This window comes from Colletes latitarsis, unplaced genomic scaffold (assembly GCF_051014445.1).
Source record: "Colletes latitarsis isolate SP2378_abdomen unplaced genomic scaffold, iyColLati1 scaffold0006, whole genome shotgun sequence".
Taxonomy (NCBI): Eukaryota; Metazoa; Arthropoda; class Insecta; order Hymenoptera; family Colletidae; genus Colletes; species Colletes latitarsis.
This window is the reverse complement of record NW_027488366.1, coordinates 16,681,449-16,753,537: the sequence shown is the minus strand read 5'-3', so window position 1 is coordinate 16,753,537 and position 72,089 is coordinate 16,681,449.

The window sequence follows — 72,089 nt, the reverse complement described above, 5'->3', positions numbered from 1 at the left end:
TCAGGGTCATACTTTCGCAGTTTTAACATTCATGTTGACCTGATCGAGGGTTTTTTCTGCTTTGGATCACGTAATAAAGTGGTGCCGCAACTAAAACAGTCAATTAAACCTGGTTTCGATCATTATTTTAGAGGATAACGCAAGTTAGGTCTGGGATAGGTCTGGGATTAGCCCTCATCAGACTCATACTTTCGCACACTTCACATACTCGTTGACAAGATCCTGGGTTTTTTTCTGGTTTGGATCACGTAGTAATGTGGTACCACACTGAAACAGTCGATTAAACCTGGTTTCGATTAATATTTTTGAGGATAACGCATGTTAGGTCTCGGATAGGTCTGGGATTTGCCCTCATCAGGCTCATGCTTTCGCAGTTTTAACATGCATGTTGACCTGATCGAGGGTTTTTTCTGCTTTGGATCACGTAGTAAAGTGGTACCACACTAAAACAGTCAATTAAACCTGGTTTCGATCAATATTTTAGAGGATAACGAAAGTTATGTCTAGTTTAGGCCTGGGATTTGCCCTCATCAGACTCATACTTTCGCATACTTCACATACTTGTTGAACAGATCCTGGGTTTTTTTCTGGTTTGGATCACGTAGTAATGTGGTACCACACTGAAACAGTCGATTAAACCTGGTTTCGATCAATATTTTTGAGGATAACGCATGTTAGGTCTAGGTTAGGCCGAGGATTTTCACTCATCAGACTCATACTTTCGCATTCTTCACATACTTGTTGAACGGATCGTGGGTTTTTACTGGTTTGGATCACGTAGTAATGTGGTACCACACTGAAACAGTCAATTAAACCAGGTTTCGATCAATATTTTAGAGAATAATTCATGTTAGGTCTAGGTCAGGTCTGGGATTTGCTCTCATCAGGCTCATTCTTTCGCATATTTCTCATACTTGATGTCTAGATCCTGGGCTTTTTCTGGATTGCATCACGTAGTAATGAAGTACAACACTGAAACAGTCAATTAAACCTGGTTTCCATCAATATTTTAGAGGACAACGCATGTTAGGTCTAGGTTAGGCCTGGGATTTGCCCTCATCAGGGTCATACTTTCGCAGTTTTAACATACATGTTGACCTGATCGAGGGTTTTTTCCGCTTTGGATCACGTAGTGAAGTGGTACCACACTGAAGCAGTCCATTAAACCCGGTTTGGATCAATATTTTAGAGGATAACGCATGTTAGGTTTGGGTTAGGTCTAGGATTTGCCCTCATCAGGCTCATACTTTCGCATATTTCTCATACTTCATGGCTAGATCCTGGGCTTTTTCTGGATTGCATCACGTAGTAATGAAGTACAACACTGAAACAGTCAATTAAACCTGGTTTCCATCAATATTTTAGAGGACAACGCATGTTTGGTCTAGGTTAGGCCTGGGATTTGCCCTCATCAGGGTCATACTTTCGCAGTTTTAACATACATGTTGACCTGATCGAGGGTTTTTTCCGCTTTGGATCACGTAGTAAAGTGGTACCACACTGAAGCAGTCCATTAAACCCGGTTTGGATCAATATTTTAGAGGATGACGCATGTTAGGTTTGGGTTAGGTCTAGGATTTGCCCTCCTCAGGCTCACAGTTTCGCGTTTTTCGCATACTTGTTGAACAGATCCTGGGTTTTCTCTTGTTTGGATCACGAAGTAGTGAGGTACCACACTGAAACAGTCCATTAAACCTGGTTTCGCTCAATATCTTAGAAGATAACGCATGTTAGGTCTAGGTTAGGCCTGGGATTTGCCCTCATCAGGGTCATACTTTCGCAGTTTTAACATGCATGTTGGCCTGATCGAGGGTTTTTTCTGCTCTGGATCACGTAGTAAAGAGGTACCACACTAAAACAGTCAATTAAACCTGGTTTCGATCAATATTTTAGAGTATAACGCAAGTTAGGCCTGGGATAGGTCTAGGATTTGCCTTCATCAGGCTCATTCTTTCGCATATTTCTCGTACTTGATGGCTAGATCCTGGGCTTTTTCTGGATTGCATCACGTAGTATTGTGGTACCACACTGAAACAGTCGATTAAACCAGGTTTCGATCAATTTTTTTGAGGATAACGCATGTTAGGTCTAGGTTAGGCCTGGGATTTTCACTCATCAGACTCATACTTTCGCATTGTTCACATACTTGTTGAACGGATCTTGGGTTTTTTCTGGTGTGGATCACGTAGTAATGTGGTACCACACTGATACAATCAATTAAACCTGGTGTTGATAAATATTTTAGAGGATAACGCATGTTAGGTCTGGGTTAGGTCTAGGATTTGCCCTCATCAGGCTCATACTTTCGCATATTTCTCATACTTCATGGCTGGATCCTGGACTATTACTTGTTTGGATCACGTAGTAATGTGGTACCACACTGAAACAGTCAATTAAACCTGGTTTCGATCAATATTTTAGAGAATAATTCATGTTAGGTCTGGGTTAGGTCTGGGATTTGCTCTCATCAGGCTCATTCTTTCGCATATTCCTCATACTTGATGGCTAGATCCTGGGCTTTTTCTGGATTGCATCACGTAGTAATGAAGTACAACACTGAAACAGTCAGTTAAACCTGGTTTCGATAAATATTTTAGAGAACAATTCATGTTAGGTCTAGGTTAGGCCTGGGATTTGCCCTCATCAGGGTCATACTTTCGCAGTTCTAACATACATGTTGACCTGATCGAGGGTTTTTTCTGCTTTGGATCACGTAGTAAAGTGGTACCACACTGAAACAGTCCACTAAACCTGGTTTGGATCAATATTTTAGAGGATAATGCATGTTAGGTCTAGGTTAGCCCTGAGATTTTCACTCATCAGACACATTCTTTCGCATTCTTCACATACCTGTTGAACGGATCCTGGGTTTTTTCTGGTTTGGATCACGTAGTAATGTGGGACCACACTGAAGCAATCAATTAAACCTGGTCTTGATAAATATTTTTGAGGATAACGCATGTTAGGTCTGGGTTAGGTCTAGGATTTGCCCTCATCACGCTCATACTTTCGCATATTTCTCATACTTCATGGCTAGATCCTGGGCTATTTCTGGATTGGATCTCGTAGTAATGTGGTACCACACTGAAACAGCCCACTAATCCTGGTTCCGATCAATATTTTAGAGGATAACGAAAGTTATGTCTAGGTTAGGCCTGGGATTTGCTCTCATCAGACTCATGCTTTCGCATTTTTAACATACTTGTGGAACAGATCCTGGGTTTTTTCTGGTATGGATCACGTAGTAATGTGGTACCACACTGAAACATTCAGTTAAACCTGGTCTTGATAAATATTTTTGAGGATAACGCATGTTAGGTCTGGGTTAGGTCTAGGATTTGCCCTCATCAGGCTCATACTTTCGCATATTTCTTATACTTCATGGATAGATCCTTGGCTATTTTCTGGTTTGGATCACATAGTATTGTGGTACCACACTGAAACAGTCGATTAAACCAGGTTTCGATCAATATTCTTGAGGATAACGCGTGTTAGGTCTAGGTAAGGCCTGGGATTTTCACTCATCAGACTCATTCTTTCGCATTCTTCACATACCTGTTGAACGGATCCTGGGTTTTTTCTGGATGGATCACGTAGTAATGTGGGACCACACTGAAGCAATCAATTAAACCTGGTCTTGATAAATATTTTAGAGGATAACGCATGTTAGGTCTGGGTTAGGTCCTGGATTTGCTCTCGTCAGGCTCATACTTTCGCATATTTCTCATACTTGATGGCTTGATCCTGGGCTTTTTCTGGATTGCATCACGTGGTAATGAAGTACAACACTGAAACAGTCAATTAAACCTGGTTTCCATCAATATCTTAGAGGACAACGCAAGTTAGGTCTGCGAAAGGTCTGGGATTTGCCCACATCAGACTCATACGTTCGCGTTTTTCACATACTTGTTGAACGGATCCAGGGTTTTTTCTGGTTTGGATCACGTAGTAATGTGGTACCACACTGAAACATTCAAATAAACCAGGTCTTGATAAATATTTTAGATGATAACACATGTTAGGTCTGGGTTAGGTCTAGGATTTGCCCTCATCAGGCTCATACTTTCGCATATTTCTCATACTTCATGGCTAGATCCTGGGCTATTTCTGGATTGGATCACGTAGTAATGTGGTACCACACTGAAACAGTCCACTAAACCTGGTGTTACGAGCCAGGGCCGTGCAGCGCGCGTGGCCTGCGAGTGCGAGAAAGAATATGGAATATGGTATCAATTTGTTAGTTAGGTACACGGACGAACCCGATGCGAAATCGGGGAGCCGCTAGGATAGTTGATAACGAGGACGAACCTGATGCGAAATCAGGGAGCCTCTGGGATGGAGTCACGTACGGACGAACCTGGTGCGAAACCAGGGAGCCGTAGGAGGGTGAAACGTCGTGAACGAACCCGATGCGAAATCGGGGAGTCACTAGGATTGTTGATAACGACGCAGACGAACCCAATTCGAAATCGGGGAGCTGCTAGGAGGTTGGAAGAAACGCAGACGAACTCAATGCGAAATCGAGGAGCTGCTGGGAGGTTGGATAAATCACAGACGAACCTGATGCGAAATCAGGGAGCTGTAGGATGCGGACGAACCTGATGCGAAATCAAGGAGCCGCTAGGATGGTAATAGATTGCGTGGACGAACTCGATGCGTAATCGAGGAGCCACTAGGTTGTAAGAGGTTGTATTTGGATTTGGGGATGTGTTAATTGACCTCGTAACTGTGAATTATTAAATATAATATAACCCGAGCGGTAAGGTTATATTATTATGGGAACGTTTAACTAATAATAATCGCTTTATATAATTGTGGGTTAAAGAAGTTGGGTAACTCTGATTTGATAATAAAAGTAGATATATTCTTAAATCAACAAATAAAATACAATTGTTTCGTGTATCTTATGTCGCGATCAAAGAATGAGTATATTTACCTAAAATGACCTTGCACGGTGTTGACGCACTGGCGATGCGGGGGTATGTCAGTTGGAAATAAAGGCCGCAATAGAATTTAAGCCGGTTCACGGATTCTATATGGTTTGATACTAAAGGGTACGGTAGCCCGATCTCGCAAGATACAACTGACTATCAAATCGTATACGCGTGACAAGAGACGTGACGTTGACTCTAACGTGACGGTACGATTATGATCCCCCGAGTAATGAAATCACAGGGTTTATATACCAAAAAATCTGTGTGGGGCGGATTCAAAAGTACGTTAGAAATCACCGTGTGCACTATTCTCCGAATTGTATTAATTAACGGGCTGCTCTATTCCCCGAATTGTATTAATTAACGGGCTGCTGCATCGCGACGGAAGTGACCCCCATTTCAAAGGTTAGATAAGTAGCAGGGCGATTTCATAATGCACGCAAGTGACAAGAAAAATTTGAGGAACGAAACGTTCGACATACGTAACATCTCCCCCCCCAAGATGAAACATCGCGTTATGCGTGATGCTTTCATATTAGACGGAAAGCGCCCTGTTACTTATTTACAAAAGAAAATAATAAAAGTCGCGAAAAGTAGAATAATTGAAAGCTAAATGTGTCGGGGTGTGTAGTATCATGTTGTGGTGTGTACTCATCGATACTGGTGCGTTGTGTTCTGGGTTTAAACCTTGGGCACGACGTAGCCCACCTCCAACCAGTGCTCGGCCACGTTCACAGGTGGCTGCCCCTGTAGTCGGTCCAGGTGGAGATCGGCAACGACTCCGTCTTCCGCGTTACCGATCCGGGATATTCGGCCTCTTCGATTGCTCAATGCGAGGACTGCAATCCTCGTCCTTGCGTTGAGCGGGGTTATGTTTCTGGGTTGGACCGTCTATCGTAATAATCTTTTGAACGAATTTTCGCTTTATTTAAATTCTCTGAAGTAATGTTACGGATTTTAGTTATGTGTGAAATCAAGTCCTGTAAATAATCTCCATATGATTTTAATTTCTCTTTATCTGGGAAGGAACTGGGTTCTCGAGCTACTTTTCCAAAAATTAACTCGTATGGTGTGAAATTTGTTGCTTCGTGAACGGATGTGTTATATGAGAACATTGCAAAAGGAATTAATAAATCCCAATCTTCGTAATTATCCATGTAATGTTTGAGGTATTCAGTGAGCACGATGTGACTTCTTTCCAATGATCCATTAGTTTGTGGTCTGTATCCGGAAGTTGTTATTTGTTTGATTTTAAATATTTCTGCCAAATTCGTCATTAAATTTCCAATGAAACTAGTTCCTTTATCTGTTAATATTGCGCGAGGTGTACCGTAGATTGCGATAAAGTGTCGTGCGAAGGCATCTGCAATGGTCGCGGCTCGGATATTAGGTATTGCAACTGCCACGCAGTATTTCGTCAGATTGTCCTGTATGGTAAGAATATGTCTATTTCCATTAGGCGTGATTGGAAGAGGTCCCACGGTGTCCAGTGATATTTTGTCAAATGCATCCAGCGGTGTGTCGGTGATCAACATGGGTTGGCGAGTCTTTGCTCGAACTAATTTTTGTTCTTGGCAACTTTGGCATGTCCTGATGTACTCTTGAATTTCGTTGCGCATTTTTGGCCAATGGAATTTTGATCGAATGCGTTTGTACGTTTTTGTTATCCCTTTATGCCCTCCAATTAAACTATCATGGGCTTCGCGAATTATGTCCAATCTATCCGATTCAGACGGTGTGGTGATAGCGCAGCTGCATAGAGTAATTTGTTGATCTGTTTCGGTAAAAACTTCTTCCAATATTTTGTAAAATTTGTTAGCTGGTAATTTGTGTAAATCTCCTGTTACAGAGATTCGAAAGGAATTTATTTGATTTTGGTCCAGGGTATGTCTGAGAGTCTTTAACCCATGGGATACATCTTTTGCCGTAATATTGTCGTAAAAATTGTCAGAAATTACTATACTGAAGGTTTTAAACAATCCATTGTCTGAAGTCAATACGTGTCCCTTTTTCGGTTGCGCTGCCAAAAGATCCGGTTTATTAATTATTTCGGTGTCCAGTAATACTTTTCCTACGGTGGATATTAGGTTGCAATCTGCTGATATGAAGTGCGCGTAATGTCCGTTTTCCGCAGCGAGGGTGTTCGAAGAAACAGTTATTTTATAAGATTGTTTTGACGCAGTGTATCGGTGCTCGTTTGCGTCGGTTAAAACATCTGTGTCGGATGCGTATGGTAGGTAAGGGTCAGGCGTGTGGTCAAAGGCGTCAGGTAGCCGTTCTGCACTTGCTTCGGTTGCAACCCTTGCAGGTGGATGAATTATGGCTGGTTGTAAAATTTCGTCTGTAACATGCGGTGTTACCTGTGGAGTACTGAATACATTTTTACGAGGATTTTCCATAATTGTATTTTCATTATTGGTAATTTCAAGTGGTTCTTCAAAGGACATTAGGTCATCGGGTAAATTGTTATCTTCCTCCGGTAGTGTGTTCCTTGTGGAGTTTGCTGCTGGCAGTAAGTTGTTTATGATTTCCTGAGATTCGTCTGGCAATGTTACTTCGTGCGATAAGCTGGGTAGAGTTCGGTGTCTAGCTATTATATTATCGGCGAGTGTTGAATTTTTCCATAAGAGGGGCCTTGTTCTTCGTCCGAGCTACTACTAGCCTCCCGGTATTTGGGTCGGTTTTCCCTATCTCGACGTAACTGTTGTATACGGTGACCTATGAATTGCTTATCGGTAGTCGGTGGTACTTGAGCCCGGAAGTCGGGATCGTCCTTTGACTCCCGCGGAATGAGCGGTAGACAGACTGATGGAGGGTTGCGCGATAACGCGTCCGCGTTCATGTTCGTTTTTCCACACTTGTGGATAACCTGATACTCGTATTCCGAAAGTCGTAATTTCCATTTTATTAGCCTGGAGGTCGGGTCCTTAACTGAATGTAGCCAGACTAAGGGACGGTGATCTGTGACAAGGGTGAATTTTGTTCCATAAATATAGGGTCGGAAATACTTTACTGCGTAAACCATTGCGAGACATTCCTTCTCTGTTGCCGAATAATTCTTTTCAGGTTTATTAAGGCTTCGAGATGCATATGCTATCGGTAAATCCTTTCCTATTTCCCCCTGGCTAAGTACAGCTCCTATGGCGTATTCGGATGCGTCTGTAGTCACGATGAAGGGTTTGGTGAAATCCGGATACTGCAATATAGGTTGTTGACAAAGTTCTTTACGTAATTGATTAAAACTTTGATCTTGTTCTTCTGTCCATTTAAATTTAATGCCCTTTCCTAGTAAATTGATCAATGGTTTTGACTTCACGGTGAAATCTGGTATAAATCTTCTGTAATATCCTGCTAAGCCCAAAAATTGTTGAATATTCTTCTGCGTTTTCGGTGTGGGAACGTCTTGCACAGCTTTTAATTTTCTTGGATCCGGTCTTACCCCCTTTTCGGAAATTATATGTCCTAAATATGCAACTTCTTTGCGTAGAAATTCGCATTTGTCAGTTTGAAGGGTTAAGCCCTGTTCCCGAAGGCGGTTCAATAATTTTTTAACTTTGATATTATGTTCTTGCAATGATGAAGCGTAAACGACAATGTCGTCCAGGTAAACGAAGAGGTCTGTTCCTTGTAATCCGGTGAGAACTTGATCCATGAGGCGTTGAAATGTAGGTGGAGCGTTCTTTAAGCCAAAAGGCATTCTTGAAAATTCGTAATGTCCATGCGGTGTGGTGAATGCTGTTTTTTGCTTATCCCTTGGATTCATTTCTATCTGGTGAAATCCACTGGCGAGATCAAAAACGGAAAAATATTTTGCTCCTCCTAATCGGTCCAAAATTTCTGTGATTTGTGGTAATGGATATTTGTCGGAGATTGTCTTTTCGTTTAATGCGCGAAAGTCTATTACCATGCGCCAACGTTTGTTTCCCTGTGAGTCAGCTTTCTTCGGTACGATCCATAAAGGTGAGTTGTAGGGTGATTTTGACGGAGTAATTATGCCTTGTGATAATAATGCGCTAACCTGTTTTTGTATTTCGTCCTGATGCACAGGCGGATATCGATATTGTCTTGTGTTTACTGGTATTTCGTCTATGGTGTGAATCGAATGATTAAAATCGGCTGCTTTTCCTAATTTGTCTCCAAGCAGAAAAAATCGGTCTGGAAATTCTTTTATTAAATCAGTGACGGATGCTCGTTCTTCCCTGTTTAAATGATTGGTATTTAGTGTATTTACGAGTTTTTCTATCCTATCTTCGGTGGTCCTGAATTTTGTTGGCTGTTCTGCATATGAGCAAAGGTCTTCGTCCGATGTGCTTAGAAAATCGTACGGTTCTATTATCTGTGGTTCTATCTCTACGTCGAGGTCTTCGCTGCTGGTGTTCGTTGCTAAGACGTGACATTTTCCGTTGTTATTTGTTACAGCTGCTTCCCCTACGTACAGTTGATCGTGAGTTTTAATACGTGGTAAATATCCTTCCTTTACTGTCGGGTTTGCTATTTTTACCGCGATTTGTTGTATCGTACGAGCTTCGAGCCTGTGTTTAGTCGGAGTTTGCGAGTTTAAAGATGAAAACAAATCATTGCGGTTTGAAAAACGTAATGGTCTAATAGGTTTGTCCCTTAATACCATGGTCCCATGATAATAAGAAATTTCGGCACCCTCTTGCATTAAAAATGGGCTTCCGATGAGTCCATCAGCGTCTATTGCAAGAGTTCTTACTATATAGAAAAATGCGGGTGTATCGTGAATATGGAGAATTGTGGTTCCTAACGTGTAAATTGGAGTTGTGGTTAATCCTGTTATTTCTATTTCTTCGCGAGAATTTATTATTGCTTTTGTTCCTAAAACATCGAGACGTACTAAGTTGATGGCTGCACCGCAATCGATTAAAAATGTTCCCTTTCCTAATTCCAGTTCTGGGACTTTGGTTTCGAGACGTGGGGCAGGTGTTTCTTTGATAAGGAGTCGTTTTCGAAGTGTACTGTTCTTTGACGACGGGTTTCGTTGCCGCTCATCGTGTCGCCGGTACGGTGAGCGCGATTGAAGTTTAAAGACCCGTTCGATTCGGCTGACGAGTCCCGCGAGTCGCGTCGGTTTTTTGGATTACGCGGATTTTTCCTACAGGATTTCCCGTCGTGTCCCGTAGTTTCACAATACCAACAATATAATTTCGGTTCGCGATATCTTTCGGAATTTTTTAATATGGAATAATGATTTCCTTCATCCTTAGGAAAATCGTAAGAACGCCTCGAAGGGGAAATCGAGGGGCTCCTTTGTCGCACGGGCCATGCCGACGCATGTGGTTGTTCCCCTCGATCCTCTTGACCTTCGTATGTTCTAGCATGCCGCCCTCGGTCATAACGACTCGGCGAGCCAGGGTACGACACTTGATTGTCGCGGTGGCGATAATCTTCGGTTCCACGATCCTTTCGTGACCACCGTGCAGGTGATTCGTTCCGGGGCATTTGTCTTCGATTCCTTAGTTTCCTGTCTATATGCAGCACGGCGTCGTAAGCATCTTCAAGAGTCCGTATGTCTCTAAATTGTGCCGACACCTTCCAAGAAATACGATCCGGTAAGCCTTCGATGAAATTTTCCAAAACATCTCGTTCCATCTCCTTGATGAAATCTTCGGCGTTGTCCCGGTATCTTTCTCGAATGGCTCCGCGCGCGCAATAAACCAGGTGACTAGTCCTGTCGACGTACTGTCGCAAACTTTCACCCTCGCGAATACGTAAACTCGCGATGTCTACTTGGAAATACGACAAACTTTTTCCCGGCGCGAATCTCTTTTTTAAATGTTTAATCAATTCGCTAACACTCACGAATTTATGCTCTAAGGTGCACCTTCGTGCGGGACCTATGAGTTTAGTCAGAACAATCGCCAGATAATCGGCTTCCGAACCCTCAGGTATCAATGTTAACCCATCCTCCACACTTTGTGCAAAACGCGATAAAGATGGAGTTTCTCCGTCGAAAGTCGGTATCGTCGATGTAACGTTTTGTATGCATGTCTTTTGTGTCAAAAGTGACATTGAATTTGCAAGCGATAATGTCAAGTTCATAATATCGTTCGACGAAATATTTGCTTGTGAACTTGTCATTTTTAATAATTTATTTTAATTCAACTAGAGAAAACTAGTATATTTAAATCCAATTAACAATGTGTATTAACTAGCGAAAACTAGTATATTCTTAACAAGAGTTAACTGGTTGACTTAACTAGCGAAAACTAGTATATCGTCTAAATTCAAGAAGAGAAATTTCAACTTCTCAAGAAACCCAAAAATTACGTAGCGATTCTAAAATAGTTAAATCCCACCGCTGTCACCAGTTTCTGTTACGAGCCAGGGCCGTGCAGCGCGCGTGGCCTGCGAGTGCGAGAAAGAATATGGAATATGGTATCAATTTGTTAGTTAGGTACACGGACGAACCCGATGCGAAATCGGGGAGCCGCTAGGATAGTTGATAACGAGGACGAACCTGATGCGAAATCAGGGAGCCTCTGGGATGGAGTCACGTACGGACGAACCTGGTGCGAAACCAGGGAGCCGTAGGAGGATGAAACGTCGTGAACGAACCCGATGCGAAATCGGGGAGTCACTAGGATTGTTGATAACGACGCAGACGAACCCAATGCGAAATCGGGGAGCTGCTAGGAGGTTGGAAGAAACGCAGACGAACTCAATGCGAAATCGAGGAGCTGCTGGGAGGTTGGATAAATCACAGACGAACCTGATGCGAAATCAGGGAGCTGTAGGATGCGGACGAACCTGATGCGAAATCAGAGAGCCGCTAGGATGGTAATAGATTGCGTGGACGAACTCGATGCGTAATCGAGGAGCCACTAGGTTGTAAGAGGTTGTATTTGGATTTGGGGATGTGTTAATTGACCTCGTAACTGTGAATTATTAAATATAATATAACCCGAGCGGTAAGGTTATATTATTATGGGAACGTTTAACTAATAATAATCGCTTTATATAATTGTGGGTTAAAGAAGTTGGGTAACTCTGATTTGATAATAAAAGTAGATATATTCTTAAATCAACAAATAAAATACAATTGTTTCGTGTATCTTATGTCGCGATCAAAGAATGAGTATATTTACCTAAAATGACCTTGCACGGTGTTGACGCACTGGCGATGCGGGGGTATGTCAGTTGGAAATAAAGGCCGCAATAGAATTTAAGCCGGTTCACGGATTCTATATGGTTTGATACTAAAGGGTACGGTAGCCCGATCTCGCAAGATACAACTGACTATCAAATCGTATACGCGTGACAAGAGACGTGACGTTGACTCTAACGTGACGGTACGATTATGATCCCCCGAGTAATGAAATCACAGGGTTTATATACCAAAAAATCTGTGTGGGGCGGATTCAAAAGTACGTTAGAAATCACCGTGTGCACTATTCTCCGAATTGTATTAATTAACGGGCTGCTCTATTCCCCGAATTGTATTAATTAACGGGCTGCTGCATCGCGACGGAAGTGACCCCCATTTCAAAGGTTAGATAAGTAGCAGGGCGATTTCATAATGCACGCAAGTGACAAGAAAAATTTGAGGAACGAAACGTTCGACATACGTAACACTGGTTTGGATCAATATTTTAGAGGATAATGCATGTTAGGTCTAGGTTAGCCCTGAGATTTTCACACATCAGACTCATACTTTCGCATTCTTCAGATACTTGTTGAACGGATCCTGGGTTTTTTCTGGTATGGTTCACGTAGTAATGTGGTACCACACTGGAACAGTCGATTAAACCAGGTTTCGATCAATATTCTTGAGGATAACGCATGTTAGGTCTAGGTAAGGCCTGGGATTTTCACACATCACACTCATTCTTTCGCATTCTTCACATACTTGTTGAACGGATCCTGGGTTTTTTCTGGTTTGGATCACGCAGTAATGTGGTACCACACTGAAACATTCAAATAAACCTGGTCTTGATAAATATTTTAGAGGATAACGCATGTTAGGTTTGGGTTAGGTCTAGGATTTGCCCACATCAGGCTCATACTTTCGCATATTTCTCATACTTCCTGGGCTGTTTCTGGATTGTATCACGTAGTAATGTGGTACCACGCTGAAACAGTCAATTAAACCTTGTTTCGATCAATATTTTAGCGGATAACGCAAGTTAGGTCTGGGATAGGTCTGGGATTCGCCCTCATCAGGCTCATACTTTCGCACACTTCACAGACTCGTTTAACAGATCCTGGGTTTTTTCTGGTTTGGTTCACGTAGTAATGTGGTACCACACTGAAACATTCAATTAAACCTGGTCTTGATGAATATTTTAGAGGATAACGCATGTTAGGTTTGGGTTAGGTCTAGGATTTGCCCACATCAGGCTCATACTTTCGCATATTTCCCATACTTCATGGCTAGATCCTGGGCTATTTCTGGATTGGATCACGTAGTAATGTGGTACCACACTGAAACAGTCAATTAAACCTGGTTTCGATCAATATTTTAGAGGACAATGCAAGTTAGGTCTGGGATAGGTCTGGGATTTGCCCACATCAGGGTCATACTTTCGCATTTTTCACATACTTGTTGAACAGATCCTGGGGGTTTTCTGGTTTGGATCGCGCAGTAATGTGGTACCACACTGAAACATTCAGTTAAACCTGGTCTTGATAAATATTTTTGAGGATAACGCATGTTAGGTCTAGGTTAGGCCGGGGACTTTCACTCATCAGTCTCATACTTTCGCATTCTTCACATACTTCTTGAACGGATCCTGGGTTTTTACTGGTTTGGATCACGTAGTAATGTGGTACCACACTGAAACATTCAATTAAACCTGGTCTTGATAAATATTTTAGAGGATAACGCATGTCAGGTTTGGGTTAGGTCTAGGATTTGCCCTCATTAGGCTCATACTTTCGCATATTTCTCATACTTCATGGCTAGATCCTGGGCTTTTTCTGGATTGCATCAGGTAGTAATGTAGTACCACACTGAATCATTCAATTAAACTTGGTCTTGATAAATATTTCAGAGGATAACGCATGTTAGGTCTGGGTTAGCTCTAGGATTTGCACTCATAAGGCTCATACTTTCGCGTTTTTCACATACCTGTTGAACAGATCCTGGGTTTTTTCTGGTTTGGATCACGTAGTAATGTGGTACCACACTGAGACAGTCGATTGAACCAGGTTTCGATCAATATTTTTGAGGATAACGCATGTTAGGTCTTGGTTAGGTCTGGGATTTTCACTCATCAGACTCATACTTTCGCATTCTTCACATACTTGTTGAACGGATCATGGGTTTTTTCTGGTTTGGATCACGTAGTAATGTGGGACCACACTGAAACAATCAATTAAACCTGGTCTTGATAAATATTTTAGAGGATAACGCATGTTAGGTCTGGGATAGGTCGGGGATTAGCCCTCATCAGACTCATACTTTCGCACACTTCACATACTCGTTGAACAGATCCTGGGTTTTTTCTGGTTTGGATCACGTAGTAATGTGGAACCACACTGAAACAATCAATTAAACCTGGTCTTGATAAATATTTTGGAGGATAACGCATGTTACGTCTGGGTTAGGTCTAGGATTAGCCCTCGTCAGGCTCATACTTTCGCATATTTCCCATACGTCATGGCTAGATCCTGGGCTATTTCTGCTTTGGATCACGTAGTAATGTGGTACCACACTGAAAAAGTCGATTAAACCTGGTTTCGATCAATATTTTAGAGGATAACGCAAGTTAAGTCTGGGATAGGTCTGGGATTTGACCTCATCAGACTCATACTTTCGCACACTTCACATACTCGTTGAACAGATCCTGGGTTATATTCTTTTTTGGATCACACAGTAATGTGGTACCACACTGAAACAGTCGATTAAACCAGGTTTCGATCAATATTTTAGAGAATAATTCATGTTAGGTCTAGGTTAGGTCTGGGATTTCCACTCATCAGACTCATACTTTCGCGTTTTTCACATACTTGTTGAACAGATCCTGGGTTTTTTCTGGTTTGGATCACGTAGTAATGTGGTACCACACTGAAAGAATCAATTAAACCTGGTCTTGATAAATATTTTAGAGGATAACGCATGTTAGGTCTGGGTTAGGTCTAGGATTTGCCCTCATCAGGCTCATACTTTCGCATATTTCTCATACTTCATGGCTAGAACCTGGGCTGTTTCTGGATTGTATCACGTAGTAATGTGGTACCACGCTGAAACAGTCAATTAAACCTGGTTTCAATCAATATTTTAGAGGATAACGCATGTTAGGTCTAGGTTAGCCCTGGGATTTTCACTCATCAGACTCATACTTTCGCATTCTTCACATACTTGTTGAACTGATACTGGGTTTATTCTGGTTTGGATCACGTAGTAATGTGGTACCACACTGAAACAGTCGATTAAACCTGGTTTCGATCAATATTTTAGAGGATAGCGCAAGTTAAGTCTGGGATTGGTCTGGGATTTGACCTCATCAGACTCATACTTTCGCACACTTCACATACTCGTTGAACAGATCCTGGGTTATTTTCTGGTTTGGATCACATAGTAATGTGGTACCACACTGAAACAGTCGATTAAACCAGGTTTCGTTCAATATTTTTGAGGATAACGCATGTTAGGTCTAGGTTAGGCCTGGGATTTTCACTCATCAGACTCATACTTTCGCATTCTTCACATACTTGTTGAACGGATCCTGGGTTTTTTCTGGTTTGGATCACGTAGTAATGTGGGACCACACTGAAACAGTCGATTAAACCAGGTTTCGATCAATATTTTAGAGGATAACGCAAGTTAGGTCTGGGATAGGTCAGGGATTTGACCTCATCAGACTCATAATTTCGCACACTTCACATACTCCTTGAACAGATCCTGGGTTATTTTCTGGTTTGGATCACATAGTAATGTGGTACCACACTGAAACAGTCGATTAAACCTGCTTTTGATCAATATTTTAGAGAATAATTCATGTTAGGTCTAGGTTAGGTCAAGGATTTGCTCTCATCAGGCTCATTCTTTCGCATATTTCTCATACTTGATGGCTAGATCCTGGGCTTTTTCTGGATTGCATCACGTAGTAATGAAGTACAACACTGAAACAGTCAATTAAACCTGGTTTCCATCAATATTTTAGAGGACAACGCAAGTTAGGTCTAGGTAAGGCCTGAGATTTTCACTCATCAGACTCATACTTACGCAATCTTCACATACTTGTTGAACGGATCCTGGGTTTTTTCTGGTTTGGATCACGTAGTAATGTGGTACCACACTGAAACATTCAATTAAACCTGGTCTTGATAAATATTTTAGAGAATAACGCATGTTAGGTCTGGATTAGGTCTAGGATTTGCCCTCATCAGGCTCATATTTTCGCATATTTCTCATACTTCATGGCTAGATCCTGGGCTATTTCTGGATTGGATCACGTAGTAATGCGGTACCACACTGAAACAGTCAATTAAACCTGCTTTTGATCAATATTTTAGAGAATAATTCATGTTAGGTCTAGGTTAGGTCAGGGATTTGCTCTCATCGGGCTCATTCTTTCGCATATTTCTCATACTTGATGGCTAGATCCTGGGCTTTTTCTGGGTTGCATCACGTAGTAATGAAGTACAACACTGAAACAGTCAATTAAACCTGGTTTCGATCAATATTTTAGAGAATAATTCATGTTAGGTCTAGGTTAGGTCTGGGATTTGCTCTCATCAGGCTCATTCTTTCGCATATTTCTCATACTTGATGGCTAGATCCTGGGCTTTCTCTGGATTGCATCACGTAGTAATGAAGTACAACACTGCAACAGTCAATTAAACCTGGTTTCGATCAATATTTTAGAGAATAATTCATGTTAGGTCTAGGTTAGGTCTGGGATTTGCTCTCATCAGGCTCATTCTTTCGCATATTTCTCATAATTGATGGCTAGATCCTGGGCTTTTTCTGGATTGCATCACGTAGTAATGTGGTACCACACTGAAACAGTCAATTAAACCTGGTTTCGATCAATATTTTAGAGGATAACGGAAGTTAGGTCTGGGATAGGTCTAGGATTTGCCCTCATCAGGCTCTTACTTTCGCATATTTCTCATACTTCATGGCTAGATCCTGGGCTATTTCGGGATTGGATCACGTAGTAAAGTTGTACCACACTGAAACAGTCCATTAAACCTGGTTTCGCTCAATATTTTAGAGGATAACGCATGTTAGGTCTAGGTTAGGTCTGGGATTTGCTGTCATCAGGCTCATTCTTTCGCATATTTCTCACACTTGATGGCTAGATCCTGGGCTTTTTCTAGATTGCATCACGTAGTAATGTAGTACCTCACTGAAACAGTCAATGAAACCAGGTTTCCATGAATATTTTAGAAGACAACGCAAGTTAGGTCTAGGTAAGGCCTGAGATTTTCACTGATCAGACTCATACTTTCGCATTCTCCGCATACTTGTTGAACGGATCCTGGGTTTTTTCTGGTTTGGATGACGTAGTAATGTGGTACCACACTGAAACATTCAATTAAACCTGGTCTTGATAAATATTTTAGAGAATAACGCATGTTAGGTCTGGGTTAGGTCTAGGATTTGCCCTCATCAGGCTCATACTTTCGCATATTTCTCATACTTCGTGGCTAGATCCTGGGCTATTTCTGGATTGGATCACGTAGTAAAGTGGTACCACACTGAAACATTCAATGAAACCTGGTCTGGATAAATATCTTAGAGGATAACGCATCTTAGGTCTGGGTTAGGTCTAAGATTTGCCCTCATCAGGCTCACAGTTTAGCGTTTTTCGCATACTTGTTGAACAGATCCTGGGTTTTTTCTGGTTTGGATCACGAAGTAGTGTGGTACCACACTGAAACAGTCCATTAAACTTGGTTTCGCTAAATATTTTAGAGGATAACGCATGTTAGGTCTAGGTTAGGTCTGGGATTTGCTCTCATCAGGCTCATTCTTTCGCATATTTCTCATACTTGATGGCTAGACCCTGGGCTTTTTCTGGATTGCATCACGTAATAATGTAGTACCTCACTGAAACAGTCAATGAAACCTGGTTTCCATCAATATTTTAGAGGACAACGCAAGTTACGTCTAGGTAAGGCCTGAGATTTTCACTGATCAGACTCATACTTTCGCATTCTTCACATACTTGTTGAACGGATCGTGGGTTTTTTCCGGTTTCGATCACGTAGTAATGTGGTACCACACTGAAACATTCAATTAAACCTGGTCTTGATCAATATTTTAGAGAATAACGCATGTTAGGTCTGGGTTAGGTCTAGGATTTGCCCTCATCAGGCTCATACTTTCGCATATTTCTCATACTTCATGGCTAGATCCGGGGCTATTTCTGGATTGGATCACGTAGTAATGTGGCACCCCACTGAAACAGTCAATTAAACCTGGTTTTGATCAATATTTTAGAGAATAATTCATGTTAGGTCTAGGTTAGGTCAGGGATTTGCTCTCATCAGTGTCATACTGCCGCAGTTTTAACATACTTGTTGAACGGATCCTGGGTTTTTTCTGGTTTGGTTCACGTAGTAATGTGGTACCACACTGAAGCATTCAATTAAACCTGGTCTTGATAAATATTTTAGAGGATAACGCATGTTAGGTTTGGGTTAGGTCTAGGATTTGCCCTCATTAGGCTCATACTTTCGCATATTTCTCATACTTCATGGCTAGATCCTGGGCTTTTTCTGGATTGCATCACGTAGTAATGTAGTACCACACTGAAACATTCAATTAAACTTGGTCTTGATAAATATTTCAGAGGATAACGCATGTTAGGTCTGGGTTAGCTCTAGGATTTGCACTCATAAGGCTCATACTTTCGCGTTTTTCACATACCTGTTGAACAGATCCTGGGTTTTTTCTGGTTTGGATCACGTAGTAGTGTGGTACCACACTGAAGCAGTCCATTAAACCAGGTTTCGATCAATATTTTAGAGAATAATTCATGTTAGGTCTAGGTTAGGTCTGGGATTTGCTCCCATTAGGCTCATTCTTTCGCATATTTGTCATACTTGATGGCTAGATTCTCTGGATTGCATCACGTAGTAATGAAGTACAACACTGAAACAGTCAATTAAACCTAGTTTCCATCAATATCTTAGAGGACAACGCATGTCAGGTCTCGGTTAGGCCTGGGATTTGCTCTCATCAGGGTCATACTTTCGCACACTTCACATACTCGTTTAACAGATCCTGGGTTATTTTCTGGTTTGGATCACGTAGTAATGTGGGACCACACTGAAACAGTCAATTAAACCTGGTTTCCATCAATATCTTAGAGGACAACGCAAGTTAGGTCTGGGATAGGTCCGGGATTTGCCCTCATCAGGCTCATACTTTCGCGTTTCTCACATACATGTTGAACAGATCCTGGGTTTTTTCTGGTTTGGATCACGTAGTAATGTGGTACCACACTGAGACAGTCGATTGAACCAGGTTTCGATCAATATTTTTGAGGATAACGCATGTTAGGTCTTGGTTAGGTCTGGGATTTTCACTCATCAGACTCATACTTTCGCATTCTTCACATACTTGTTGAACGGATCATGGGTTTTTTCTGGTTTGGATCACGTAGTAATGTGGGACCACACTGAAACAATCAATTAAACCTGGTCTTGATAAATATTTTAGAGGATAACGCATGTTAGGTCTGGGATAGGTCGGGGATTAGCCCTCATCAGACTCATACTTTCGCACACTTCACATACTCGTTGAACAGATCCTGGGTTTTTTCTGGTTTGGATCACGTAGTAATGTGGAACCACACTGAAACAATCAATTAAACCTGGTCTTGATAAATATTTTGGAGGATAACGCATGTTACGTCTGGGTTAGGTCTAGGATTAGCCCTCGTCAGGCTCATACTTTCGCATATTTCTCATACGTCATGGCTAGATCCTGGGCTATTTCTGGTTTGGATCACGTAGTAATGTGGTACCACACTGAAAAAGTCGATTAAACCTGGTTTCGATCAATATTTTAGAGGATAACGCAAGTTAAGTCTGGGATAGGTCTGGGATTTGACCTCATCAGACTCATACTTTCGCACACTTCACATACTCGTTGAACAGATCCTGGGTTATATTCTGGTTTGGATCACACAGTAATGTGGTACCACACTGAAACAGTCGATTAAACCAGGTTTCGATCAATATTTTAGAGAATAATTCATGTTAGGTCTAGGTTAGGTCTGGGATTTGCTCACATCAGGCTCATTCTTTCGCATATTTCTCATACATGTTGAACAGATCCTGGGTTTTTTCTGGTTTGGATCACGTAGTAATGTGGGACCACACTGAAAGAATCAATTAAACCTGGTCTTGATAAATATTTTAGAGGATAACGCATGTTAGGTCTGGGTTAGGTCTAGGATTTGCCCTCATCAGGCTCATACTTTCGCATATTTCTCATACTTCATGGCTAGAACCTGGGCTGTTTCTGGATTGTATCACGTAGTAATGTGGTACCACGCTGAAACAGTCAATTAAACCTGGTTTCAATCAATATTTTAGAGGATAACGCATGTTAGGTCTAGGTTAGCCCTGGGATTTTCACTCATCAGACTCATACTTTCGCATTCTTCACATACTTGTTGAACTGATCCTGGGTTTATTCTGGTTTGGATCACGTAGTAATGTGGTACCACACTGAAACAGTCGATTAAACCTGGTTTCGATCAATATTTTAGAGGATAGCGCAAGTTAAGTCTGGGATTGGTCTGGGATTTGACCTCATCAGACTCATACTTTCGCACACTTCACATACTCGTTGAACAGATCCTGGGTTATTTTCTGGTTTGGATCACATAGTAATGTGGTACCACACTGAAACAGTCGATTAAACCAGGTTTCGTTCAATATTTTTGAGGATAACGCATGTTAGGTCTAGGTTAGGCCTGGGATTTTCACTCATCAGACTCATACTTTCGCACACTTCACATACTCGTTTAACAGATCCTGGGTTATTTTCTGGTTTGGATCACGTAGTAATGTGGGACCACACTGAAACAGTCAATTAAACCTGGTTTCCATCAATATCTTAGAGGACAACGCAAGTTAGGTCTGGGATAGGTCTGGGATTTGCCCTCATCAGGCTCATACTTTCGCGTTTTTCACATACATGTTGAACAGATCCTGGGTTTTTTCTGGTTTGGATCACGTAGTAATGTGGTACCACACTGAGACAGTCGATTGAACCAGGTTTCGATCAATATTTTTGAGGATAACGCATGTTAGGTCTTGGTTAGGTCTGGGATTTTCACTCATCAGACTCATACTTTCGCATTCTTCACATACTTGTTGAACGGATCATGGGTTTTTTCTGGTTTGGATCACGTAGTAATGTGGGACCACACTGAAACAATCAATTAAACCTGGTCTTGATAAATATTTTAGAGGATAACGCATGTTAGGTCTGGGATAGGTCGGGGATTAGCCCTCATCAGACTCATACTTTCGCACACTTCACATACTCGTTGAACAGATCCTGGGTTTTTTCTGGTTTGGATCACGTAGTAATGTGGAACCACACTGAAACAATCAATTAAACCTGGTCTTGATAAATATTTTGGAGGATAACGCATGTTACGTCTGGGTTAGGTCTAGGATTAGCCCTCGTCAGGCTCATACTTTCGCATATTTCTCATACGTCATGGCTAGATCCTGGGCTGTTTCTGGTTTGGATCACGTAGTAATGTGGTACCACACTGAAAAAGTCGATTAAACCTGGTTTCGATCAATATTTTAGAGGATAACGCAAGTTAAGTCTGGGATAGGTCTGGGATTTGACCTCATCAGACTCATACTTTCGCACACTTCACATACTCGTTGAACAGATCCTGGGTTATATTCTGGTTTGGATCACACAGTAATGTGGTACCACACTGAAACAGTCGATTAAACCAGGTTTCGATCAATATTTTAGAGAATAATTCATGTTAGGTCTTGGTTAGGTCTGGGATTTGCTCACATCAGGCTCATTCTTTCGCATATTTCTCATACATGTTGAACAGATCCTGGGTTTTTTCTGGTTTGGATCACGTAGTAATGTGGGACCACACTGAAAGAATCAATTAAACCTGGTCTTGATAAATATTTTAGAGGATAACGCATGTTAGGTCTGGGTTAGGTCTAGGATTTGCCCTCATCAGGCTCATACTTTCGCATATTTCTCATACTTCATGGCTAGAACCTGGGCTGTTTCTGGATTGTATCACGTAGTAATGTGGTACCACGCTGAAACAGTCAATTAAACCTGGTTTCAATCAATATTTTAGAGGATAACGCATGTTAGGTCTAGGTTAGCCCTGGGATTTTCACTCATCAGACTCATACTTTCGCATTCTTCACATACTTGTTGAACTGATCCTGGGTTTATTCTGGTTTGGATCACGTAGTAATGTGGTACCACACTGAAACAGTCGATTAAACCTGGTTTCGATCAATATTTTAGAGGATAGCGCAAGTTAAGTCTGGGATTGGTCTGGGATTTGACCTCATCAGACTCATACTTTCGCACACTTCACATACTCGTTGAACAGATCCTGGGTTATTTTCTGGTTTGGATCACATAGTAATGTGGTACCACACTGAAACAGTCGATTAAACCAGGTTTCGTTCAATATTTTTGAGGATAACGCATGTTAGGTCTAGGTTAGGCCTGGGATTTTCACTCATCAGACTCATACTTTCGCATTCTTCACATACTTGTTGAACGGATCCTGGGTTTTTTCTGGTTTGGATCACGTAGTAATGTGGGACCACACTGAAACAGTCGATTAAACCAGGTTTCGATCAATATTTTAGAGGATAACGCAAGTTAGGTCTGGGATAGGTCAGGGATTTGACCTCATCAGACTCATAATTTCGCACACTTCACATACTCCTTGAACAGATCCTGGGTTATTTTCTGGTTTGGATCACATAGTAATGTGGTACCACACTGAAACAGTCAATTAAACCTGGTTTCGATCAATATTTTAGAGAATAATTCATGTTGGGTCTAGGTTAGGTCTGGGATTTGCTCTCATCAGGCTCATTCTTTCGCATATTTCTCATACTTGATGGCTAGATCCTGGGCTTTTTCTGGATTGCATCACGTAGTAATGAAGTACAACACTGAAACAGTCAATTAAACCTGGTTTCCATCAATATTTTAGAGGACAACGAAAGTTAGGTCTAGGTAAGGCCTGAGATTTTCACTCATCAGACTCATACTTACGCAATCTTCACATACTTGTTGAACGGATCCTGGGTTTTTTCTGGTTTGGATCACGTAGTAATGTGGTACCACACTGAAACATTCAATTAAACCTGGTCTTGATAAATATTTTAGAGAATAACGCATGTTAGGTCTGGATTAGGTCTAGGATTTGCCCTCATCAGGCTCATATTTTCGCATATTTCTCATACTTCATGGCTAGATCCTGGGCTATTTCTGGATTGGATCACGTAGTAATGCGGTACCACACTGAAACAGTCAATTAAACCTGGTCTTGATAAATATTTCAGAGGATAACGCATGTTAGGTCTAGGTTAGGTCTGGGATTTGCTCTCATCAGGCTCATTCTTTCGCATATTTCTCATACTTGATGGCTAGATCCTGGGCTTTTTCTGGATTGCATCACGTAGTAATGAAGTACAACACTGAAACAGTCAATTAAACCTGGTTTCGATCAATATTTTAGAGAATAATTCATGTTAGGTCTAGGTTAGGTCTGGGATTTGCTCTCATCAGGCTCATTCTTTCGCATATTTCTCATACTTGATGGCTAGATCCTGGGCTTTCTCTGGATTGCATCACGTAGTAATGAAGTACAACACTGCAACAGTCAATTAAACCTGGTTTCGATCAATATTTTAGAGAATAATTCATGTTAGGTCTAGGTTAGGTCTGGGATTTGCTCTCATCAGGCTCATTCTTTCGCATATTTCTCATACTTGATGGCTAGATCCTGGGCTTTTTCTGGATTGCATCACGTAGTAATGAAGTACAACACTGAAACAGTCAATTAAACCTGGTTTCGATCAATATTTTAGAGAATAATTCATGTTAGGTCTAGGTTAGGTCTGGGATTTGCTCTCATCAGGCTCATTCTTTCGCATATTTCTCATACTTGATGGCTAGATCCTGGGCTTTCTCTGGATTGCATCACGTAGTAATGAAGTACAACACTGCAACAGTCAATTAAACCTGGTTTCGATCAATATTTTAGAGAATAATTCATGTTAGGTCTAGGTTAGGTCTGGGATTTGCTCTCATCAGGCTCATTCTTTCGCATATTTCTCATACTTGATGGCTAGATCCTGGGCTTTTTCTGGATTGCATCACGTAGTAATGTGGTACCACACTGAAACAGTCCATTAAACCTGGTTTCGCTCAATATTTTAGAGGATAACGCATGTTAGGTCTAGGTTAGGTCTGGGATTTGCTGTCATCAGGCTCATTCTTTCGCATATTTCTCAAACTTGATGGCTAGATCCTGGGCTTTTTCTGGATTGCATCACGTAGCAATGTAGTACCACACTGAAACATTCAATTAAACCTGGTCTTGATAAATATTTCAGAGGATAACGCATGTTAGGTCTGGGTTAGGTCTAGGATTTGCACTCATCAGGCTCATACTTTCGCATATTTCTCATACTTCATGGCTAGATCCTGGGCTGTTTCTGGATTGTATCACGTAGTAATGAAGTACAACACTGAAACAGTCAATTGAACCTGGTCTCCATCAATATCTTAGAGGACAACGCAAGTTAGGTCTGGGATAGGTCTTGGATTTGCCCTCATCAGGCTCATACTTTCGCATGTTTCTCATACTTCATGGCTAGATCCTGGGCTATTTCTGGATTGGATCACGCAGTAAAGTGGTACCACACTGAAACAGTCAATGAAACCAGGTTTCCATGAATATTTTAGAAGACAACGCAAGTTAGGTCTAGGTAATGCCTGGGATTTTCACTGATCAGACTCATACTTTCGCATTCTTCACATACTTGTTGAACGGATCCTGGGTTTTTTCTGGTTTGGATGACGTAGTAATGTGGTACCACACTGAAACATTCAAATAAACCTGGTCTTGATAAATATTTTAGAGAATAACGCATGTTAGGTCTGGGTTAGGTCTAGGATTTGCCCTCATCAGGCTCATACTTTCGCATATTTCTCATACTTCATGGCTAGCTCCTGGGCTATTTCTGGATTGGATCACGTAGTAAAGTGGTACCACACTGAAACATTCAATGAAACCTGGTCTGGATAAATATCTTAGAGGATAACACATGTTAGGTCAAGGTTAGGTTTAAGATTTGCCCTCATCAGGCTCACAGTTTCGCGTTTTTCACATACTTGTTGAACAGATCCTGGGTTTTTTCTGGTTTGGATGACGTAGTAATGTGGTACCACACTGAAACATTCAAATAAACCTGGTCTTGATAAATATTTTAGAGAATAACGCATGTTAGGTCTGGGTTAGGTCTAGGATTTGCCCTCATCAGGCTCATATTTTCGCATATTTCTCATACTTCATGGCTAGATCCTGGGCTATTTCTGGATTGGATCACGTAGTAATGCGGTACCACACTGAAACAGTCAATTAAACCTGCTTTTGATCAATATTTTAGAGAATAATTCATGTTAGGTCTAGGTTAGGTCAGGGATTTGCTCTCATCGGGCTCATTCTTTCGCATATTTCTCATACTTGATGGCTAGATCCTGGGCTTTTTCTGGATTGCATCACGTAGTAATGAAGTACAACACTGAAACAGTCAATTAAACCTGGTTTCGATCAATATTTTAGAGAATAATTCATGTTAGGTCTAGGTTAGGTCTGGGATTTGCTCTCATCAGGCTCATTCTTTCGCATATTTCTCATACTTGATGGCTAGATCCTGGGCTTTCTCTGGATTGCATCACGTAGTAATGAAGTACAACACTGCAACAGTCAATTAAACCTGGTTTCGATCAATATTTTAGAGAATAATTCATGTTAGGTCTAGGTTAGGTCTGGGATTTGCTCTCATCAGGCTCATTCTTTCGCATATTTCTCATACTTGATGGCTAGATCCTGGGCTTTTTCTGGATTGCATCACGTAGTAATGTGGTACCACACTGAAACAGTCAATTAAACCTGGTTTCGATCAATATTTTAGAGGATAACGGAAGTTACGTCTGGGATAGGTCTAGGATTTGCCCTCATCAGGCTCTTACTTTCGCATATTTCTCATACTTCATGGCTAGATCCTGGGCTATTTCGGGATTGGATCACGTAGTAAAGTTGTACCACACTGAAACAGTCCATTAAACCTGGTTTCGCTCAATATTTTAGAGGATAACGCATGTTAGGTCTAGGTTAGGTCTGGGATTTGCTGTCATCAGGCTCATTCTTTCGCATATTTCTCAAACTTGATGGCTAGATCCTGGGCTTTTTCTGGATTGCATTACGTAGTAATGTAGTACCACACTGAAACATTCAATTAAACCAGGTCTTGATAAATATTTCAGAGGATAACGCATGTTAGGTCTGGGTTAGGTCTAGGATTTGCACTCATCAGGCTCATACTTTCGCATATTTCTCATACTTCATGGCTAGATCCTGGGCTGTTTCTGGATTGTATCACGCAGTAAAGTGGTACCACACTGAAACATTCAAATAAACCTGGTCTTGATAAATATTTTAGAGAATAACGCATGTTAGGTCTGGGTTAGGTCTAGGATTTGCCCTCATCAGGCTCATACTTTCGCATATTTCTCATACTTCATGGCTAGCTCCTGGGCTATTTCTGGATTGGATCACGTAGTAATGTGGTACCACACTGAAACATTCAATGAAACCTGGTCTGGATAAATATCTTAGAGGATAACGCATGTTAGGTCAAGGTTAGGTCTAAGATTTGCCCTCATCAGGCTCACAGTTTCGCGTTTTTCACATACTTGTTGAACAGATCCTGGGTTTTTTCTGGTTTGGATCACGTAGTAATGTGGGACCACACTGAAACAGTCAAGTAAACCTGGTTTCGATCAATATTTTAGAGAATAATTCATGTTAGGTCTAGGATAGGTCTGGGATTTGCTCTCATCAGGCTCATACTTTCGCATATTTCTCATACTTCATGGCTAGCTCCTGGGCTATTTCTGGATTGGATCACGTAGTAAAGTGGTACCACACTGAAACATTCAATGAAACCTGGTCTGGATAAATATCTTAGAGGATAACGCATGTTAGGTCAAGGTCAGGTCTAAGATTTGCCCTCATCAGGCTCACAGTTTAGCGTTTTTCGCATACTTGTTGAACAGATCCTGGGTTTTTACTGGTTTTGATCACGAAGTAGTGTAGTACCACACTGAAACAGTCCATTAAATCTGGTTTCGCTCAATATTTTAGAGGATAACGCATGTTAGGTCTAGGATAGGTCTGGGATTTGCTCTCATCAGGCTCATACTTTCGCATATTTCTCATACTTCATGGCTAGATCCTGGGCTTTTTCTAGATTGCATCACGTAGTAATGTAGTACCACACTGAAACGGTCAATGAAACCAGGTTTCCATGAATATTTTAGAAGACAACGCAAGTTAGGTCTAGGTAAGGCCTGAGATTTTCACTGATCAGACTCATACTTTCGCATTCTTCACATACTTGTTGAACGGATCCTGGGTTTTTTCTGGTTTGGATGACGTAGTAATGTGGTACCACACTGAAACATTCAAATAAACCTGGTCTTGATAAATATTTTAGAGAATAACGCATGTTAGGTCTGGGTTAGGTCTAGGATTTGCCCTCATCAGGCTCATACTTTCGCATATTACTCATACATGTTGAACAGACCCTGGGTATTTTCTGGCATGGAACACGTAGTAATGTGGGACCACACTGAAACAATCAATTAAACCTGGTCTTGATAAATATTTTAGAGGATAACGCATGTTAGGTCTGGGTTAGGTCTAGGATTTGCCCTCATCAGGCTCATTCTTTTGCATATTTCTCATACTTGATGGCTAGATCCTGGGCGTTTGCTGGATTGCATCACGTTGTAATGTAGCACCACACTGAAACAGTCAATGAAACCTAGTTTCCATCAATATTTTAGAGGACAACGCAAGTTAGGTCTAGGTAAGGCCTGAGATTTTCACTGATCAGACTCATACTTTCGCATTCTTCACATACTTGTTGAACAGATCCTGGGTTTTTTCTGGATTGGATCACGTAGTAAAGTGGTACCACACTGAAACATTCAATGAAACCTGGTCTTGATAAATATTTTAGAGGATAACGCATGTTAGTTCTGGGTTAGGTCTGGGATTTGCCCTCATCAGGCTCTTACTTTCGCATATTTCTCACACTTGATGGCTAGATCCTGGGCTTTTTCTAGATTGCATCACGTAGTAATGTAGTACCACACTGAAACAGTCAATGAAACCAGGTTTCCATCAATATTTTAGAGGACAACGCAAGTTAGGTCTAGGTAAGGCCTGAGATTTTCACTCATCAGACTCATACTTACGCAATCTTCACATACTTGTTGAACGGATCCTGGGTTTTTTCTGGTTTGGATCACGTAGTAATGTGGTACCACACTGAAACATTCAATTAAACCTGGTCTTGATAAATATTTTAGAGAATAACGCATGTTAGGTCTGGATTAGGTCTAGGATTTGCCCTCATCAGGCTCATATTTTCGCATATTTCTCATACTTCATGGCTAGATCCTGGGCTATTTCTGGATTGGATCACGTAGTAATGCGGTACCACACTGAAACAGTCAATTAAACCTGCTTTTGATCAATATTTTAGAGAATAATTCATGTTAGGTCTAGGATAGGTCAGGGATTTGCTCTCATCGGGCTCATTCTTTCGCATATTTCTCATACTTGATGGCTAGTTCCTGGGCTTTTTCTGGATTGCATCACGTAGTAATGAAGTACAACACTGAAACAGTCAATTAAACCTGGTTTCGATCAATATTTTAGAGAATAATTCATGTTAGGTCTAGGTTAGGTCTGGGATTTGCTCTCATCAGGCTCATTCTTTCGCATATTTCTCATACTTGATGGCTAGATCCTGGGCTTTCTCTGGATTGCATCACGTAGTAATGAAGTACAACACTGCAACAGTCAATTAAACCTGGTTTCGATCAATATTTTAGAGAATAATTCATGTTAGGTCTAGGTTAGGTCTGGGATTTGCTCTCATCAGGCTCATTCTTTCGCATATTTCTCATACTTGATGGCTAGATCCTGGGCTTTTTCTGGATTGCATCACGTAGTAATGTGGTACCACACTGAAACAGTCAATTAAACCTGGTTTCGATCAATATTTTAGAGGATAACGGAAGTTACGTCTGGGATAGGTCTAGGATTTGCCCTCATCAGGCTCTTACTTTCGCATATTTCTCATACTTCATGGCTAGATCCTGGGCTATTTCGGGATTGGATCACGTAGTAAAGTTGTACCACACTGAAACAGTCCATTAAACCTGGTTTCGCTCAATATTTTAGAGGATAACGCATGTTAGGTCTAGGTTAGGTCTGGGATTTGCTGTCATCAGGCTCATTCTTTCGCATATTTCTCAAACTTGATGGCTAGATCCTGGGCTTTTTCTGGATTGCATTACGTAGTAATGTAGTACCACACTGAAACATTCAATTAAACCAGGTCTTGATAAATATTTCAGAGGATAACGCATGTTAGGTCTAGGTTAGGTCTAGGATTTGCACTCATCAGGCTCATACTTTCGCATATTTCTCATACTTCATGGCTAGATCCTGGGCTGTTTCTGGATTGTATCACGTAGTAATGAAGTACAACACTGAAACAGTCAATTGAACCTGGTCTCCATCAATATCTTAGAGGACAACGCAAGTTAGGTCTGGGATAGGTCTTGGATTTGCCCTCATCAGGCTCATACTTTCGCATGTTTCTCATACTTCATGGCTAGATCCTGGGCTATTTCTGGATTGGATCACGCAGTAAAGTGGTACCACACTGAAACATTCAAATAAACCTGGTCTTGATAAATATTTTAGAGAATAACGCATGTTAGGTCTGGGTTAGGTCTAGGATTTGCCCTCATCAGGCTCATACTTTCGCATATTTCTCATACTTCATGGCTAGCTCCTGGGCTATTTCTGGATTGGATCACGTAGTAAAGTGGTACCACACTGAAACATTCAATGAAACCTGGTCTGGATAAATATCTTAGAGGATAACGCATGTTAGGTCAAGGTTAGGTCTAAGATTTGCCCTCATCAGGCTCACAGTTTCGCGTTTTTCACATACTTGTTGAACAGATCCTGGGTTTTTTCTGGTTTGGATCACGTAGTAATGTGGGACCACACTGAAACAGTCAAGTAAACCTGGTTTCGATCAATATTTTAGAGAATAATTCATGTTAGGTCTAGGATAGGTCTGGGATTTGCTCTCATCAGGCTCATACTTTCGCATATTTCTCATACTTCATGGCTAGCTCCTGGGCTATTTCTGGATTGGATCACGTAGTAAAGTGGTACCACACTGAAACATTCAATGAAACCTGGTCTGGATAAATATCTTAGAGGATAACGCATGTTAGGTCAAGGTCAGGTCTAAGATTTGCCCTCATCAGGCTCACAGTTTAGCGTTTTTCGCATACTTGTTGAACAGATCCTGGGTTTTTACTGGTTTTGATCACGAAGTAGTGTAGTACCACACTGAAACAGTCCATTAAATCTGGTTTCGCTCAATATTTTAGAGGATAACGCATGTTAGGTCTAGGATAGGTCTGGGATTTGCTCTCATCAGGCTCATACTTTCGCATATTTCTCATACTTCATGGCTAGATCCTGGGCTTTTTCTAGATTGCATCACGTAGTAATGTAGTACCACACTGAAACGGTCAATGAAACCAGGTTTCCATGAATATTTTAGAGGACAACGCAAGTTAGGTCTAGGTAAGGCCTGAGATTTTCACTGATCAGACTCATACTTTCGCATTCTTCACATACTTGTTGAACGGATCCTGGGTTTTTTCTGGTTTGGATGACGTAGTAATGTGGTACCACACTGAAACATTCAAATAAACCTGGTCTTGATAAATATTTTAGAGAATAACGCATGTTAGGTCTGGGTTAGGTCTAGGATTTGCCCTCATCAGGCTCATACTTTCGCATATTTCTCATACATGTTGAACAGACCCTGGGTATTTTCTGGCATGGAACACGTAGTAATGTGGGACCACACTGAAACAATCAATTAAACCTGGTCTTGATAAATATTTTAGAGGATAACGCATGTTAGGTCTGGGTTAGGTCTAGGATTTGCCCTCATCAGGCTCATTCTTTTGCATATTTCTCATACTTGATGGCTAGATCCTGGGCGTTTGCTGGATTGCATCACGTTGTAATGTAGCACCACACTGAAACAGTCAATGAAACCTAGTTTCCATCAATATTTTAGAGGACAACGCAAGTTAGGTCTAGGTAAGGCCTGAGATTTTCACTGATCAGACTCATACTTTCGCATTCTTCACATACTTGTTGAACAGATCCTGGGTTTTTTCTGGATTGGATCACGTAGTAAAGTGGTACCACACTGAAACATTCAATGAAACCTGGTCTTGATAAATATTTTAGAGGATAACGCATGTTAGGTCTGGGTTAGGTCTGGGATTTGCCCTCATCAGGCTCTTACTTTCGCATATTTCTCACACTTGATGGCTAGATCCTGGGCTTTTTCTAGATTGCATCACGTAGTAATGTAGTACCTCACTGAAACAGTCAATGAAACCAGGTTTCCATGAATATTTTAGAAGACAACGCAAGTTAGGTCTAGGTAAGGCCTCAGATTTTCACTGATCAGACTCATACTTTCGCATTCTTCACATACTTGTTGAACAGATCCTGGGTTTTTTCTGGATTGGATCACGTAGTAAAGTGGTACCACACTGAAACATTCAATGAAACCTGGTCTGGATAAATATCTTAGAGGATAACGCATGTTAGGTCAAGGTTAGGTCTAAGATTTGCCCTCATCAGGCTCACAGTTTCGCGTTTTTCACATACTTGTTGAACAGATCCTGGGTTTTTTCTGGTTTGGATCACGTAGTAATGTGGGACCACACTGAAACAGTCAAGTAAACCTGGTTTCGATCAATATTTTAGAGAATAATTCATGTTAGGTCTAGGATAGGTCTGGGATTTGCTCTCATCAGGCTCATTCTTCCGCATATTTCTCATACATGTTGAACAGACCCTGGGTATTTTCTGGCATGGAACACGTAGTAATGTGGGACCACACTGAAACAATCAATTAAACCTGGTCTTGATAAATATTTTAGAGGATAACGCATGTTAGGTCTGGGTTAGGTCTAGGATTTGCTCTCATCAGGCTCATACTTTCGCATATTTCTCATACTTCATGGCTAGATCCTGAGCTGTTTCTGGATTGTATCACGTAGTAATGTGGTACCACGCTGAAACAGTCAATTAAACCTGGTTTCGATCAATATTTTAGAGGATAACGGAAGTTAGGTCTGGGATAGGTCTAGGATTTGCCCTCATCAGGCTCTTACTTTCGCACATTTCTCATACTTCATGGCTAGATCCTGGGCTATTTCTGTATTGGATCACGTAGTAAAGTGGTACCACACTGAAACATTCAATAAAACCTGGTCTGGATAAATATTTTAGAGGATAACGCATCTTAGGTCTGGGTTAGGTCTAAGATTTGCCCTCATCAGGCTCACAGTTTAGCGTTTTTCGCATACTTGTTGAACAGATCCTGGGTTTTTACTGGTTTGGATCACGAAGTAGTGTAGTACCACACTGAAACAGTCCATTAAATCTGGTTTCGCTCAATATTTTAGAGGATAACGCATGTTAGGTCTAGGATAGGTCTGGGATTTGCTCTCATCAGGCTCATACTTTCGCATATTTCTCATACTTCATGGCTAGATCCTGGGCTTTTTCTAGATTGCATCACGTAGTAATGTAGTACCACACTGAAACGGTCAATGAAACCAGGTTTCCATGAATATTTTAGAAGACAACGCAAGTTAGGTCTAGGTAAGGCCTGAGATTTTCACTGATCAGACTCATACTTTCGCATTCTTCACATAGTTGTTGAACGGATCCTGGGTTTTTTCTGGTTTGGATGACGTAGTAATGTGGTACCACACTGAAACATTCAAATAAACCTGGTCTTGATAAATATTTTAGAGAATAACGCATGTTAGGTCTGGGTTAGGTCTAGGATTTGCCCTCATCAGGCTCATACTTTCGCATATTTCTCATACATGTTGAACAGACCCTGGGTATTTTCTGGCATGGAACACGTAGTAATGTGGGACCACACTGAAACAATCAATTAAACCTGGTCTTGATAAATATTTTAGAGGATAACGCATGTTAGGTCTGGGTTAGGTCTAGGATTTGCCCTCATCAGGCTCATTCTTTTGCATATTTCTCATACTTGATGGCTAGATCCTGGGCGTTTGCTGGATTGCATCACGTTGTAATGTAGCACCACACTGAAACAGTCAATGAAACCTAGTTTCCATCAATATTTTAGAGGACAACGCAAGTTAGGTCTAGGTAAGGCCTGAGATTTTCACTGATCAGACTCATACTTTCGCATTCTTCACATACTTGTTGAACAGATCCTGGGTTTTTTCTGGATTGGATCACGTAGTAAAGTGGTACCACACTGAAACATTCAATGAAACCTGGTCTTGATAAATATTTTAGAGGATAACGCATGTTAGGTCTGGGTTAGGTCTGGGATTTGCCCTCATCAGGCTCATATTTTCGCATATTTCTCATACTTCATGGCTAGATCCTGGGCTATTTCTGGATTGGATCACGTAGTAATGCGGTACCACACTGAAACAGTCAATTAAACCTGCTTTTGATCAATATTTTAGAGAATAATTCATGTTAGGTCTAGGTTAGGTCAGGGATTTGCTGTCATCGGGCTCATTCTTTCGCATATTTCTAATACTTGATGGCTAGATCCTGGGCTTTTTCTGGATTGCATCACGTAGTAATGAAGTACAACACTGAAACAGTCAATTAAACCTGGTTTCGATCAATATTTTAGAGAATAATTCATGTTAGGTCTAGGTTAGGTCTGGGATTTGCTCTCATCAGGCTCATTCTTTCGCATATTTCTCATACTTGATGGCTAGATCCTGGGCTTTCTCTGGATTGCATCACGTAGTAATGAAGTACAACACTGCAACAGTCAATTAAACCTGGTTTCGATCAATATTTTAGAGAATAATTCATGTTAGGTCTAGGTTAGGTCTGGGATTTGCTCTCATCAGGCTCATTCTTTCGCATATTTCTCATACTTGATGGATAGATCCTGGGCTTTTTCTGGATTGCATCACGTAGTAATGTGGTACCACACTGAAACAGTCAATTAAACCTGGTTTCGATCAATATTTTAGAGGATAACGGAAGTTAGGTCTGGGATAGGTCTAGGATTTGCCCTCATCAGGCTCTTACTTTCGCATATTTCTCATACTTCATGGCTAGATCCTGGGCTATTTCGGGATTGGATCACGTAGTAAAGTTGTACCACACTGAAACAGTCCATTAAACCTGGTTTCGCTCAATATTTTAGAGGATAACGCATGTTAGGTCTAGGTTAGGTCTGGGATTTGCTGTCATCAGGCTCATTCTTTCGCATATTTCTCAAACTTGATGGCTAGATCCTGGGCTTTTTCTGGATTGCATCAGGTAGTAATGTAGTACCACACTGAAACATTCAATTAAACCTGGTCTTGATAAATATTTCAGAGCATAACGCATGTTAGGTCTGGGTTAGGTCTAGGATTTGCACTCATCAGGCTCATACTTTCGCATATTTCTCATACTTCATGGCTAGATCCTGGGCTGTTTCTGGATTGTATCACGTAGTAATGAAGTACAACACTGAAACAGTCAATTGAACCTGGTCTCCATCAATATCTTAGAGGACAACGCAAGTTAGGTCTGGGATAGGTCTTGGATTTGCCCTCATCAGGCTCATACTTTCGCATGTTTCTCATACTTCATGGCTAGATCCTGGGCTATTTCTGGATTGGATCACGCAGTAAAGTGGTACCACACTGAAACAGTCAATGAAACCAGGTTTCCATGAATATTTTAGAAGACAACGCAAGTTAGGTCTAGGTAATGCCTGGGATTTTCACTGATCAGACTCATACTTTCGCATTCTTCACATACTTGTTGAACGGATCCTGGGTTTTTTCTGGTTTGGATGACGTAGTAATGTGGTACCACACTGAAACATTCAAATAAACCCGGTCTTGATAAATATTTTAGAGAATAACGCATGTTAGGTCTGGGTTAGGTCTAGGATTTGCCCTCATCAGGCTCATACTTTCGCATATTTCTCATACTTCATGGCTAGCTCCTGGGCTATTTCTGGATTGGATCACGTAGTAAAGTGGTACCACACTGAAACATTCAATGAAACCTGGTCTGGATAAATATCTTAGAGGATAACGCATGTTAGGTCAAGGTTAGGTCTAAGATTTGCCCTCATCAGGCTCACAGTTTCGCGTTTTTCACATACTTGTTGAACAGATCCTGGGTTTTTTCTGGTTTGGATCACGTAGTAATGTGGTACCACTCTGAAACAGTCGATTAAACCAGGTTTCGATCAATATTTTAGAGGATAACGCATGTTAGATCTGGGTTAGGTCTGGGATTTGCCCTCATCAGGCACATACTTTCGCATATTTCTCATACTTCATGGCTAGATCCTGGGCTGTTTCTGGATTGTATCACGTAGTAATGTGGTATCAAGCTGAAACAGTCAATTGAACCTGGTCTCCATCAATATCTTAGAGGACAACGCAAGTTAGGTCTGGGATAGGTCTTGGATTTGCCCTCATCAGGCTCATACTTTCGCATATTTCTCATACTTCATGGCTAGATCCTGGGCTATTTCTGGATTGGATCACGTAGTAAAGTGGTACCACACTGAAACATTCAATGAAACCTGGTCTGGATAAATATTTTAGAGGATAACGCATGTTAGGTCTGGGATAGGTCTAGGATTTGCCCTCATCAGGCTCTTACTTTCGCATATTTCTCATACTTCATGGCTAGATCCTGGGCTTTTTCTGGATTGCATCACGTAGTAATGAAGTACAACACTGAAACAGTCAATTAAACCTGGTTTCCATCAATATTTTAGAGGACAACGCATGTTAGGTCTAGGTTAGGCCTGGGATTTGCCCACATCAGGGTCATACTGTCGCAGTTTTAACATACTTGTTGAACGGATCCTGGGTTTTTTCTGGTTTGGTTCACGTAGTAATGTGGTACCACACTGAAACATTCAATTAAACCTGGTCTTGATAAATATTTTAGAGGATAACGCAAGTTAAGTCTGGGATAGGTCTGGGATTTGACCTCATCAGACTCATACTATCGCGTTTTTCACATACTTGTTGAACAGATCCTGGGTTTTTTCTGGTTTGGATCACGTAGTAGTGTGGTACCACACTGAAACAGTCCATTAAACCTGGTTGCGATCAATATTTTAGAGGATAACGCATGTTAGGTCTGGGTTAGGTCTATTATTTGCCCTCATCAGGCTCATTCTTTCGCATATTTCTCAAACTTGATGGCTAGATCCTGGGCTTTTTCTTGATCGCATAACGTAGTAATGAAGTACAACATTGAAACAGTCACTTAAACCTGGTTTCCATCAATACCTTAGAGGACAACGCAAGTTAGGTCTGGGATAGGTCTGAAATTTGCCCTCATCAGGCTCATACTTTCGCGTTTTTCACATACTTGTTGAACACATCCTGGGTTTTTTCTGGTCTGGATCACGTAGTAATGTGGTACCACGCTGAAACAGTCGATTAGACCCGGTTTCGATCAATATTTTAGAGGATAACGCAAGTTAAGTCTGGGATAGGTCTGGAATTTGACCTCATCAGACTCATACTTTCGCGTTTTTCACATACTTGTTGAACAGATCCTGGGTTTTTTCTGGTTTGGATCACGTAGTAGTGTGGTACCACACTGAAACAGTCCATTAAACCTGGTTGCGGTCAATATTTTAGAGGATAACGCATGTTAGGTCTGGGTTAGCTCTAGGATTTGCCCTCATCAGGCTCATTCTTTCGCATATTTCTCACCCTTCATGGCTAGATCCTGGGCTTTTTCTGGATTGCATCACGTAGTAATGTGGTACCACACTGAAACATTCAATTAAACCTGGTCTTGATAAATATTTTAGAGGATAACGCATGTTAGGTCTGGGTTAGGTCTAGGATTTGCTCTCATCAGACTCATACTTTCGCATTCTTCACATACTTGTTGAACGGATCCTGGGTTTTTTCTTGTTTGGATCACGTAGTAATGTGGGACCTCACTGAAACAGTCAATTAAACCTGGTTTCGATCAATATTTTAGAGAATAATTCATGTTAGGTCTAGGTTAGGTCTGGGATTTGCTCTTATCAGGCTCATTCTTTCGCATATTTCTCATACTTGATGGCTAGATCCTGGGCTTTTTCTGGATTGCATAACGTAGTAATTAAGTACAACACTGAAACAGTCAATTAAACCTGGTTTCCATCAATATTTTAGACGGCAATGCAAGTTAGGTCTGGGATAGATCTGGGTTTCGCCCTAATCAGGCTCATACTTTCGCGTTTTTCACATACTTGTTGAACAGATCCTGGGTTTTTTCTGGATTGGATCACGTAGTAAAGTGGTACCACACTGAAACATTCAATGAAACCTGGTCTGGATAAACATTTTAGAGGATAACGCATGTTAGGTTTGGGTTAGGTCTAGGATTTGCACTCATCAGGCTCATACTTTCGCATATTTCTCATACTTCATGGCTAGATCCTGGGCTGTTTCTGGATTGTATCACGTAGTAATGTGGTACCACGCTGAAACAGTTGATTAAACCTGGTTTCGATCAATATTTTAGAGGATAACGCAAGTTAAGTCTGGGATAGGTCTGGGATTTGACCTCATCAGACTCATACTTTCGCGTTTTTCACATACTTGTTGAACAGATCCTGGGTTTTTTCTGGTTTCGATCACGTAGTAGTGTGGTACTACACTGAAACAGTCCATTAAACCTGGTTGCGATCAATATTTTAGAGGATAACGCATGTTAGGTCTGGGTTAGGTCTAGTATTTGCCCTCATCAGGCTCATTCTTTCGCATATTTCTCAAACTTGATGGCTAGATCCTGGGCTTTTTCTGGATTGCATCACGTAGTAATGTAGTACCACTCTGAAACATTCAATTAAACCTGGTCTTGATAAATATTTCAGAGGATAACGCATGTTAGGTCTGGGTTAGGTCTGGGATTTGCACTCATCAGGCTCATACTTTCGCATATATCTCATACTTCATAGCTAGATCCTGGGCTTTTTCTGGATTGCATCACGTAGTAATGAAGTACAACACTGAAACAGTCAATTGAACCTGGTCTCCATCAATATCTTAGAGGACAACGCAAGTTAGGTCTGGGATAGGTCTTGGATTTGCCCTCATCAGGCTCATACTTTCGCATATTTCTCATACTTCATGGCTAGATCCTGGGCTATTTCTGGATTGGATCACGTAGTAAAGTGGTACCACACTGAAACATTCAATGAAACCTGGTCTGGATAAATATTTTAGAGGATAACGCATGTTAGGTCTGGGATAGGTCTAGGATTTGCCCTCATCAGGCTCTTACTTTCGCATATTTCTCATACTTCATGGCTAGATCCTGGGCTTTTTCTGGATTGCATCACGTAGTAATGAAGTACAACACTGAAACAGTCAATTAAACCTGGTTTCCATCAATATTTTAGAGGACAACGCATGTTAGGTCTAGGTTAGGCCTGGGATTTGCCCTCATCAGGGTCATACTGTCGCATTCTTCACATACTTGTTGAACGGATCCTGGGTTTTTTCTGGTTTTGATCACGTAGTAATGTGGTACCACACTGAAACATTCAATTAAACCTTGTCTTGATAAATATTTTAGAGAATAACGCATGTTAGGTCTGGGTTAGGTCTAGGATTTGCCCTCATCAGGCTCATACTTTCGCATATTTCTCATACTTGATGTCTAGCTCCTGGGCTATTTCTGGATTGGATCACGTAGTAAAGTGGTACCACACTGAAACATTCAATGAAACCTGGTCTGGATATATATCTTAGAGGATAACGCATGTTAGGTCAAGGTTAGGTCTAAGATTTGCCCTCATCAGGCTCACAGTTTAGCGTTTTTCGCATACTTGTTGAACAGATCCTGGGTTTTTACTGGTTTGGATCACGAAGTAGTGTAGTACCACGCTGAAACAGTCAATTAAACCTGGTTTCGATCAATATTTTGGAGGATAACGCAAGTTAGGTCTGGGATAGGTCTAGGATTTGCCCTCATCAGGCTCTTACTTTCGCATATTTCTCATACTCCATGGCTAGATCCTGGGCTATTTCTGGATTGGATCACGTAGTAAAGTGGTACCACACTGAAACATTCAATGAAACCTGGTCTGGATAAATATTTTAGAGGATAACGCATGTTAGGTCTGGGTTAGGTCTAGGAATTGCCATCATCAGGCTTATTCTTTCGCATATGTCTCATACATGATGGCTAGATCCTGGGCTTTTTCTTGATCGCATCACGTAGTAATGAAGTACAACACTGAAACAGTCAATTGAACCTGGTCTCCATCAATATCTTAGAGGACAACGCAAGTTAGGTCTGGGATATGTCTTGGATTTGTCCTCATCAGGCTCATACTTTCGCATATTTCTCATACTTCATGGCTAGATCCTGGGCTATTTCTGGATTGGATCACGTAGTAAAGTGGTACCACACTGAAACATTCAATGAAACCTGGTCTGGATAAACATTTTAGAGGATAACGCATGTTAGGTCTGGGTTAGGTCTAGGATTTGCCCTCATCAGGCTCATTCTTTTGCATATTTCTCATACTTGATGGCTAGATCCTGGGCGTTTGCTGGATTGCATCACGTTGTAATGTAGCACCACACTGAAACAGTCAATGAAACCTAGTTTCCATCAATATTTTAGAGGACAACGCAAGTTAGGTCTAGGTAAGGCCTGAGATTTTCACTGATCAGACTCATACTTTCGCATTCTTCACATACTTGTTGAACGGATCCTGGGTTTTTTCTGGTTTTGATCACGTAGTAATGTGGTACCACACTGAAACATTCAATTAAACCTTGTCTTGATAAATATTTTAGAGAATAGCGCATGTTAGGTCTGGGTTAGGTCTAGGATTTGCCCTCATCAGGCTCAAACTTTCGCATATCTCTCATACTTCATGGCTAGATCCTGGGCTATTTCTGGATTGGGTCACGTAGTAAAGTGGTACCATACTGAAACATTCAATGAAACCTGGTCTGGATAAATATTTTAGAGAATAATTCATGTTAGGTCTAGGTTAGGACAGGGATTTGCTCTCATCAGGCTCATTCTTTCGCATATTTCTCATACTTGATGGCTAGATCCTGGGCTATTTCTGGATTGCATCACGTAGTAATGAAGTACAACACTGAAACAGTCAATTAAACTTTGTTTCCATCAATATTTTAGAGGACAACGCATGTTAGGTCTAGGTTAGGCCTGGGATTTGCCCTCATCAGGGTCATACTGTCGCAGTTTTAACATACTTGTTGAACGGATCCTTGGTTTTTCCTGGTTTGGTTCACGTAGTAATGTGGTACCACACTGAAACATTCAATTAAACCTGGTCTTGATAAATATTTTAGTGGATAACGCATGTTAGGTTTGGGTTAGGTCTAGGATTTGCACTCATCAGGCTCATACTTTCGCATATTTCTCATACTTCATGGCTAGATCCTGGGCTGTTTTTGGATTGTATCACGTAGTAATGTGGTACCACGCTGAAACAGTTGATTAAACCTGGTTTCGATCAATATTTTAGAGGATAACGCAAGTTAAGTCTGGGATAGGTCTGGGATTTGACCTCATCAGACTCATACTTTCGCGTTTTTCACATACTTGTTGAACAGATCCTGGGTTTTTTCTGGTTTCGATCACGTAGTAGTGTGGTACCACACTGAAACAGTCCATTAAACCTGGTTGCGATCAATATTTTAGAGGATAACGCATGTTAGGTCTGGGTTAGGTCTAGTATTTGCCCTCATCAGGCTCATTCTTTCGCATATTTCTCAAACTTGATGGCTAGATCCTGGGCTTTTTCTGGATTGCATCACGTAGTAATGTAGTACCACTCTGAAACATTCAATTAAACCTGGTCTTGATAAATATTTCAGAGGATAACGCATGTTAGGTCTGGGTTAGGTCTAGGATTTGCACTCATCAGGCTCATACTTTCGCATATATCTCATACTTCATAGCTAGATCCTGGGCTTTTTCTGGATTGCATCACGTAGTAATGAAGTACAACACTGAAACAGTCAATTGAACCTGGTCTCCATCAATATCTTAGAGGACAACGCAAGTTAGGTCTGGGATAGGTCTTGGATTTGCCCTCATCAGGCTCATACTTTCGCATATTTCTCATACTTCATGGCTAGATCCTGGGCTATTTCTGGATTGGATCACGTAGTAAAGTGGTACCACACTGAAACATTCAATGAAACCTGGTCTGGATAAATATTTTAGTGGATAACGCATGTTAGGTCTGGGATAGGTCTAGGATTTGCCCTCATCAGGCTCTTACTTTCGCATATTTCTCATACTTCATGGCTAGATCCTGGGCTTTTTCTGGATTGCATCACGTAGTAATGAAGTACAACACTGAAACAGTCAATTAAACCTGGTTTCCATCAATATTTTAGAGGACAACGCATGTTAGGTCTAGGTTAGGCCTGGGATTTGCCCTCATCAGGGTCATACTGTCGCAATCTTCACATACTTGTTGAACGGATCCTGGGTTTTTTCTGGTTTTGATCACGTAGTAATGTGGTACCACACTGAAACATTCAATTAAACCTTGTCTTGATAAATATTTTAGAGAATAACGCATGTTAGGTCTGGGTTAGGTCTAGGATTTGCCCTCATCAGGCTCATACTTTCGCATATTTCTCATACTTGATGTCTAGCTCCTGGGCTATTTCTGGATTGGATCACGTAGTAAAGTGGTACCACACTGAAACATTCAATGAAACCTGGTCTGGATAAATATCTTAGAGGATAACGCATGTTAGGTCAAGGTTAGGTCTAAGATTTGCCCTCATCAGGCTCACAGTTTAGCGTTTTTCGCATACTTGTTGAACAGATCCTGGGTTTTTACTGGTTTGGATCACGAAGTAGTGTAGTACCACACTGAAACAGTCCATTAAATCTGGTTTCGCTCAATATTTTAGAGGATAACGCATGTTAGGTCTAGGTTAGGTCTGGGATTTGCCCTCATCAGGCTCTTACTTTCGCATATTTCTCACACTTGATGGCTAGATACTGGGCTTTTTCTAGATTGCATCACGTAGTAATGTAGTACCACACTAAACAGTCAATGAAACCAGGTTTCCATGAATATTTTAGAAGACAACGCAAGTTAGGTCTAGGTAAGGCCTGAGATTTTCACTGATCAGACTCATACTTTCGCATTCTTCACATACTTGTTGAACGGATCCTGGGTTTTTTCTGGTTTGGATGACGTAGTAATGTGGTACCACACTGAAACATTCAAATAAACCTAGTCTTGATAAATATTTTAGAGAATAACGCATGTTATGTCTGGGTTAGGTCTAGGATTTGCCCTCATCAGGCTCATACTATCGCATATTTCTCATACTTCATGACTAGCTCCTGGGCTATTTCTGGATTGGATCACGTAGTAAAGTGGTACCACACTGAAACATTCAATGAAACCTGGTCTGGATAAATATCTTAGAGGATAACGCATGTTAGGTCAAGGTTAGGTCTAAGATTTGCCCTCATCAGGCTCACAGTTTCGCGTTTTTCACATACTTGTTGAACAGATCCTGGGTTTTTTCTGGTTTGGATCACGTAGTAATGTGGGACCACACTGAAACAGTCAAGTAAACCTGGTTTCGATCAATATTTTAGAGAATAATTCATGTTAGGTCTAGGATAGGTCTGGGATTTGCTCTCATCAGGCTCATTCTTCCGCATATTTCTCATACATGTTGAACAGACCCTGGGTATTTTCTGGCATGGAACACGTAGTAATGTGGGACCACACTGAAACAATCAATTAAACCTGGTCTTGATAAATATTTTAGAGGATAACGCATGTTAGGTCTGGGTTAGGTCTAGGATTTGCTCTCATCAGGCTCATACTTTCGCATATTTCTCATACTTCATGGCTAGATCCTGGGCTGTTTCTGGATTGTATCACGTAGTAATGTGGTACCACGCTGAAACAGTCAATTAAACCTGGTTTCGATCAATATTTTAGAGGATAACGGAAGTTAGGTCTGGGATAGGTCTAGGATTTGCCCTCATCAGGCTCTTACTTTCGCATATTTCTCATACTTCATGGCTAGATCCTGGGCTATTTCTGTATTGGATCACGTAGTAAAGTGGTACCACACTGAAACATTCAATAAAACCTGGTCTGGATAAATATTTTAGAGGATAACGCATCTTAGGTCTGGGTTAGGTCTAAGATTTGCCCTCATCAGGCTCACAGTTTAGCGTTTTTCGCTTACTTGTTGAACAGATCCTGGGTTTTTTCTGGTTTGGATCACGAAGTAGTGTGGTACCACACTGAAACAGTCCATTAAACCTGGTTTCGCTCAATATTTTAGAGGATAACGCATGTTAGGTCTAGGTTAGGTCTGGGATTTGCTCTCATCAGGCTCATTCTTTCGCATATTTCTCATACTTGATGGCTAGATCCTGGGCTTTTTCTGGATTGCATCACGTAGTAATGTAGTACCACACTGAAACAGTCAATGAAACCTGGTCTGGATAAATATTTTAGAGGATAACGCATGTTAGGTCTGGGTTAGGCCTAGGATTTGCATTCATCAGGCTCATACTTTCGCATATTTCTCATACTTCATGGCTAGATCCTGGGCTTTTTCTGGATTGCATCACGTAGTAATGAAGTACAACACTGAAACAGTCAATTGAACCTGGTCTCCATCAATATCTTGGAGGACAACGCAAGTTAGGTCTGGGATATGTCTTGGATTTGCCCTCATCAGGCTCATACTTTCGCATATTTCTCATACTTCATGGCTAGATCCTGGGCTATTTCTGGATTGGATCACGTAGTAAAGTGGTACCACACTGAAACATTCAATGAAACCTGGTCTGGATAAATATTTTAGAGGATAACGCATGTTAGGTCTGGGTTAGGTCTAGGATTTGCCCTCATCAGGCTCATTCTTTTGCATATTTCTCATACTTGATGGCTAGATCCTGGGCTTTTTCTGGATTGCATAACGTAGTAATGAAGTACAACACTGAAACAGTCAATTAAACCTGGTTTCCATCAATATTTTAGAGGACAACGCAAGTTAGGTCTGGGATAGATCTGGGATTCGCCCTAATCAGGCTCATACTTTCGCGTTTTTCACATACTTGTTGGACAGATCCTAGGTTTTTTCTGGTTTGGATCACGTAGTAATGTGGTACCACACTGAAACAGTTGACTAAACCTGGTTTCGATCAATATTTTAGAGGATAACGCAAGTTAGGTCTGGGATAGGTCTGGGATATGACCTCATCATACTCTTACTTTCGCACACTTCACATACTCGTTGAACAGATCCTGGGATATTTTCTGGTTTGGATCACATAGTAATGTGGTACCACTCTGAGACAGTCGATTAAACCAGGTTTCGATCAATATTTTAGAGGATAACGCATGTTAGATCTGGGTTAGGTCTACGATTTGCCCTCATCAGGCTCATACTTTCGCATATTTCTCATACTTCATGGCTAGATCCTGGGCTGTTTCTGGATTGTATCACGTAGTAATGTGGTATCAAGCTGAAACAGTCAATTGAACCTGGTCTCCATCAATATCTTAGAGGACAACGCAAGTTAGGTCTGGGACAGGTCTTGGATTTGCCCTCATCAGGCTCATACTTTCGCATATTTCTCATACTTCATGGCTAGATCCTGGGCTATTTCTGGATTGGATCACGTAGTAAAGTGGTACCACACTGAAACATTCAATGAAACCTGGTCTGGATAAATATTTTAGAGGATAACGCATGTTAGGTCTGGGATAGGTCTAGGATTTGCCCTCATCAGGCTCTTACTTTCGCATATTTCTCATACTTCATGGCTAGATCCTGGGCTTTTTCTGGATTGCATCACGTAGTAATGAAGTACAACACTGAAACAGTCAATTAAACCTGGTTTCCATCAATATTTTAGAGGACAACGCATGTTAGGTCTAGGTTAGGCCTGGAATTTGCCCTCATCAGGGTCATACTGTCACAGTTTTAACATACTTGTTGAACGGATCCTGGGTTTTTTCTGGTTTGGTTCACGTAGTAATGTGGTACCACACCGAAACATTCAATTAAACCTGGTCTTGATAAATATTTTAGAGGATAACGCATGTTAGGTCTGGGTTAGGTCTAGGAATTGCCCTCATCAGGCTTATTCTTTCGCATATGTCTCATACATGATGGCTAGATCCTGGGCTTTTTCTTGATCGCATAACTTAGTAATGAAGTACAACATTGAAACAGTCACTTAAACCTGGTTTCCATCAATACCTTAGAGGACAACGCAAGTTAGGCCTGGGATAGGTCTGAAATTTGCCCTCATCAGGCTCATACTTTCGCGTTTTTCACATACTTGTTGAACACATCCTGGGTTTTTTCTGGTTTGGATCACGTAGTAATGTGGTACCACGCTGAAACAGTCGATTAGACCCGGTTTCGATCAATATTTTAGAGGATAACGCAAGTTAAGTCTGGGATAGGTCTGGAATTTGACCTCATCAGACTCATACTTTCGCGTTTTTCACATACTTGTTGAACAGATCCTGGGTTTTTTCTGGTTTGGATCACGTAGTAGTGTGGTACCACACTGAAACAGTCCATTAAACCTGGTTGCGGTCAATATTTTAGAGGATAACGCATGTTAGGTCTGGGTTAGCTCTAGGATTTGCCCTCATCAGGCTCATTCTTTCGCATATTTCTCAAACTTCATGGCTAGATCCTGGGCTTTTTCTGGATTGCATCACGTAGTAATGTGGTACCACACTGAAACATTCAATTAAACCTGGTCTTGATAAATATTTTAGAGGATAACGCATGTTAGGTCTGGGTTAGGTCTAGGATTTGCTCTCATCAGACTCATACTTTCGCATTCTTCACATACTTGTTGAACGGATCCTGGGTTTTTTCTGGTTTGGATCACGTAGTAATGTGGGACCACACTGAAACAGTCAATTAAACCTGGTTTCGATCAATATTTTAGAGAATAATTCATGTTAGGTCTAGGTTAGGTCTGGGATTTGCTCTTATCAGGCTCATTCTTTCGCATATTTCTCATACTTGATGGCTAGATCCTGGGCTTTTTCTGGATTGCATAACGTAGTAATGAAGTACAACACTGAAACAGTCAATTAAACCTGGTTTCCATCAATATTTTAGACGGCAATGCAAGTTAGGTCTGGGATAGATCTGGGATTCGCCCTAATCAGGCTCATACTTTCGCGTTTTTCACATACTTGTTGAACAGATCCTGGGTTTTTTCTGGTTTGGATCACGTAGTAATGTGGTACCACACTGAAACAGTCGATTAAACCTGGTTTCGATCAATATTTTTGAGGATAACGCAGGTTAGGTCTAGATTAGGCCTGGGATTTTCACTCATCAGACTCATACTTTCGCATTCTTCACATACTTGTTGAACGGAGCCTGGGCTTTTTCTGGATTACATCACGTAGTAATGTGGTACCACACTGAAACATTCAATTAAACCTGGTCTTGATAAATATTTTAGAGGATAACGCATGTTAGGTCTGGGTTAGGTCTAGGATTTGCTCTCATCAGACTCATACTTTCGCATTCTTCTCATACTTGTTGGACGGATCCTGGGTTTTTTTCTGGTTTGGATCACGTAGTAATGTGGGACCACACTGAAACAGTCAATTAAACCTGGTTTCGATCAATATTTTAGAGAATAATTCATGTTAGGTCTAGGTTAGGTCTGGGATTTGCTCTTATCAGGCTCATTCTTTCGCATATTTCTCATACTTGATGGCTAGATCCTGGGCTTTTTCTGGATTGCATAACGTAGTAATGAAGTACAACACTGAAACAGTCAATTAAACCTGGTTTCCATCAATATTTTAGAGGACAACGCAAGTTAGGTCTGGGATAGATCTGGGATTCGCCCTAATCAGGCTCATACTTTCGCGTTTTTCACATACTTGTTGAACAGATCCTGGGTTTTTTCTGGTTTGGATCACGTAGTAAAGTGGTACCACACTGAAACATTCAATGAAACCTGGTTTCGATCAGTATTTTAGAGAATAATTCATGTTAGGTCTGGGTTAGGTCTAGGAATTGCCATCATCAGGCTTATTCTTTCGCATATGTCTCATACATGATGGCTAGATCCTGGGCTTTTTCTTGATCGCATCACGTAGTAATGAAGTACAACACTGAAACAGTCACTTAAACCTGGTTTCCATCAATATCTTAGAGGACAACGCAAGTTAGGTCTTGGATAGGTCTGAAATTTGCCCTCATCAGGCTCATACTTTCGCGTTTTTCACATACTTGTTGAACAGATCCTGGGTTTTTTCTGGTTTGGATCACGTAGAAGTGTGGTACCACACTGAAACAGTCCATTAAACCTGGTTGCGATCAATATTTTAGAGGATAACGCATGTTAGGTCTGGGTTAGCTCTAGGATTTGCCCTCATCAGGCTCATTCTTTCGCATATTTCTCAAACTTCATGGCTAGATCCTGGGCTTTTTCTGGATTACATCACGTAGTAATGTGGTACCACACTGAAACATTCAATTAAACCTGGTCTTGATAAATATTTTAGAGGATAACGCATGTTAGGTCTGGGTTAGGTCTAGGATTTGCTCTCATCAGACTCATACTTTCGCATTCTTCACATACTTGTTGAACGGATCCTGGGTTTTTTCTGGTTTGGATCACGTAGTAATGTGGGACCACACTGAAACAGTCAATTAAACCTGGTTTCGATCAATAGATTAGAGAATAATTCATGTTAGGTCTAGGTTAGGTCTGGGATTTGCTCTTATCAGGCTCATTCTTTCGCATATTTCTCATACTTGATGGCTAGATCCTGGGCTTTTTCTGGATTGCATAACGTAGTAATGAAGTACAACACTGAAACAGTCAATTAAACCTGGTTTCCATCAATATTTTAGAGGACAACGCAAGTTAGGTCTGGGATACATCTGGGATTCGCCCTAATCAGGCTCATACTGTCGCGTTTTTCACATACTTGTTGGACAGATCCTGGGTTTTTTCTGGTTTAGATCACGTAGTAGTGTGGTACCACACTGAAACAGTTGACTAAACCTGGTTTCGATCAATATTTTAGAGGATAACGCAAGTTAGGTCTGGGATAGGTCTGGGATATGACCTCATCAGACTCTTACTTTCGCACACTTCACATACTCGTTGAACAGATCCTGGGATATTTTCTGGTTTGGATCACATAGTAATGTGGTACCACACTGAAACATTCAATGAAACCTGGTCTGGATAAATATTTTAGAGGATAACGCATGTTAGGTCGAGGTTAGGTCTAAGATTTGCCCTCATCAGGCTCACAGTTTCGCGTTTTTCACATACTTGTTGAACAGATCCTCGGTTTTTTCTGGTTTGGATCACGTAGTAATGTGGTACCACACTGAAACGTTCAATTAAACCTGGTCTTGATAAATATTTTAGAGGATAACGCATGTTAGGTCTGGGTTACGTCTGTGATTTGCCCTCATCAGGGTCATACTTTCCCAGTTTTAACATGCATGTTGACCTGATCGAGGATTTTTTCTGCTTTGGATCACGTAGTAAAGTGGTGCCACAATAAAACAGTCAATTAAACCTGGTTTCGATCAATATTTTAGAGGATATCGCAAGTTAGGTCTGGGATAGGTCTGGGATTTGCCCTCATCAGACTCATACTTTCGCACACTTCACATACTCGTTGAACAGATCCTGGGATATTTTCTGGTTTGGATCACATAGTAATGTGGTACCACACTGAAACATTCAATGAAACCTGGTCTGGATAAATATTTTAGAGGATAACGCATGTTAGGTCAAGGTTAGGTCTAAGATTTGCCCTCATCAGGCTCACAGATTCGCGTTTTTCACATACTTGTTGAACAGATCCTCGGTTTTTTCTGGTTTGGATCACGTAGTAATGTGGTACCACACTGAGACAGTCAATTAAACCTGGTTTCGATCAGTATTTTAGAGACTAATTCATGTTAGGTCTAGGTTAGGTCTGGTATTTGCTCTTATCAGGCTCATTGTTTCGCACATTTCTCATACTTGATGGCTAGATCCTGGGCTTTTTCTGGATTGCATAACGTAAGAATGAAGTACAACACTGAAACAGTTAATTAAACCTGGTTTCCATCAATATTTTAGAGGACAACGCATATTAGGTGTAGGTTAGGCCTGGGATTTGCCCTCATCAGGGTCATACTTTCGCAGTTTCATCATACATGTTGGCCTGATCGAGGGTTTTTTCTGCTTTGGATCACGTAGTAAAGTGGTGCCACACTGAAACAGTCCATTAAACCTGGTTTCGATCAATATTTTAGAGGATAACGCAAGTTAGGTCTGGGATAGGTCTGGGATTTGACCTCGTCAGACTCATACTTTCGCACCCTTCACATACTCGTTGAACAGATCCTGGGTTATTTTCTGGTTTGGATCATATAGTAATGTGGCACCACACTGAAACATTCAATTAAACCTGGTCTTGATAAATATTTTAGAGGATAACGCATGTTAGGTTTGGGTTAGGTCTAGGATTTGCCCTCATCTGGCTCATACTTTCGCATATTACTCATACCCGTTGAAAAGATCCTGGGATATTTTCTGGTTTGGATCACATAGTAATGTGGTACCACTCTGAGACAGTCGATTAAACCAGGTTTCGATCAATATTTTAGAGGATAACGCATGTTAGATCTGGGTTAGGTCTGGGATTTTCACACATCAGACTCATACTTTCGCATTCTTCACATACTTGTTGAACGGATCCTGGGTTTTTTCTGGTTTGGATCAGGTAGTAATGTGGGACCACACTGAAACAGTCAATTAAACCTGGTTTCGATCAATATTTTAGAGAATAATTCATGTTAGGTCTAGGTTAGGTCTGGGATTTGCTCTTATCAGGCTCATTCTTTCGCATATTTCTCATACTTGATGGCTAGATCCTGGGCTTTTTCTGGATTGCATAACGTAGTAATGAAGTACAACACTGAAACAGTCAATTAAACCTGGTTTCCATCAATATTTTAGAGGACAACGCAAGTTAGGTCTGGGATAGATCTGGGATTCGCCCTAATCAGGCTCATACTTTCGCGTTTTTCACATACTTGTTGGACAGATCCTGGGTTTTTTCCGGTTTGGATCACGTAGTAATGTGGTACCACACTGAAACAGTTGACTAAACCTGGTTTCGACCAATATTTTAGAGGATACCGCAAGTTAGGTCTGGGATAGGTCTGGGATATGACCTCATCAGACTCTTACTTTCGCACACTTCACATACTCGTTGAACAGATCCTGGGATATTTTCTGGTTTGAATCACATAGTAATGTGGTACCACTCTGAGACAGTCGATTAAACCAGGTTTCGATCAATATTTTAGAGGATAACGCATGTTAGATCTGGGTTAGGTCTACGATTTGCCCTCATCAGGCTCATACTTTCGCATATTTCTCATACTTCATGGCTAGATCCTGGGCTGTTTCTGGATTGTATCACGTAGTAATGTGGTATCAAGCTGAAACAGTCAATTGAACCTGGTCTCCATCAATATCTTAGAGGACAACGCAAGTTAGGTCTGGGATAGATCTGGGATTCGCCCTAATCAGGCTCATACTTTCGCGTTTTTCACATACTTGTTGAACAGATCCTGGGTTTTTTCTGGTTTGGATCACGTAGTAATGTGGTACCACACTGAAACGTTCAATTAAACCTGGTCTTGATAAATATTATAGAGGATAACGGATGTTAGGTCTGGGTTACGTCTGTGATTTGCCCTCATCAGGGTCATACTTTCCCAGTTTTAACATGCATGTTGACCTGATCGAGGGTTTTTTCTGCTTTGGATCACGTAGTAAAGTGGTGCCACAATAAAACAGTCAATTAAACCTGGTTTCGATCAATATTTTAGAGGATATCGCAAGTTAGGTCTGGGATAGGTCTGGGATTTGCCCTCATCAGACTCATACTTTCGCACACTTCACATACTCGTTGAACAGATCCTGGGATATTTTCTGGTTTGGATCACATAGTAATGTGGTACCACACTGAAACATTCAATGAAACCTGGTCTGGATAAATATTTTAGAGGATAACGCATGTTAGGTCAAGGTTAGGTCTAAGATTTGCCCTCATCAGGCTCACAGATTCGCGTTTTTCACATACTTGTTGAACAGATCCTCGGTTTTTTCTGGTTTGGATCACGTAGTAATGTGGTACCACACTGAAACGTTCAACTAAACCTGGTCTTGATAAATATTTTAGAGGATAACGCATGTTAGGTCTGGGTTACGTCTGTGATTTGCCCTCATCAGGGTCATACTTTCCCAGTTTTAACATGCATGTTGACCTGATCGAGGGTTTTTTCTGCTTTGGATCACGTAGTAAAGTGGTGCCACAATAAAACAGTCAATTAAACCTGGTTTCGATCAATATTTTAGAGGATATCGCAAGTTAGGTCTGGGATAGGTCTGGGATTTGCCCTCATCAGACTCATACTTTCGCACACTTGACATACTCGTTGATCAGATCCTGGGTTTTTTTCTGGTTTGGATCACGTAGTAATGTGGTACCACACTGAAACAGTCGATTAAACCTGGTTTCGATCAATATTATTGTGGATAACGCATGTTAGGTCTAGGTTAGGCCTGGGATATTCACTCATCAGACTCATACTTTCGCATTCATCACATACTCGTTGATCAGATCCTGGGTTTTTTTCTGGTTTGGATCACGTAGTAATGTGGTACCACACTGAAACAGTCGATTAAACCTGGTTTCGCTCAATATTATTGAGGATAACGCATGTTAGGTCTAGGTTAGGCCTGGGATATTCACTCATCAGACTCATACTTTCGCATTCTTCACATACTTGTTGAACGGATCCTGGGTTTTTTCTGGTTTGGATCACGTAGTAATGTGGGACCACACTGAAACAGTCAATTAAAACTGGTTTCGATCAATATTTTAGAGAATAATTCATGTTAGGTCTAGGTTAGGTCTGGGATTTACTCTCATCAGGCTCATTCTTTCGCATATTACTCATACTTGATGGCTAGATCCTGGGCTTTTTCTGGATTGGATCACGTAGTAATGTGGGACCACACTGAAACAATCAATTAAACCTGGTCTTGATAAATATTTTAGAGGATAGCGCATGTTAGGTCTGGGAGAGGTCTGGGATTTGCCCTCATCAGACTCATACTTTCGCACACTTCACATACTCGTTGAACTGATCCTGGGTTATTTTCTGGTTTGGATCACATAGTAATGTGGTACCACACTGAAACAGTCGATTAAACCAGGTTTCGATCAACATTTTTGAGGATAACGCATGTTAGGTCTGGGTTAGGTCTAGGATTTGCTCTCGTAAGGCTCATACTTTCGCATATTTCTCATACTTCATGGCTAGATCCTGGGCTATTTCTGGATTGGATCACGTAGTAATGTGGTACCACACTGAAACATTCAATTAAACCTGGTCTTGATAAATATTTTAGAGGATAACGCATGTTAGGTTTGGGTTAGGTCTAGGATTTGCCCTCATCAGGCTCATACTTTCGCATATTTCTCATACTTTATGGCTAGATCCTGGGCTGTTTCTGGTTTGGATCACATAGTAATGTGGTACCACACTGAAACAGTCGATTAAACCAGGTTTCGATCAATATTTTTGAGGATAACGCATGTTAGGTCTAGGTTAGGCCTGGGATTTTCACTCATCAGACTCATACTTTCGCATTCTTCACATACTTGTTGAACGGATCCTGGGTTTTTTCTGGTTTGGATCACGTAGTAATGTGGGACCACACTGAGACAGTCAATTAAACCTGGTTTCGATCAGTATTTTAGAGACTAATTCATGTTAGGTCTAGGTTAGGTCTGGTATTTGCTCTTATCAGGCTCATTGTTTCGCACATTTCTCATACTTGATGGCTAGATCCTGGGCTTTTTCTGGATTGCATAACGTAAGAATGAAGTACAACACTGAAACAGTTAATTAAACCTGGTTTCCATCAATATTTTAGAGGACAACGCATATTAGGTGTAGGTTAGGCCTGGGATTTGCCCTCATCAGGGTCATACTTTCGCAGTTTCATCATACATGTTGGCCTGATCGAGGGTTTTTTCTGCTTTGGATCACGTAGTAAAGTGGTGCCACACTGAAACAGTCCATTAAACCTGGTTTCGATCAATATTTTAGAGGATAACGCAAGTTAGGTCTGGGATAGGTCTGGGATTTGACCTCGTCAGACTCATACTTTCGCACCCTTCACATACTCGTTGAACAGATCCTGGGTTATTTTCTGGTTTGGATCATATAGTAATGTGGCACCACACTGAAACATTCAATTAAACCTGGTCTTGATAAATATTTTAGAGGATAACGCATGTTAGGTTTGGGTTAGGTCTAGGATTTGCCCTCATCTGGCTCATACTTTCGCATATTACTCATACCCGTTGAAAAGATCCTGGGATATTTTCTGGTTTGGATCACATAGTAATGTGGTACCACTCTGAGACAGTCGATGAAACCAGGTTTCGATCAATATTTTAGAGGATAACGCATGTTAGATCTGGGTTAGGTCTGGGATTTTCACACATCAGACTCATACTTTCGCATTCTTCACATACTTGTTGAACGGATCCTGGGTTTTTTCTGGTTTGGATCAGGTAGTAATGTGGGACCACACTGAAACAGTCAATTAAACCTGGTTTCGATCAATATTTTAGAGAATAATTCATGTTAGGTCTAGGTTAGGTCTGGGATTTGCTCTTATCAGGCTCATTCTTTCGCATATTTCTCATACTTGATGGCTAGATCCTGGGCTTTTTCTGGATTGCATAACGTAGTAATGAAGTACAACACTGAAACAGTCAATTAAACCTGGTTTCCATCAATATTTTAGAGGACAACGCAAGTTAGGTCTGGGATAGATCTGGGATTCGCCCTAATCAGGCTCATACTTTCGCGTTTTTCACATACTTGTTGGACAGATCCTGGGTTTTTTCCGGTTTGGATCACGTAGTAATGTGGTACCACACTGAAACAGTTGACTAAACCTGGTTTCGACCAATATTTTAGAGGATAACGCAAGTTAGGTCTGGGATAGGTCTGGGATATGACCTCATCAGACTCTTACTTTCGCACACTTCACATACTCGTTGAACAGATCCTGGGATATTTTCTGGTTTGAATCACATAGTAATGTGGTACCACTCTGAGACAGTCGATTAAACCAGGTTTCGATCAATATTTTAGAGGATAACGCATGTTAGATCTGGGTTAGGTCTACGATTTGCCCTCATCAGGCTCATACTTTCGCATATTTCTCATACTTCATGGCTAGATCCTGGGCTGTTTCTGGATTGTATCACGTAGTAATGTGGTATCAAGCTGAAACAGTCAATTGAACCTGGTCTCCATCAATATCTTAGAGGACAACGCAAGTTAGGTCTGGGATAGATCTGGGATTCGCCCTAATCAGGCTCATACTTTCGCGTTTTTCACATACTTGTTGAACAGATCCTGGGTTTTTTCTGGTTTGGATCATGAAGTAATGTGGTACCACACTGAAACATTCAATTAAACCTGGTCTTGATGAATATTTTAGAGGATAACGCAAGTTAAGTCTGGGATAGGTCTGGGATTTGACCTCATCAGACTCATACTTTCGCGTTTTTCACATACTTGTTGAACAGATCCTGGGTTTTTTCTGGTTTGGATCACGTAGTAGTGTGGTACCACACTGAAACAGTCCATTAAACCTGGTTGCGATCAATATTTTAGAGTATAACGCATGTTAGGTCTGGGTTAGGTCTATTATTTGCCCTCATCAGGCTTATTCTTTCGCATATGTCTCATATATGATGGCTAGATCCCGGGCTTTTTCTGGATTGCATCACGTAGTAATGTGGTACCACAGTGAAACATTCAATTAAACCTGGTCTTGATAAATATTTTAGAAGATAACGCATGGTAGGTCTGGGTTAGGTCTAGGATTTGCCCTCATCAGGCTCATACTTTCGCATATTTCTCATACTTCATGGCTAGATCCTGGGCTATTTCTGGATTGGATCTCGTAGTAAAGTGGTACCACACTGAAACATTCAATGGAACCTGGTCTGGATAAATATTTTAGAGGATAACGCATGTTAGGTCTGGGTTAGGTCTAGGAATTGCCCTCATCAGGCTTATTCTTTCGCATATGTCTCATACATGATGGCTAGATCCTGGGCTTTTTCTTGATCGCATAACGTAGTAATGAAGTACAACACTGAAACAGTCACTTAAACCTGGTTTCCATCAATATCTTAGAGGACAACGCAAGTTAGGTCTGGGATAGATCTGGGATTCGCCCTAATCAGGCTCATACTTTCGCGTTTTTCACATACTTGTTGAACAGATCCTGGGTTTTTTCTGGTTTGGAACATGTAGTAATGTGGTACCACACTGAAACAGTCGATTAAACCTGGTTTCGATCAATATTTTAGAGGATAACGCATGTTAGGTCTGGAATAGGTCTGGGATTTGACCTCGTCAGACTCATACTTTCGCAACATTCACATACTCGTTGATCAGATCCTGGGTTATTTTCTGGTTTGGATCACACAGTAATATGGTACCACACTGAAACAGTCGATTAAACCAGGTTTCGGTCAATATTTTTGAGGATAACGCAGGTTAGGTCTAGATTAGGCCTGGGATTTTCACTCATCAGACTCATACTCTCGCATTCTTCACATACTTGTTGAACGGATCCTGGGTTTTTTCTGGTTTGGATCACGTAGTAATGTGGGACCACACTGAAACAATCAATTAAACCTGGTCTTGATAAATATTTTGGAGGATAACGCATGTTAGGTCTGGGTTAGGTCTAGGATTTGCCCTCATCAGGCTCATACTTTCGCATATTTCTCATACTTCATGGCTAGATCCTGGGCTGTTTCTGGATTGTATCACGTAGTAATGAAGTACAACACTGAAGCAGTCAATTAAACCTGGTTTCCATCAATATTTTAGAGGACAACGCAAGTTAGGTCTGGGATAGATCTGGGATTCGCCCTAATCAGGCTCATACTTTCGCGTTTTTCACATACTTGTTGAACAGATCCTGGGTTTTTTCTGGTTTGGATCACGTAGTAATGTGGTACCACACTGAACCAGTCGATTAAACCTGGTTTCGATCAATATTTTAGAGAATAATTCATGTTAGGTCTAGGTTAGGTCTGGGATTTGCTCTCATCAGGCTCATTCTTTCGCATATTTCTCATACTTGATGGCTAGATCCTGGGCTTTTTCTGGATTGCATAACGTAGTAATGAAGTACAACACTGAAACTGTCACTTAAACCTGGTTTCCATCAATATCTTAGAGGATAACGCAAGTTAAGTCTGGGACAGGTCTGGAATTTGACCTCATCAGACTCATACTTTCGCGTTTTTCACATACTTGTTGAACAGATCCTGGGTTTTTTCTAGTTTGGATCACGTAGTAGTGTGGTGCCACACTGAAACAGTCCATTAAACCTGGTTTGGATCAATATTTTAGAGGATAACGCATGTTAGGTCTAGGTTAGGTCTGGGATTTTCACACATCAGACTCATACTTTCGCATTCTTCACATACTTGTTGAACGGATCCTGGGTTTTTTCTGGTTTGGATCACGTAGTAATGTGGGACCACACTGAAACAGTCAATTAAACCTGGTTTCGAACAATATTTTAGAGAATAATTCATGTTAGGTCTAGGTTAGGTCTGGGATTTGCTCGTATCAGGCTCATTCTTTCGCATATTTCTCATACTTGATGGCTAGATCCTGGGCTATTTCTGGATTGGATCACGTAGTAAAGTGGTACCACACTGAAACATTCAATGAAACCTGGTCTGGATAAATATTTTAGAGGATAACGCAACTTAGGTCTGGGTTAGGTCTAAGATTTGCCCTCATCAGACTCATACTTTCGCATTCTTCACATACTTGTTGAACAGATCCTGGGTTTTGTCTGGTTTGGATCACGAAGTAGTGTGGTACCACACTGAAACAGTCCATTAAACCTGGTTTCGCTCAATATTTTAGAGGATAACGCATGTTAGGTCTAGGTTCGGACTGGGATTTGCTCTCATCAGGCTCATTCTTTCGCATATTTCTCATACTTGATGGCTAGATCCTGGGCTTTTTCTGGATTCACGTAGTAATGAAGTACAACACTGAAACAGTCAATTAAACCTGGTTTCCATCAATATCTTAGAGGACAACGCAAGTTAGGTCTGGGATATGTCTGGGATTTGCCCTCATCAGTCTCATACTTTCGCGTTTTTCACATTCTTGTTGAACAGATCCTGGGTTTTTTCTGGTTTGGAACACGTAGTAGTGTGGTACCACACTGAAACAGTCCATTAATCCTTTTTTGGATCAATATTTTAGAGGATAACGCATGTTAGGTCTAGGTTAGGTCTGGGATTTTCACTCATCAGACTCATAGTTTCGCATTCTTCACATACTTGTTGAACTGATCCTGGGTTTTTTCTGGTTTGGATCACGTAGTAATGTGGTACCACACTGAAGCAGTCGATTAAACCTGGTTTCGATCAATATTTTAGAGGATAACGCATGTTAGGTCTAGGTTAGGTCTGGGATTTTCACTCATCAGACTCACACTTTCGCATTCTTCACATACTTGTTGAACGGATCCTGGGTTTTTTCTGGTTTGGATCACGTAGTAATGTGGGACCACACTGAAACAGTCAATTAAACCGGGTTTCGATCAATATTTTAGAGAATAATTCATGTTAGGTCTAGGTTAGGTCTGGGATTTGCTCTCATCAGGCTCCTTCTTTCGCATATTTTTCATACATCTTGAACAGATCCTGGGATTTTTCTGGTATGGAACCCGTAGTAATGTGGGACCACACTGAAACAATCAATTAAACCTGGTCTTGATAAATATTTTAGAGGATAACGCATGTTAGGTCTGGGTTAGGTCTAGGATTTGCCCTCATCAGGCTCATACTTTCGCATATTTCTCATACTTCATGGCTAGATCCTGGGCTGTTTCTGGATTGTATCACGTAGTAATGTGGTACCACGCTGAAACAGTCAATTAAACCTGGTTTCGATCAATATTTTAGAGGATAACGCAAGTTAGGTCTGGGATAGGTCTAAGATTTGCCCTCATCAGGCTCTTACTTTCGCATATTTCTCATACCTCATGGCTAGATCCTGGGCTATTTCTGGATTGGATCACGTAGTAAAGTGGTACCACACTGAAACATTCAATGAAACCTGGTCTGGATAAATATTTTAGAGGATAACGCATATTAGGTCTGGGTTAGGAGTAAGATTTGCCCTCATCAGGCTCACAGTTTCGCGTTTTTCACATTCTTCATGAACAGATCCTGGGTTGTGTCTGGTTTGGATCACGAAGTGGTGTGGTACCACACTGAAACAGTCCATTAAACCTGGTTTGGATCAATATTTTAGAGGATAACGCATGTTAGGTCTAGGTTAGGTCTGGGATTTGCTCTCATCAGGCTCATTCCTTCGCATATTTCTCTTACTTGATGGCTAGATCCTGGGCTTTTTCTGGATTGCATCACGTAATAATGTAGTACCACACTGAAACAGTCAATGAAACCTGGTTTCCATCACTATTTTAGGGGACAACGCAAGTTAGGTCTAGGTAAGGCCTGAGATTTTCACTGATCAGACTCATACTTTCGCATTCTTCACATACTTGTTGAACGGATCCTGGGTTTTTTCTGGTTTGGATCACGTAGTAATGAGGTACCACACTGAAACGGTCAATTAAACCTGGTTTCGATCAATATTTTAGAGGATAACGCAACTTAGGTCTGGGTTAGGTCTAAGATTTGCCCTCATCAGACTCATACTTTCGCATTCTTCACATACTTGTTGAACAGATCCTGGGTTTTGTCTGGTTTGGATCACGAAGTAGTGTGGTACCACACTGAAACAGTCCATTAAACCTGGTTTCGCTCAATATTTTAGAGGATAACGCATGTTAGGTCTAGGTTCGGACTGGGATTTGCTCTCATCAGGCTCATTCTTTCGCATATTTCTCATACTTGATGGCTAGATCCTGGGCTTTTTCTGGATTCACGTAGTAATGAAGTACAACACTGAAACAGTCAATTAAACCTGGTTTCCATCAATATCTTAGAGGACAACGCAAGTTAGGTCTGGGATATGTCTGGGATTTGCCCTCATCAGGCTCATACTTTCGCGTTTTTCACATTCTTGTTGAACAGATCCTGGGTTTTTTCTGGTTTGGAACACGTAGTAGTGTGGTACCACACTGAAACAGTCCATTAATCCTTTTTTGGATCAATATTTTAGAGGATAACGCATGTTAGGTCTAGGTTAGGTCTGGGATTTTCACTCATCAGACTCATAGTTTCGCATTCTTCACATACTTGTTGAACTGATCCTGGGTTTTTTCTGGTTTGGATCACGTAGTAATGTGGTACCACACTGAAGCAGTCGATTAAACCTGGTTTCGATCAATATTTTAGAGGATAACGCATGTAAGGTCTAGGTTAGGTCTGGGATTTTCACTCATCAGACTCACACTTTCGCATTCTTCACATACTTGTTGAACGGATCCTGGGTTTTTTCTGGTTTGGATCACGTAGTAATGTGGGACCACACTGAAACAGTCAATTAAACCTGGTTTCGAACAATATTTTAGAGAATAATTCATGTTAGGTCTAGGTTAGGTCTGGGATTTGCTCGTATCAGGCTCATTCTTTCGCATATTTCTCATACTTGATGGCTAGATCCTGGGCTATTTCTGGATTGGATCACGTAGTAAAGTGGTACCACACTGAAACATTCAATGAAACCTGGTCTGGATAAATATTTTAGAGGATAACGCAACTTAGGTCTGGGTTAGGTCTAAGATTTGCCCTCATCAGACTCATACTTTCGCATTCTTCACATACTTGTTGAACAGATCCTGGGTTTTGTCTGGTTTGGATCACGAAGTAGTGTGGTACCACACTGAAACAGTCCATTAAACCTGGTTTCGCTCAATATTTTAGAGGATAACGCATGTTAGGTCTAGGTTCGGACTGGGATTTGCTCTCATCAGGCTCATTCTTTCGCATATTTCTCATACTTGATGGCTAGATCCTGGGCTTTTTCTGGATTCACGTAGTAATGAAGTACAACACTGAAACAGTCAATTAAACCTGGTTTCCATCAATATCTTAGAGGACAACGCAAGTTAGGTCTGGGATATGTCTGGGATTTGCCCTCATCAGGCTCATACTTTCGCGTTTTTCACATTCTTGTTGAACAGATCCTAGGTTTTTTCTGGTTTGGAACACGTAGTAGTGTGGTACCACACTGAAACAGTCCATTAATCCTTTTTTGGATCAATATTTTAGAGGATAACGCATGTTAGGTCTAGGTTAGGTCTGGGATTTTCACTCATCAGACTCATAGTTTCGCATTCTTCACATACTTGTTGAACTGATCCTGGGTTTTTTCTGGTTTGGATCACGTAGTAATGTGGTACCACACTGAAGCAGTCGATTAAACCTGGTTTCGATCAATATTTTAGAGGATAACGCATGTTAGGTCTAGGTTAGGTCTGGGATTTTCACTCATCAGACTCACACTTTCGCATTCTTCACATACTTGTTGAACGGATCCTGGGTTTTTTCTGGTTTGGATCACGTAGTAATGTGGGACCACACTGAAACAGTCAATTAAACCGGGTTTCGATCAATATTTTAGAGAATAATTCATGTTAGGTCTAGGTTAGGTCTGGGATTTGCTCTCATCAGGCTCCTTCTTTCGCATATTTTTCATACATCTTGAACAGATCCTGGGATTTTTCTGGTATGGAACCCGTAGTAATGTGGGACCACACTGAAACAATCAATTAAACCTGGTCTTGATAAATATTTTAGAGGATAACGCATGTTAGGTCTGGGTTAGGTCTAGGATTTTCCCTCATCAGGCTCATACTTTCGCATATTTCTCATACTTCATGGCTAGATCCCGGGCTGTTTCTGGATTGTATCACGTAGTAATGTGGTACCACGCTGAAACAGTCAATTAAACCTGGTTTCGATCAATATTTTAGAGGATAACGCAAGTTAGGTCTGGGATAGGTCTAAGATTTGCCCTCATCAGGCTCTTACTTTCGCATATTTCTCATACCTCATGGCTAGATCCTGGGCTATTTCTGGATTGGATCACGTAGTAAAGTGGTACCACACTGAAACATTCAATGAAACCTGGTCTGGATAAATATTTTAGAGGATAACGCATATTAGGTCTGGGTTAGGAGTAAGATTTGCCCTCATCAGGCTCACAGTTTCGCGTTTTTCACATTCTTCATGAACAGATCCTGGGTTGTGTCTGGTTTGGATCACGAAGTGGTGTGGTACCACACTGAAACAGTCCATTAAACCTGGTTTGGATCAATATTTTAGAGGATAACGCATGTTAGGTCTAGGTTAGGTCTGGGATTTGCTCTCATCAGGCTCATTCCTTCGCATATTTCTCTTACTTGATGGCTAGATCCTGGGCTTTTTCTGGATTGCATCACGTAATAATGTAGTACCACACTGAAACAGTCAATGAAACCTGGTTTCCATCACTATTTTAGGGGACAACGCAAGTTAGGTCTAGGTAAGGCCTGAGATTTTCACTGATCAGACTCATACTTTCGCATTCTTCACATACTTGTTGAACGGATCCTGGGTTTTTTCTGGTTTGGATCACGTAGTAATGAGGTACCACACTGAAACGGTCAATTAAACCTGGTTTCGATCAATATTTTAGAGGATAACGCAACTTAGGTCTGGGTTAGGTCTAAGATTTGCCCTCATCAGACTCATACTTTCGCATTCTTCACATACTTGTTGAACAGATCCTGGGTTTTGTCTGGTTTGGATCACGAAGTAGTGTGGTACCACACTGAAACAGTCCATTAAACCTGGTTTCGCTCAATATTTTAGAGGATAACGCATGTTAGGTCTAGGTTCGGACTGGGATTTGCTCTCATCAGGCTCATTCTTTCGCATATTTCTCATACTTGATGGCTAGATCCTGGGCTTTTTCTGGATTCACGTAGTAATGAAGTACAACACTGAAACAGTCAATTAAACCTGGTTTCCATCAATATCTTAGAGGACAACGCAAGTTAGGTCTGGGATATGTCTGGGATTTGCCCTCATCAGGCTCATACTTTCGCGTTTTTCACATTCTTGTTGAACAGATCCTGGGTTTTTTCTGGTTTGGAACACGTAGTAGTGTGGTACCACACTGAAACAGTCCATTAATCCTTTTTTGGATCAATATTTTAGAGGATAACGCATGTTAGGTCTAGGTTAGGTCTGGGATTTTCACTCATCAGACTCATAGTTTCGCATTCTTCACATACTTGTTGAACTGATCCTGGGTTTTTTCTGGTTTGGATCACGTAGTAATGTGGTACCACACTGAAGCAGTCGATTAAACCTGGTTTCGATCAATATTTTAGAGGATAACGCATGTAAGGTCTAGGTTAGGTCTGGGATTTTCACTCATCAGACTCACACTTTCGCATTCTTCACATACTTGTTGAACGGATCCTGGGTTTTTTCTGGTTTGGATCACGTAGTAATGTGGGACCACACTGAAACAGTCAATTAAACCTGGTTTCGAACAATATTTTAGAGAATAATTCATGTTAGGTCTAGGTTAGGTCTGGGATTTGCTCGTATCAGGCTCATTCTTTCGCATATTTCTCATACTTGATGGCTAGATCCTGGGCTATTTCTGGATTGGATCACGTAGTAAAGTGGTACCACACTGAAACATTCAATGAAACCTGGTCTGGATAAATATTTTAGAGGATAACGCAACTTAGGTCTGGGTTAGGTCTAAGATTTGCCCTCATCAGACTCATACTTTCGCATTCTTCACATACTTGTTGAACAGATCCTGGGTTTTGTCTGGTTTGGATCACGAAGTAGTGTGGTACCACACTGAAACAGTCCATTAAACCTGGTTTCGCTCAATATTTTAGAGGATAACGCATGTTAGGTCTAGGTTCGGACTGGGATTTGCTCTCATCAGGCTCATTCTTTCGCATATTTCTCATACTTGATGGCTAGATCCTGGGCTTTTTCTGGATTCACGTAGTAATGAAGTACAACACTGAAACAGTCAATTAAACCTGGTTTCCATCAATATCTTAGAGGACAACGCAAGTTAGGTCTGGGATATGTCTGGGATTTGCCCTCATCAGGCTCATACTTTCGCGTTTTTCACATTCTTGTTGAACAGATCCTGGGTTTTTTCTGGTTTGGAACACGTAGTAGTGTGGTACCACACTGAAACAGTCCATTAATCCTTTTTTGGATCAATATTTTAGAGGATAACGCATGTTAGGTCTAGGTTAGGTCTGGGATTTTCACTCATCAGACTCATAGTTTCGCATTCTTCACATACTTGTTGAACTGATCCTGGGTTTTTTCTGGTTTGGATCACGTAGTAATGTGGTACCACACTGAAGCAGTCGATTAAACCTGGTTTCGATCAATATTTTAGAGGATAACGCATGTTAGGTCTAGGTTAGGTCTGGGATTTTCACTCATCAGACTCACACTTTCGCATTCTTCACATACTTGTTGAACGGATCCTGGGTTTTTTCTGGTTTGGATCACGTAGTAATGTGGGACCACACTGAAACAGTCAATTAAACCGGGTTTCGATCAATATTTTAGAGAATAATTCATGTTAGGTCTAGGTTAGGTCTGGGATTTGCTCTCATCAGGCTCCTTCTTTCGCATATTTTTCATACATCTTGAACAGATCCTGGGATTTTTCTGGTATGGAACCCGTAGTAATGTGGGACCACACTGAAACAATCAATTAAACCTGGTCTTGATAAATATTTTAGAGGATAACGCATGTTAGGTCTGGGTTAGGTCTAGGATTTGCCCTCATCAGGCTCATACTTTCGCATATTTCTCATACTTCATGGCTAGATCCCGGGCTGTTTCTGGATTGTATCACGTAGTAATGTGGTACCACGCTGAAACAGTCAATTAAACCTGGTTTCGATCAATATTTTAGAGGATAACGCAAGTTAGGTCTGGGATAGGTCTAAGATTTGCCCTCATCAGGCTCTTACTTTCGCATATTTCTCATACCTCATGGCTAGATCCTGGGCTATTTCTGGATTGGATCACGTAGTAAAGTGGTACCACACTGAAACATTCAATGAAACCTGGTCTGGATAAATATTTTAGAGGATAACGCATATTAGGTCTGGGTTAGGAGTAAGATTTGCCCTCATCAGGCTCACAGTTTCGCGTTTTTCACATTCTTCATGAACAGATCCTGGGTTGTGTCTGGTTTGGATCACGAAGTGGTGTGGTACCACACTGAAACAGTCCATTAAACCTGGTTTGGATCAATATTTTAGAGGATAACGCATGTTAGGTCTAGGTTAGGTCTGGGATTTGCTCTCATCAGGCTCATTCCTTCGCATATTTCTCTTACTTGATGGCTAGATCCTGGGCTTTTTCTGGATTGCATCACGTAATAATGTAGTACCACACTGAAACAGTCAATGAAACCTGGTTTCCATCACTATTTTAGGGGACAACGCAAGTTAGGTCTAGGTAAGGCCTGAGATTTTCACTGATCAGACTCATACTTTCGCATTCTTCACATACTTGTTGAACGGATCCTGGGTTTTTTCTGGTTTGGATCACGTAGTAATGAGGTACCACACTGAAACGGTCAATTAAACCTGGTTTCGATCAATATTTTAGAGGATAACGCAAGTCAGGTCTGGGATAGGTCTGGGATTTGCCCTCATCAGGCTCATACTTTCGCGTTTTTCACATACTTGTTGAACAGATCATGGGTTTTTTCTTGTTTGGGTCACGTAAAAATGTGGTACCACACTGAAACAGTCGATTAAACCTGGTTTCGATCAATATTTTAGAGGATAACGCATGTTAGGTCTAGGTTAGGTCTGGGATTTGCTCTCATCAGGCTCTTTCTTTCGCATATTTCTCATACATGTTGAACAGATCCTGGGCTGTTTCTGGATTGTATCACGTAGTAATGTGGTACCACGTTGAAACAGTCAATTAAACCTGGTTTCGATCAATATTTTAGAGGATAACGCAAGTTAGGTCTGGGGGAGGTCTAGGATTTGCCCTCATCAGGCTCTTACTTTCGCATATTTCTCATACTTCATGGCTAGATCCTGGGCTATTTCTGTATTGCATCACGTAGTAAAGTGGTACCACACTGAAACATTCAATGAAACCTGGTCTGGATAAATATTTTAGAGGATAACGCATCTTAGGTCTGGGTTAGGTCTAAGATTTGCCCTCATCAGGCTCACAGTTTCGCGTTTTTCACATTCTTGTTGAACAGATCCTGGGTTTTGACTGGTTTGGATCACGAAGTAGTGTGGTACCACACTGAAACAGTCCATTAAACCTGGTTTCGCTCAACATTTTAGAGGACAACGCAAGTTAGGTCTAGGTAAGGCCTGAGATTTTCACTGATCAGACTCATACTTTCGCATTCTTCACATACTTGTTTAACGGATCCTGGGATTTTTCTGGTTTGGATCACGTAGTAATGTGGTACCACACTGAAACAGTCGATTAAACCTGGTTTCGATCAATATTTTAGAGAATAATTCATGTTAGGTCAAGGTTAGGTCTGGGATTTGCTCTCATCAGGCTCATTCTTTCGCATATTTCTCATACTTGATGGCTAGATCCTGGGCTTTTTCTGGATTGCATCACGTAGTAATGAAGTACAACACTGAAACAGTCAATTAAACCTGGTTTCCATCAATATCTTAGAGGACAACGCAAGTTAGGTCTGGGATATGTCTGGGATTTGCCCTCAACAGGCTCATACTTTCGCATATTTCTCATACTTCATGGCTAGATCCTGGGCTATTTCTGGATTGGATCACGTAGTAAAGTGGTACCACACTGAAACATTCAATGAAACCTGGTCTGGATAAATATTTTAGAGGATAACGCATCTTAGGTCTGGGTTAGGTCTAAGATTTGCCCTCATCAGGCTCACAGTTTCGCGTTTTTCACATTCTTGTTGAACAGATCCTGGGGGTTTGTCTGGTTTGGATCACAAAGTAGTGTGGTACCACACTGAAGCAGTCCATTAAACCTGGTTTCGATCAATATTTTTGAGGATAACGCATGTTAGGTCTAGGTTAGGTCTGGGATTTTCACTCATCAGACTCATACTTTCGCATTCTTCACATACTTGTTGAACGGATCCTGGGTTTTTTCTGGTTTGGGTCACGTAGTAATGTGGTACCACACTGAAACAGTCGATTAAACCTGGTTTCGATCAAAATTTTAGAGGATAACGCAAGTTAGGTTTGGGATAGGTCTGGGATTTGACCTCATCAGACTCATACTTTCGCACACTTCACATACTCCTTGAACAGATCCTGGGTTATTTTCTGGTTTGGATCACACAGTAATGTGGTACCACACTGAAACAGTCGATTAAACCAGGTTTTGATCAATATTTTAGAGGATAACGCATGTTAGGTCTAGGTTAGGCCTGGGATTTCCCCTCATCAGGCTCATACTTTCGCATATTTTTCACACTTCATGGCTAGATCCTGGGCTTTTTCTGGATTGCATCACGTAGTAATGAAGTACAACACTGAAACAGTCAATTAAACCTGGTTTCGATCAATATTTTAGAGAATAAATCATGTTAGGTCTAGGTTAGGTCTGGGATTTGCTCTCATCAGGCTCTTTCTTTCGCATATTTCTCGTACATGTTGAACAGATCCTGGGCTGTTTCTGGATTGTATCACGTAGTAATGTGGTACCACACTGAAACAGTCGATTAAACCAGGTTTTGATCAATATTTTAGAGGATAACGCATGTTAGGTCTAGGTTAGGCCTGGGATTTCCCCTCATCAGGCTCTTACTTTCGCATATTTCTCATACTTCATGGCTAGATCCTGGGCTATTTCTGTATTGCATCACGTAGTAAAGTGGTACCACACTGAAACATTCAATGAAACCTGGTCTGGATAAATATTTTAGAGGATAACGCATCTTAGGTCTGGGTTAGGTCTAAGATTTGCCCTCATCAGGCTCACAGTTTCGCGTTTTTCACATTCTTGTTGAACAGATCCTGGGTTTTGACTGGTTTGGATCACGTAGTAATGTGGTACCACACTGAAACAGTCGATAAACCTGGTTTCGATCAATATTTTAGAGAATAATTCATGTTAGGTCTAGGTTAGGTCTGGGATTTGCTCTCATCAGGCTCATTCTTTCGCATATTTCTCATACTTGATGGCTAGATCCTGGGCTTTTTCTGGATTGCATCACGTAGTAATGAAGTACAACACTGAAACAGTCAATTAAACCTGGTTTCCATCAATATCTTAGAGGACAACGCAAGTTAGGTCTGGGATATGTCTGGGATTTGCCCTCAACAGGCTCATACTTTCGCATATTTCTCATACTTCATGGCTAGAACCTGGGCTATTTCTGGATTGGATCACGTAGTAAAGTGGTACCACACTGAAACATTCAATGAAACCTGGTCTGGATAAATATTTTAGAGGATAACGCATCTTAGGTCTGGGTTAAGTCTAAGATTTGCCCTCATCAGGCTCACAGTTTCGCGTTTTTCACATTCTTGTTGAACAGATCCTGGGTTTTGTCTGGTTTGGATCACAAAGTAGTGTGGTACCACACTGAAGCAGTCCATTAAACCTGGTTTCGCTCAATATTTTAGAGGATAACGCATGTTAGGTCTAGGTTAGGTCTGGGATTTGCTCTCATCAGGCTCATTCTTTCGCATATTTCTCATACTTGATGGCTAGATCCTGGGCTTTTTCTGGATTGCATCACGTAGTAATGTAGTACCACACTGAAACAGTCAATGAAACCTGGTTTCCACCACTATTTTAGAGGACAACGCCAGTTAGGTCTAGGTAAGGCCTGAGATTTTCACTCATCAGACTCATACTTTCGCATTCTTCACATACTTGTTGAACGGATCCTGGGTTTTTTCTGGTTTGGATCACGTAGTAATGAGGTACCACACTGAAACGGCCAATTAAACCTGGTTTCGATCAATATTTTAGAGGATAACGCAAGTTAGGTCTGGGATAGGTCTGGGATTTGCCCTCATCAGGCTCATACTTTCGCGTTTTTCACATACTTGTTGAACAGATCATGGGTTTTTTCTGGTTTGGGTCACGTAGTAATGTGGTACCACACTGAAACAGTCGATTAAACCTGGTTTCGATCAATATTTTTGAGGATAACGCATGTTAGGTCTAGGTTAGGTCTGGGATTTTCACTCACCAGACTCATACTTTCGCATTCTTCACATACTTGTTGAACGGATCCTGGGTTTTTTCTGGTTTGTATCACGTAGTAATGTGGTACCACACTGAAACAGTCGATTAAACCTGGTTTCGATCAAAATTTTAGAGGATAACGCAAGTTAGGTTTGGGATAGGTCTGGGATTTGTCCTCATCAGGCTCATACTTTCGCGTTTTTCACATACTTGTTGAACAGATCATGGGTTTTTTCTGGTTTGGATCACACAGTAATGTGGTACCACACTGAAACAGTCGATTAAACCAGGTTTTGATCAATATTTTAGAGGATAACGCATGTTAGGTCTAGGTTAGGCCTGGGATTTTCACTCATCAGACTCATACTTTCGCATTCTTCACATACTTGTTGAACGGATCCTGGGTTTTTTCTGGTTTGGATCACGTAGTAATGTGGGACCACACTGAAACAGTCAATTAAACCTGGTTTCGATCAATATTTTAGAGAATAATTCATGTTAGGTCTAGGTTAGGTCTGGGATTTGCTCTCATCAGGCTCTTTCTTTCGCATATTTCTCGTACATGTTGAACAGATCCTGGGATGTTTCTGGATTGTATCACGTAGTAATGTGGTACCACGCTGAAACAGTCAATTAAACCTGGTTTCGATCAATATTTTAGAAGATAACGCAAGTTAGGTCTGGGATAGGTCTAGGATTTGCCCTCATCAGGCTCTTACTTTCGCATATTTCTCATACTTCATGGCTAGATCCTGGGCTATTTCTGGATTGGATCACGTAGTAAAGTGGTACCACACTGAAACATTCAATGAAACCTGGTCTGGATAAATATTTTAGAGGATAACGCATCTTAGGTCTGGGTTAGGTCTGGGATTTGCTCTCATCAGGCTCATTCTTTCGCATATTTCTCATACTTGATGGCTAGATCCTGGGCTTATTCTGGATTGCATCACGTAGTAATGAAGTACAGCACTGAAACAGTCAATTAAACCTGGTTTCCATCAATATCTTAGAGGACAACGCAAGTTAGGTCTGGGATATGTCTGGGATTTGCCCTCATCAGGCTCATACTTTCGCTTTTTTCACATACTTGTTGAACAGATCCTGTGTTTTATCTGGTTTGGATCACGTAGTAGTCTGGTACCACACTGAGACAGTCCATTAAACCTGGTTTGGATCAATATTTTAGAGGATAACGCATGTTAGGTCTAGGTTAGGTCTGGGATTTTCACTCATCAGACTCATACTTTCGCATTCTTCACATACTTGTTGAACGGATCCTGGGTTTTTTCTGGTTTGGATCACGAAGTAATGTGGGACCACACTGAAACAGTCAATTAAACCTGGTTTCGATCAATATTTTAGAGAATAATTCATGTTAGGTCTAGGTTAGGCCTGGGATTTTCACTCATCAGACTCATACTTTCGCATTCTTCACATACTTGTTGAACGGATCCTGGGTTTTTTCTGGTTTGGATCACGAAGTAATGTGGGACCACACTGAAACAGTCAATTAAACCTGGTTTCGATCAATATTTTAGAGAATAATTCATGTTAGGTCTAGGTTAGGCCTGGGATTTTCACTCATCAGACTCATACTTTCGCATTCTTCACATACTTGTTGAACGGATCATGGGTTTTTTCTGGTTTGGATCACGTAGTAATGTGGTACCACACTGAAACAGTCGATTAAACCTGGTCTCGATCAATATTTTAGAGGATAACGCAAGTTAAGTCTGGGATTGATCTGGGATTTGACCTCATCAGACTCATACTTTCGCACACTTCACATACTCGTTGAACAGATCCTGGGTTATTTTCTGGTTTGGATCACATTGTAATGTGGTACCACACTGAAACAGTCGATTAAACCAGGTTTCGATCAATATTTTTGAGGATAACGCATGCTAGGTCTAGGTTAGGTCTGGGATTTTCACTCATCAGACTCATACTTTCGCATTCTTCACATATTTGTTGAACGGATCATGGGTTTTTTCTGGTTTGGATCACGTAGTAATGTGGGATCACACTGAAACGGTCAATTAAACCTGGTTTCGATCAATATTTTAGAGAATAATTCATGTTAGGTCTAGGTTAGGTCTGGGATTTGCTCTCATCAGGCTCATTCTTTCGCATATTTCTCATACTTGATGGCTAGATCCTGGGCTTTTTCTGGTTTGCATCACGTAGTAAAGTGGTACCACACTGAAGCAGTCCATTAAACCTGGTTTGGATCAATATTTTAGAGGATACCGCATGTTAGGTTTGGGTTAGGTCTAGGATTTTCCCTCATCAGGCTCATACTTTCGCATATTTCTCATACTTCATGGCTAGATCCTGGGCTGTTTCTGGATTGTATCACGTAGTAATGCGGTACCACGCTGAAACAGTCAATTAAACCTGGTTTCGATCAATATTTTAGAGGATAACGCAAGTTAGGTCTGGGATAGGTCTGGGATTCGCCCTCATCAGGCTCATACTTTCGCGTTTTTCACGTACTTGTTGAACTGATCCTGGGTTTTTTCTGGTTTGGATCACGTAGCAATGTGGTACCACACTGAGACAGTCGATTAAACCTGGTTTCGATCAATATTTTAGAGGATAACGCAAGTTTGGTCAGGGATAGGTCTGGGATTTGCCCTCATCAGGCTCATACTTTCGCGTTTTTCACATACTTGTTGAACAGATCCTGGGTTTTTTCAGGTTTGGGTCACGTAGTAATGTGGTACCACACTGAAACAGTCGATTAAACCTGGTTTCGATCAATCTTTTAGAGGATAACGCATGTTAGGTCTAGGTTAGGCCGGGGATTTTCACTCATCAGACTCATACTTTCGCATTCTTCACATACTTGTTGAACGGATCCTGGGTTTTTACTGGTTTGGATCACGTAGTAATGTGGTACAACACTGAAACATTCAATGAAACCTGGTTTCGATCAATATTTTTGGGGATAACGCATGTTAGGTCTAGGTTAGGCCGTGGATTTTCACTCATCAGACTCATACTTTCGCATTCTTCACATACTTGTTGAACGGCTCCTGTGTTTTTTCTGGTTTGGTTCACGTAGTAATGTGGTACCACACTGAAACATTCAATTAAACCTGGTTTCCGTCAATATTTTAGAGCACAACGCATGTTAGGTCTGGGATAGGCCTGGGATTTCCCCTCATCAGGCTCATACTTTCGCATATTTCTCACACTTCATGGCTAGATCCTGGGCCTTTTCTGGATTGCATCACGTAGTAATGAAGTACAACACTGAAACAGTCAATTTAACCTGGTTTCCATCAATATCTGAGAGGACAACGCAAGTTAGGTCTGGGATAGGTCTGGGATTTGCCCTCATCAGGCTCATAATTTCGC